Below are 72,089 nucleotides of genomic sequence, written 5' to 3'. Positions count from 1 at the left end.
CCTATGAAGAATGTACACATATTTGCTTCCTCGTTTACAGTTAAAACCACTGTGGTAGGGAGATTCATTCCAAATCATATCCTAAAACATAAGGAATTCTGTCAACAGGACACAAGGTCCTTGTTTCTTATCCAGCTATTTGAAAATCCTTTATTGATCTAATTATTAAAATAGCAATTATTAAAAATTTATACATACCATGCTTGGTTAATAGAGCTTTAGTGGATGATACACTGAGTTTAAATTTCAGCTCTGAAAATTATATGATATGGGATCTTGCAGGTTTTTCAATGTACTAAAACTTTAGTTCCCTCATATAAAAATAGAAATCATAATAGCATCCTCCGCAAAGAATTGCTTTGAGTATTGAATGAGATACTGCATTTAAAGGCTTAGCATCAAGCAAGAATATATTAGGCAGTCACTAATTTCAGGTGCTGTAGTATTAGTAAATATTAAAAGACAAGGAAGAGATACAACAGCTGAAAATGAAGACAATTTTAAATATAAATATATTTTAAAATAGATATTGCTATATATTTTCTTTTATGTACATATACATATCTATCTATATCTATATTGATATGTCAATACATAGGTTATATAGAAAAAGGTATAGATACAATTATACCCATTGTCAAGCTGTGGTAAATGAAAAGAATCTGCCAAGAATCTAAAATAAGTAAAACTGTGATTCCTGGATGGTAGAAAGTATCAAAACCAACATAAACACTGAGTTTCTACTGAACTCTGGGCAGCTGCATTAGGCTAGGAAAGTACTAAATAAAGCCAACGTTTGTTAAAGCTGGGAAATGTTATAGGACCCCCAAGTAATGATGGGAATTGAGAAGTTTACACGGCTACTCATGGGAGTATAAGAAATAAACCCCACTGTTCCCAGAAGGAAAACAAGTAAATTTATCTGAAATCTGTAACTGTGTTAAGAAAAAGGAAAAATGTCTCCTGAGAATTTATAACCCCAACTTTTCACTGTCACATTTGCATTCTTAATTGATGTTTCTCCTGTAATTAAAATATCTCAGATAAGAAATTGGATTTAAAATGATTTGAGTCAGGGTCATCTTCAGGCTACTTTTCAGAAGTTAAATAAAACCCCCTGGCAGAAACCTTACTTTAAAACATGCTTCAAAGTATTATCTCAGACAAAATTTCAAGGAAAACAAGAAGCTTGTCAAAAATCAGAAAGTAAACAGACTTGTGAAAGATTCAGCTAATGGAATTATTTCACATAAAATAAAAATATCTGCATATAATATATGCAAAGAATAAAAATTAAATCTTAAAGATGAGCAGGTAAAAAGCAAATGTGAAAAAGGAGCAAATATAACTTATGGATATAAAAAATATAGTTGTAATAATTACAAAGTCAATGTACAAATCAATCAATTAGATAGAGTTAAAGAGAGGATTAGTGAACCATAGGAGATATGTCAGAAGTAATTATCTGTGATTGTTTTCATGTCCTCATACTCCCAGGAAAAGACTGTTTATAGTCATAGTATCAGGTAAATTCCAGAATTGATTTTAAACCAGTCAAAAATCAATCAGTGTCAATTTGTTTCAGTGATCATGCTTCTGAAAGTTAACAAATCAATGACAGCCACATAAGGGTCAGCAAGTCTACAAGGGATTTAGTCCAGTGAGCATGTTTCTAAGCTGATGACAACCAACCTACTACCATCCTATAACCAACATAGCTTTCCCCCAAATGCTTTCCAAAACCTCAACACTTTGCTTTCCTCAATGAGACTTCGCTTTTCCATTGTAGCTTGCTCTAACTTAAATAATAAATTTAGTTATCTGGTTGCAGATATTCAGTGGGTGTTGCTGTCTTCAACAACCAGAATGCAGCCTAGAGAGGCAAAATGAAGGCAAAAACAAGATAAGAGATGTGAAAGATGGAGTGAGACTATCAACTACTCAAGTAAGGGACCAAGAAGAAGATGAGTGAGAAGAGTGTCAATAATCAAAGAAATTACGACTGACAATTCTTCAGGACCTCAGTCATAAGATCCAAGAATTCTAACAAGTCCCAAGAGTGATTTTAAGAATCACCTAAGTGTATCTAGAGGAAATATATATGACCAAACATAGAAAAACATAATAGAGCCAAACCAAGAGAAAAACAAAATGAAACAAAACCAAAACAACCCCAACAGATCACCTACAAGAGAATGGCAACAATATAGCACAAAGCTCAATATCAAAAAAACAACCCAATCCAAAAATGGGCAGAAGACCTAAATAGACATTTCTCTAAAGAAGATATACAGATTGCCAACAAATACATGAAAGAATGCTCAACATCACTAATCATTAGAGAAATGCAAATCAAAACTACAATGAGATATCATCTCACACTAGTCAGAATGGCCATCATCAAAAAATCTAGAAACAATAAATGCTGGAGAAGGTGTGGAGAAAAGGGAACCCTCTTTCACTGTTGGTAGGAATGTAAATTGATACAGCCACTGTGGAGAACAGTATGGAGGTTCCTTAAAAAACTAAAAGTAGAACTACCATACGACCCAGCAATCCCACTACTGGGCATATACCCTGAAAAAACCATAATTCAAAAAGAGTCATGTACCAAAATGTTCATTGCAGCTCTATTTACAATAGCCAGGACATGGAAGTAACCTAAGTGTCCATCAATGGATGAATGCATAAAGAAGATGTGGCACATATATACAATGGAATACTACTCAGCCATAAAAAATGAATGGAATGATATTCTTAATATTCCAAGAGAAAATATCTCTCATCTCCTAATTGTAAAAAATATATTCATCATTGCTTAAAGATAAAATGTTTACTTCCCTGGGAAAATAGAATAATCACATTTATTGCAACACATAGTCTCAAAATACATAAAGTAACATTAATACGTTAACATTTTTTTAAACTGACTACAATTGAGTGAGTTTTTAAAACTACTATTTTGGTAATTGATAGATCAAGCAGATAAACACAAAACTCATACAAGTAGAAGAAAGTAAAAGGGTATAAATAAGCTTGATTACTGGGCACAGAATATCAAATAAATGTGGAAACAATTTTTCCAAAGCATTTATTGAACAGTTAGGAAAATTAAGTACATTGTAGGACATAAAACTAGATTAAAATTTTTAAAATTGATAATATTCAGAACACATTACCTGATCAATTCAATAAAGTTTATATACAATTATAAAAGATACTTAGGAAAGATCCACACATTTGAACATTAAAATACAAACTTCAAAATACAGATTTCAGAGAGGAAATCATAATTGAAAAGTGAGAATTGTGAAAGAACAATGGAACCTAATGTGGTTTTTAAAATTTTACTCTAAATGTTTTTCACTCTACCTAGAACAAGTTCTATTCAAAACATTCTGAGTTTTTTCTTTATTCCTTTTCTCCGAACTTATGTTCAAATCTCATATTTGAATTATTTGTCTTTAGTGTGCATGTATATTTCATTTTTTAGTAGATTTACCATGCTATTTTCCCTTTCAAAACATGAAAGGGAAAACATAAGCATATGTTTGCTTAGTAAACATAGGCAATAATAATTTTGTTATTTGGAAATCTGATGTTTTCAATATTATGTAAATACCATTAAGTTCTACGTGTCATCCAGTATTTCCAAACATATCAGAAAAAGAAAGATCATGTGCCTGTATCTGAATAAGAAAACATAAAATAAAATTAAAATGGCAGCCAAAATGCTGCAAATACAAAAAGCAAAACATAATTATAGATAGTGAATTAGAGGTAAACAGAAAGTCCTTGAAGAATAATAAAGCAGAAATAGAGACAAATGAAACCTAAATTATGTCAGTGCTTCAAAAATCAAATGTACTGGACACTGGAAGAAATCACATGGTTTCTTTGGAATATTATTTTCTCTAAGAAAAAGTGATTTTGTTTAAAGATCACTTTTGCTGACCCTACAAGAGCAGTTTTATATGAAGTTTCAGAGTTAAGACAGTTAATTCCAAAAACTGGAGTGAGTGTTCAAGTATGCAAAGGTTTCTTGGCATTTATATTAAAAAATGCAAATCATGGTCCTAGAATGTGTTTGTTTTCCCCTCTTCTTCCCTCTCTCTCAAATTCAGATTATATATGGAACATTGGATAGCTTTTTAGAAACTTCAGAAAACTCTATTTTCAAAGTACAGTCTATCCTCATTTCTTGTGAACAAATCACTTCCTAAAAGAAACTCAATTATTGATGATACAGATAATGTTTTGTTAAAAGACTCTAGAATTTTTTCCATTAATTTAGTTGTATGTATATGGTGAACTTCCTTTTTGCTCAGTCTTCCTTTTGCAGAGTTTCATATGAAGAACAAAAACATCTGAGCACATTAATGGGGCATACAAATTGAGAAAGCAAGACTTGGAATTTCCCCTAATTCAGCAGTTTAGATAATGCTATTAAAGATGATAAAAGTGTTTCATTTGTCATGCAAAGAAAAATAAAGGGTAAGATTGTTTAAGACAGATATATCTTTTTAACTACTTTTACTGTTTCATTTCCATGCAATAACAAATGAACATCTAAAAAGCATAATCTTCCCTTAGGGCTGAGATGGCAAGTGAATTTTGCAATCACTTTAAATGGAAAATACATTTCATTTAAAAAGTAATTTCATCTATATTTTTGTGCTCCCTTTTGAAATAACATTTGATGATTTAATTCCAAAAAAATCCATATTGCTTTGCATGTCAGTGATGCTAAGTAGAATATAGCATCTAGATATGGTTATTATGTCAAGATATGAAACTAAACTCAATTTTTCCCTTTCAGATACTCACCTAAATAAATTTTATAAGGCGTGCATAGTTGTTTGAGAGATATTTTCTGTTAATTTTTTTCTATTCTCTTCTTGGTCATCTTGTAATACACTGTGTGTGTGTGTGTGTGTGTGTGTGTGTGTGTTAATTTAACAAAGGAGAAAATATTCTCATATAAAAATAATACCACTGAAAATATTTGGTTATATGTACCATATATCTAAAATGTCTAATCTAGTTTCTATAGTAATTAATTGATCAATTTGCAGACGTATTAGCATAAAACTGCACATGTTAGGAATTTTCAAAAACAACTGCCTGATGTTTGGTTTGCCTGATTTTTCTGGTGATCATTATAACATTGGGTAAGTCAAGCAAGTGATCATTTGTAGTTGTTAGTATAGTTAAGCAAACTGGGTATAGTGAGTTATGACTCTCAAATAGTAATCATACTTCTATGTCAGCCTGGCTTATTCTGTCTAGTAACTGTCATAGAACATGTCCGTTCTATTTCTCTTGCATTAAGAGTTAAAAATGTATGCTTTTCAAATCTAATTATGATAAACTGAAACAAACAGTTGTGAAAAACATCAGAATCACAAAGTTTTCAATAGGATGGAATAAAAATTAAAATAAATTGGGTTACCTGTGGAATCCCACTCTTAGTTTGAAAGCAGTAATGCTTTGAAAAAGGATGGGCCCATCTTCTTTAATAGCTATTTACACACACACACACACACACACACACACACACACCTATTTTAGTTGTTTATAATTTAAATATAAATTAAAGTATGTGACAACCAAAATTCTAATGAAATCTTATCCTAATTGACAGGAATAATTTCCTAATTTCTCAGTAGAGAGAAGTACTCATCTCACATGATCTAATCCTAGTAAAAACATATCAATAATGGAGGGTTCAGCTTGTTATATTTCATTATAAGACAGTTGAGAGATTGGAGTATTTTAGTAATTACACAGACATGCATTGAGCATCTACTAGAAAGCAGACAACATGCTATGCAGTGGATGTCATACACACAAAATTAAAAACATAGTTTTTGTCTTTAAAGAGAGTATACCATAGACTGGATACAGGGAAAAGTAAGTTGGCTACTGTAGGATCTTGATTCAATTAATTCTATCGCTTACTCACTGAATAAATCTATACCTGACTGCCTACTAGATACACTTTCTATTGTGAAGAAGTTAACTTGAACCAGACAGCTAACGCGGGAAATGAGTCATTTAGCACAAAAGGGTTATAACCACATTAAAAGTGATCAGTAATGGTGAATCATAGATGAAGTAGATGAGTGCGTTGGAGAAATAAAGAAGTTCATGTAGAAGACAGCATTTGCAAGTAGACCATGAAGAATGCCTATGACTTTGCTATGATGAAAGGGAGGGAAATAAATTCTAGGAAAGGAAACAAAAAGTAAACAAAAGAAATTATGGGATGCACTGTGCATGTGTTGAAGAGCACAATGGGAAATATTAGGCAAGTAAAATTGAATTTTGGCTGCAAGAATCTTTTCTATTTGTCTTATGAATCTGGGCATTATTTTCCCTTCTTTAAAGCATGAGAATAGACATATCAGAATTTTGCTTTAATAAAATCAGAATTACAGGTATACATATTTTATTTGGACTTGGTGGAATTTGACCGAAGATGAGTTTGGAGACCAGATGGGTCACCTGTTGGGCAGAGGAAATAGAAAACAGGATGGAGAGGCAGATTTAAGTATTGGAATAACAGGATTCAGAAATTACTTGGATGTGAAACTATAACAAGAAAGAAGTAAAATTAAGTTTTGGACCTATGTGGTTAGGAAGATGGTGATAAAAGAAACTTATGGAAAATAATACAAAAAAAGAAGTTGTAGGGAAGATAAATTAGTTAATACTGGTTGTATAAGGTAGTTATGCCAAAGTGGAAATGCTGTGCAATGACTTGGGCACCTGCTACTACTAATAAAGGTGCTCAAAACTAAGCTATTAATTTGCAAGTCTTAAATTTGTCAAAGGGGAATATAGGGGAATAGATTTGAGGTCATATTCTTAAATTAAACCAATATTTGTTATAATTAAGAAAAAATATATTGGATCAGAATCGGGGACACAGGATCTTCAGAATCGTTTCCTTTAAACAAAGGGCATAGATTTAAAAGTTTCCGGGAATTTGATATAAAACTGAGTATAAAGACAATAGCTTGCAATAGTATATTTTCTCAAATTTGCCAGAATTATTCCTATGCAGCGACTATAACCAGTAGCTGTACATATTTTTAATATTAAGGGGCCATGAAAAACACATGTCACAACTTTCTTCATCTGCTCCTATTCTATGTACACACTTAGCTTCTGTTAAGTTTATGTGTTCTGGGCAAAATAAATGAGGGATGTGTGGCCTGTGTGTGGTGTTTTCCTGCCAACTTGTATGCAACTTGAAATGGTGCGTGGAAAGGGAAAAAGCATCAGTGGCAAAACTTAAAATAAATCTTTTGTTATAAAAACTTGAGTTAAATAGGAAAGAGACTCAGAAGAGAAGATAGAAAAGGCTGGTGGTACTCAATAATGGTGGATAGAACCTATGTATTTATATTATTTCCATAATTATATTGTATTACTAGGAATAGTAGACTTGATAGGATTTTTCAAAGTAAAAGCAATGATTTGGAGAGTTGGTTAAAATTCTGGGAGACAGTTATGAAAATGGAAAGAAGTTTATGCTACTAAGCAAAGTAGAAGTTGCTAACCATACATGCAGGTGAATTTATCTGAGGAAAAAAATTCCCAGTTCTGCTGTTGAGAACCACTTCTTTTGGTAAATAAAGCACTATTCATGGCTATTTGGTAGATTATAAAATAACCACAATAATTTTTAACTTGCTTCCCATCAAGGGACAAATCCATTTTTCTCTCTTGAATCTGGTCTTAGAAATTGCTTTGTGACATTGTACCAAGTTTCAAGAGATGTTGCAGCTTCCCATCTTATTTTGGAATTTTTCAACCAGCATGTGGAGGGGACTGCTGGATGAAGAAAGACAGGTAACAAAGTCACCCCTGGCATTCTGGCCAAGAGCCTACTAACCACCTGATAAGTGATCAAGGCTGCATGAATGATCCCAATAGAAGTATGCTGAGTAGGCTTGGATCAGAATTACACAGCCAACCCACTGAAAGGTTATTGTTTTAAGCCACTAAAGTTTGGGGTAATTTGTTACATTGCTAAAAGTAACTAAAACATACAAATAAAAGCCTTCTTACATTTAGAAAGCCTCTGTACCCATTCTTCTGTGTTCTCAGTTCTGGAACTCCAAAAGATATAATTAGTCTTTATTTCATATGATACTCTTTCACATGTTTGACATTACCATTGTACAACTAAATTTTTATTCAGAGAGGGCACGGGTTTAATGAAAGTCATACCTCTAATTAAAATTGTCAAACAATGAAAGAAATGACATTATAAGGAAATGAAATATTTTCACTAAAATTTTTGTATACTCTAGGAAGGAATTCGGAAAGAGATAAGATGAATAAACCTGGGTCTAAAATGGAAATGCTTACAGATCAGGAAGGCAATAGAAATGAAGGTGTTTCATCAGAAAGTGATAACAGTGAACCAAAGAGAGCACTCAACATTCAGCACAAGGAAACTAATACCATGCCAAAATGCGAACCTAGATTACTTAGATTTTCTCACATTTTGAGACAAAGTGAAATATAAGTTTTACATAAAAGTCAGCTAAGTTTTAAACGTTAGCAATTAATTCAGTTTAACATTGTACTGGGAGTTCTGATAAAAGGATTTTGTACAACTGAACTACATATTTGAATATTAAGTGTGTATGTATGTGTGTATAGAAAAAATATAGTCTGATTTGTGATTATACAATACTTTGGATTCTATAAAGCAATAGAAAAAGCGAATAGGGTTCTTTGGTAAACGTTCTAAAATAGAATGCATCAGGCATTATCAGTCTAGTAGATCATGAATTTAACTGCTTTTATTAGCAATGTTTCATTACTACTTTTTTCTTTAGGAAGGTGAAAAATAGGAGTAATAATATACAAAATAATAAAGTTTAGGGAAAAGGTTGCTTGTTATTTTGTTTATATTTTGTCAAAATAAGGAAGTAGAAGACCACTCAAATAATACATGTTTAATGTGGCATTTATAAAATTCAATTTTATATATATCAGATGATATTAAGTAGTATTGATTTAAATAGCATATATAAACCATATTTTGATAGCTAAGGTAAAGGATTAAAGATTTAAGAAATGGGAGAGGAGGAAGAAGAAGAGGAAATAGAAAAAAATTTTGATGAAGTCACTGGATATTGAAAAGACAGGGCATGCATATTGTGGAAGCACAGAGGAGTCACATGCTTTGTTGAGTACATGCAACCTAACTACAAATTCTACTTCTGGATTTCCTTTTCATTTTCACAGGTGCAAATGGCAAAAGGATTTACAGTGAGACTTTTCTAGGTTCATAACTGATCTCTTTACAATCTGTGATATCAGGAGACTTATTTGTTAGTAACTCCTAGTTTATTGATACTTAGGCATTAATGCTAGAAAATGGGAGTCAAGGTACATAGAATAATAAGAGGATTTTGAGGGGTATAGTCTCAAATTGGGAGAGGCAGGCAGCCATGATATAAATGAGTACTTGTCATATTTATAATTGTATTTACCTACCACAAACAATTCAAAATTAGCCAGTAGACTCTCAAATCACCCAATAACATAGTATAATATGTACAAATCTCTTTCAGTTATGAATGGCATCTCAGAAGTCAACTGGAGTACTGAGCCCAGTAAAAATAAGTTTAAATAAAACAGATTTGGATTTCAGGAAAATACTAGTAAAATGTCTCTGAATGTATCCACAAGTAAAAATTGCAGTATCTTAAAATAACAAGTAATAATGATCAAAATCAAATTGATAAAAACATATCCAGGTTTAATTTTGGGGAAGTGAAAACTAACAGCAGATTTTGTGCTACATTTTGTATTTTAAAGGTAGGAAAGGGGCTTCCCTGGTGGTGCAGTGGTTGAGAGTCCGCCTGCTGATGCAGGGGACACGGGTTCGTGCCCCGGTCCGGGAAGACCCCACATGCCACGGAGCGGCTGGGCCCGTGAGCCATGGCCGCTGAGCCTGCGCATCCAGAGCCTGTGCTCCGCAATGGGAGAGGCCACAACAGTGAGAGGCCCGCGTAAAAAGAGTTAAAGGTAGGAAAATTTTTAGCTAGCTGAAGTTGAGATTTGCCTGGGTAGAAGGCAAGAAACCTCTATTAATTTTGTCTCTCTCAAAAATCAATAATTGGAGTTTCAATCTTCTTTAAGGGAATCTGAATTCTTCTTCTTTCTGTGCAAAGAAATAAACTTTTCGTCGTGGTCTCTGTCATATGATTTACAGGTTTTGGGCCTGAGACATTGGGGCAGCAAGTCAATAATCTGTTTTGAAAATCCTGCTGAGACTGGGGATCATCTAATACAAGGAATTCATTCAGAATCAATCCACTATTTAGGAGCAATGTTCCTTGTTCTTGTCAGAGCTACCACCTGGGATAATTTCTCTAGAGCTCCTGATAGTTTGGCATCAGCACTCACTAGAGAATAAGAAAAGACTTTAAGCCTGTGAGGAATGGTTGGTATGGATGTTTCAATGCTCTTCTTTTGGCATAAGAGAAAGGGTGAAACAGATGCCTGTGCTGGTTGGAGGCTAAGATGAAATAGAGTGAATCATAAATTTATAACAAATTATGCTCCGTAAGAAAGCTCTCATCTTTAAAAGCAAGGGCTTCCTTTTTTAAGCTTGTTAATATTTTGTTATTATTCTAACACTTAACTGATTTACTATCTCATCTACTAAATATAGACAAGAATTGACAAATAACAAAGACGCAAACTAATATATCAAAAAGAAAATTAGAGGTCTCTAACCAACTGTTTGTCCTGGATTCATTAACATAATTTACAGGAGAGGTCCTTGCTTTGATCTTTTTTGTTATTTTAGACACAGTTGTAAGAAAATTGGTTTTCTGGTTACTCTTTCTATGAGTTTAAAAGGAACAAATTAGATGGGGCATTGCTCTTGTCCTGGTCACTGCAATAGCTCTAGGAAATTATGAAGTCACATAGCTCAAAGTAATTATTTATGCTCATCAAAATGACTGTGAATCAGAAAAACAAAAAAACAGTCCTTCATTTTAAAATACATTTTTATCAGCATGGTGTGAAAACAGAAATTATGCTTAAATATAAGCTCATGTTATATGAAAAATTCACAAAATGAATTTTGGGACAAAATTGAGTATAGTCAAATATAATTTCTACAACCTAAATTGAACCATATACAATTGCAAAAATATTCAATATCTAGCTATTAAGCATTAACACTTAAATAATGTGAACATTCAAAATTCATCTATTGTGGGAGCAAATGAGACATTTCAGGACACTATTGAAAATATACAATTTAAATACTTCAATAATAAGTCATCTCTATGCATAAAATCAATATTATGTTCAATTTATAACATTTTCAGATTTTTACTTAATTTTAATAATGTTTAAGAAAGTTTGACATTAAATATTGTTAAGAAAGAATATATATCAAATAGCCAGGAATCTAAAGGTAACTTTGGAAGTAAAACAAATTAAAAAAACATTACACATGCCATAATGTATGTTTTTGGTTAGTTCAAATATCTTTAACATTAAAAAGATATACTAAAAAATACATGAGTTAAGTCCCTTGAGACCCAGTCACTCCAACCCCATGACTCTCAAATATTAAATTATATTATTTTGTACTACAGTAGTGGTAAGGATGCCTGATTTCAGATTTGAGTACTTGGGTTAAAATCCTATCTTTTGTACATACTAAGCTCACTGGGTCTCAAACTTCAGGATGCATTAGTATCACTTGGAGAATTTTTTTGGAAATTCATACTCTTAACTCTGTGAAGAGATTTCAATCTAAAATGGAACCCAAGGATAGGAAATTGAGACTCTCATGCATGCTCCCTCAAGACTTCAACTTAGGAACTGAGAGACTGATTTCCTGTAAATGTCTGACTTACAAAACATTAAGACTTATCTCCTCAGGGAGTGGCTAAGATGGCAGAGTAGGAAGAGCCTGAGCTCATCTCCTCCCACAAGCACACCAAAATTAAAATTATTTACAGAGTAACTAGTGATGAGAAAGTCTATAAGACTAGAAGAAAGTATTTTCTACAACTAAAGATACAAGGAAGGAGCTACAATGAGATATGTAGGAGTTATAGAGACATGGTATAGTCAAGATCCATACTCCTGGGTGGGTGAGCTACAAATGGGAAGATAATTACAATTATAGAGGTTTTCAGAAAGGAGCAAGGGATATGAGACCCACATTGGGCTCCACAGCTTGGGGGTCCTGCACCAAGAAGACAAGCCCCCAGAATGTTAGGCTTTGAAGGCCAGTGGGGCTTACTTTCAGGAGAGCCAGAGGGCTTTGGGAAATAGAGACTCTACTCTTAAAGGACACACATAAAATCTCACATCATTTGAAAGAAGCCTGGGTCAGACCTCCTTGCTGATATTGGAGAGCCTTCTGGAGAGGCAGGAGGCAACTAGAGCTCACCCTGGAGCCCTGCAACCGGAGACCCTGGAACACAGACCACAGATCTTCCTACCTGCAGACTAACTCAAGCTTTGGTACACCTCAGACACCACAACCAACTGTGTGAGAAAACAGCCCCACACACTAGCAAACAGACACTAGATCTGGGACCACAGACCCAGGAAATACCCAACATAAACATTGGCTCCACCCACCAGTAGGCCAGTGCTAGCCCTGGGACCCTGCAGCCAGCCTCCTCATGCTTTGCCCCAACCACCAGCAGCCCACAGCCTCCCAAAAAGGCAGGGTCCAGCAACCAATGAGACCAGGAGCTAGTCATGTATACCAGACCACGCACAGTAGTCAGCCTGCCACAACAGAAGGACTCATACAGCCCACATAGGGGGTGCCCCTAGAGCATACAGCCCTGGTGACCAGAGGGGAGTACACTGCTCGGACTCATAGAAGGTCTCCTACAAAAGGCCATTTCTCCAAGGTCAGGAAACATAACATACCTACCAAATACATGGAAATAAAAACAGCAAATTAGGCAAAATGAGGTGACAGAGGAATATGTTACAGATAAAGAAACAAGATAAAACCCGAGAAGAAGAACTAAGTGAAGTGGAGATGAGCAATTTACCCAATAAGGAGTTCAAGGTAATGATCATAAAAAAAAGATGCTCAAATAACTCAGGAAAAGGTTGAATGAACAGAGTGATAAGTTAGAAGTTTTTACCAAGAGTTAGAAAATATAAAAACAGCCAGAGATGAAGAATACACAAATGAAATGAAAAATACATTACAAGGAATCAACAGTAGATTAGATGATAAAAAGGAATGTATCAGCAAGCTGGAAGACAGAATAGTGGAAATTGCTGAAGCTGAAAAGCGAAAACAAAAAAGAAGGAAGAGAAATGAAGATAGTTTAAGAGACCTCTGGGACAATATCATGCATACTAACATTTGCATGATAGAAGTCCCAGAATAGAAGAGAGGAAGGGGCAGAGAACATATTTGAAGATGCAATAGCTGAAAACTTCCCTAATTAGGGAAAGGAAACAGATATCCAGGTCCAGGAAGCACAAGGATTCCCAAACAGGAGAAACCCCAAGAAGACCACTCCAAGACACACTGTAATTAAGATGGCAAAAAATAAAAGATAAAGAGGATATTAAAAGCAGCAAGGGAACTCCCATAGGCTATAAACTGACCTCTCAGCAGAAACTCTGCAGGCCAGAAGGGAGTGCCATGATATATTTAAAGTGATGAAAGGGAAAAACTACAAGTGACAATTCTCTACCCATCAAGGCTTTCATCCAGATTTGATGGAGACATCAAAAGTTTTACAGACAAGAAAAAGCTAAAAGAGTTCAGCACTACCAAACAAGGTTTACAAGAAATGTTAAATGGACCTACTAAGCAGAAAGTCTCAACTAGAAATATGAAGATTATGAAAAGAAAAATCTCATTAGTAAAGGCAAATATAGAGTAAAGGTAATAAGTCAAACATGTATAAAACTAGTAGAAACGTGAGAAGGCAAGAGTAGTAAAATCATCTATATCCACAATAAGTAGTTAAGGGATACAAAAAACAAGAAAATGTAAAGTTTGATGTCAGAAATAGTAAACATTTGGGGGAGAGTAAAAAGCATGCTGTTATAATATATTTGAAATTAAGAGGTCAGCAACTTAAAAATTATATTTATATAATCTATAACAGAAATACACACAAAGAATCAAAACATAACACAGGATAGTCATCAAATCACAAGGAAGCAAAAGAAGAAAGATGGATAAAAAAAATGAAGTGCAAAACAATCAAAAAACAATTAAAATGGCAAGAAGTACATACCTACCAATAATTACTTTAAATGGACTAAATGCTTAATATGAAAAGAGAGTGGCTAAATGTATACAAAAACAACACATATATATGTTGCCTATAAGAGCCTCCCTTCAGGTTTAAAGACACAGGTTTAAAGACATTCACAGACTGAAAGTGAGGGGATGAAAAGTTATTCCATACAAACAAATTTTTAAAAAGGTGTAGCAATACTTATATCAGAAAAATTAGACTTTAAAACAAAGATTGTAATAAGAGACAAAGGAGGACATTACATAATGGTCAAGGGATCCATTCAACAAGAAGATAATATGATTTAAGCATACATGCACCCAATATTGTAGCACCTAAATACATAAAGAAAATATTAAGAGAAAATAAGGGAGAAATTGACAGTAACACAATAATAGTAAGGGACATTAATACCCACTTGCATCAATGGACAGATCATCCAGACAGAAAAATCAATACAGAAACACAGGCCTTAACAACACATTAGACAAAATGACCTTAATAGATATATGTAGAACATTCCAACAAAAACAGCATAATACACATTCTTTTCATGTACACATGGAACATTTACCAGGATAGATCACATACTAGGCCACAAAACAACCTCAGTGCATTGAAGAACAATGAAATCATATCAAACATCTTTTCTAATGATAAAACTATGAAACTAGAAATCAACTATAAGAAAAAGTACTACAAAAAACCCCCACAAACTCGTGCAGGATAAACAATATGCTACTAAACAATGAATGAATCACTGAATACATCAAAGAAGAAATAAAAATATACCTGGAGACAAATGAAAATGAAAACACAATAATGCAAAACTTACATGACAGAGCAAGAGCAATTCTAAGTGGGAAGTTTATAGCTCTTACAAGCCTACCACAGAAGTCTTAAATAAACAACCTAACCTTACATGTAAAGTAACTAGAAGAGAAGAACAAACAAAACCCAAAGTTAATAGAAGGAAACAAATATAGATCAGAGCAGAAATAAATGAAATAGAGACTAAAAAATAGGAAAGAGTAGTGAAACTAAGGGCTGGTTCTCTGAAAAGATAAACAAGATTGATAAAACTTTAGCCAGATTCATGACGAAAAACACAGAGAAGGCCCAAATCAATAAAATCAGCAATAAAACAGAAGTTACAACTGAGATGACAGAAATACAAGGGAGATACTAAGAGATCACTATAAACAAATGTATGCCAATAAAATTGTCAACCTAGGAGGAATGGACAAGTGCCTAGAAATGTATAATCTCCCAAGACTAAACCAGGAAGAAATAGAAAATATGAACAGACCAATTGCCAATAATGAAATTGAAAAAAAAAAAAAGAAACCTCTCAACAAACAAAAGTCCAGGAGCAGATGGTGTCATAGGTAAATTCTACTAAACATTTAAAGAGTTATCATCCATCCTTCTCAAACTAGTCCAAAATATTTCAGAGGAAGGAATACTTCTGACTGCATTCTATGAGGCTAGAATCACCCTAATACCAAAACCAGAAATATATACCACAGAAGAAGAAAATTACAGGCCAATATCACTGAACATTGGGTGGGTGACAAAAATTTTAGCAAACTGAATTCAACAATGTATTATAAAGACCATATACCATAATCAAGTGGGATATAGTCTAGGGATGCAAGGATGAGTTAATATCCACAAAAACTGATGTGATACAATCCATTAACAAACTGAATATAAATCAGAGGGTCATCTCAATAGATGCAGAGAAAACATAACAAAATTCAACATCCATTTATGATAAAAACTATCAACGAAGTGGGTATGGAGGGAACGTACCTCAACATAATAAAGACCATATATGACATGCCCACAGCTAACATCATACTCAATGATGAAAAGCTGAAAGTATTTCCTACAAGGTCTGGAACATGACAAGGGTGCCCACACTCACCACTTTTACTCAACATAATAGTGAAAGTTCTAGCCACAACAATCAGACAAGAGAAATAAAAGGAATTGAAATTGGCAAGGAAAAAGTAAAACTGTCACTGTTTCCAAATGACATGCTACTATACATGGAAAAATCTAAAGATGCCACCAAAAGACTACTAAAACTCATGAATGAATTCAGTAAAGTTGCAGGATACAAAATTAATATGCAGAGGGACTTCCCTGGTGATGCAGTGGTTAAGAATCCATCTGCCAATGCAGGGGACACGGGTTTGATCCCTGGTCCGGGAAGATCCCACATGTTGCAGAGCAACTAAGCCCATGTGCCACAACTACTGAAGCCCACATGCCTAGAGCCCACGCTCTGCAACAAAGAGAAGCCATCACAATGAGAAGCCCATGCACTGCAAGGAAGAGTAGCCTCTGCTCACCGCAACTAGAGAAAGCCTGCAAACAGCAACAAAAACCCAACACAGCCAAAAATAAATTAATTAATTAAAAAATTAATATGCAGAAATCTGTTGCATTTCTATACACAAACTGTAAGAGAAATCAAGGAAGGAACTCCATTTATAATCACATCAAAAAGAATAAAGTACCTAGGAATAAAATTAAAGAGATAAAAGACCTGTACTCTGAAAACTCTATGATGCTCATGAAAGAATTGAAAAGGACTTAAACAGAAAAGTATACCTGCTCATAGATTGGAAGAATCAATATTTTTAAAATGATCATACTATCCAAAGAAATCAACAGATTGAATGCAATCCCTATCAAAATATCAATGTCATTTTTCACAGAAATACCCTCAATGAACTCACCAGTAGCTTGCTACAGCATGTTTCCCAAATTGCAATTCCTCTGCTGTTCTGGAATAACCTCAACGTCTGGTAATTTGATCTTGCCTGAGTTTAACTTTTTTATTTAGGTCGACAAGTCCCACAACCTCAGAGAGTCTTAGAAAGCAGATCAGGGATGGGATCTCTCACAAATCAACATTTTAAACTATATTCACAGGAATTCTGTATGCAAAAAATCAATGATTTGTGAAAAGCTGTTCTATTTGTGTCACTTTGATTAAGTTAAATAACCACATAGGGGCCACTTTTTATCATTTATAAAATAAAAATAAAACAGACCCTATCTCAAGGATTGCTTTTAGTTTTAAATGAGATAATACATGAAATGAATTTAGAACACTGCCTAGCATTAATAAAGCACTCCATCAAAATTATGTATTTTTGGTTCTGGTTGTGGTAATTTTATACATGGTGATGAAAGTAATAGATGACATCTCCTCCTTTCTTTTTAGACAATGATCAATACCTACATGAAAACGCTTTAGGGGAAGTTGTATTCAGCAGACAGACCTAGGTTTTGTTGGGACAAGGAAATATTGGAAAATTAAGGAGATTGGAAAATTGTTAACCCTATTGTAGAAGTGCTGGATAGCCTAATGGTTCAGTTGGAGATATGGGAGCATTAGGTATATATTTTAGTACCAAAGAATCACACATAAATATGTGGTCTACTATAGTCTCTCATTCTTTTGCTAATACCTTTAACTTGATTTCATTATTTTCTTTCACTCCCATCCCCACATGCCAAAATTCCAATATGAGATTAATCCAAATGACTGCCGTCTAAACATCTATGTAAGCACTTCTGGAGAAAAGTCGCCTCATTTTATAATATTGACACTCCTGTAGGAGTAACTATGTAGGCAAATTAGTCATTATTGACTAATAATCATAGTCATAGTCATTAGTCATATTGACCCTGGAAAAATGTAAATAAGCTTGATGGTGAGGAATTATTTATTTAAAGTTTCAAATCAAAAAGAGTTAAAAAGAATCAGATGCTCTAGCAACCTTGTGGATCTCTCTGGATGCCTTCTTTATTCTTTCATGTGAAGAACATGACCAGTGACAGATCTGGGACAAATATTTAAGCTGCATAATCAGCAAGGCAAAAAAGAATTTTCCCCAAAATAACTTCAATTAGAAATATCTCAGGGAAGAAACCTGATTGCTTCAACTTGTCATATAACTATCCATATAGTTGTTCAGTGACTATTATTATTATTATTATAAATTAAGACTATGGCCTTTCTAAAACTGTATTATTCTCACCTATTTTTCTACATTGAATACACTATAAACTTTACCAGGAAAAGAACAGTCTTGTAAAGTCACCATTACACCTCCCAAGCTTAGAACAGGGTCTAATAAATAGTAACTATATAGGCAATGAATGGGTTAAGAATTTCAAAACTTTCTGCAGGTATGATAAATTTATATTTCTGATGATAATTTTCTATTACTGCATGAGAGTCTATGATCTTAAAATTGACTAGTTGTATTTTACTTCTTATATTTAGGTCCTCCCTCAAATGATTTGACTATTTTTTTAAATGCCTGGATTATAGAAGTGTTACATCTGTAACCTCATTAACCACTTAAATTCTTCTCAGAACTAAGCCTACATGTTGTTATCATAAAGAACTGCCTGTGGGTGTGATGGAGCATTTGTTAAGCAAAAGGTTATATACACATGGAGTAAAATGACTCAAGCATAAAGCTAAAGTGGGAGCAAAACATACTTTGACCTATGATTTTTTTTAAAGTTTGCCAAAGCCAGATGAGATCAAGATATTCTGTTTGTCAAATTGGACTTACAAATGTGCTCTCGGAACGGAATTCATTCGTGTATGTGGGGGATTTACTGTACAGTATTGTTAGCTATAGTCTGGAACTGAAATTTTAATTTAATTGAAATTTAAATACCTACATGTGGCTAGTGGTTACCAAATTGGACAGCACAGTTCCAGGATGTATTGTAGGTGAAGAAAGGAAGGTCAGAACTGTGTGCATATCATGTTCCCATTATAAAAGAGAGGGGGAGAACATATGCATATTGGCTTGTGCATGCATAGATCTCAGGGAGAGAGAGAAGTGAGACTGAGGACAAGGTATGGAGGAAGATATTCACTAATATATTCTTATATACCTATTGAATTTTATGTCATGTGAATTGTTTCCTGTTCAAAAATCAAATAAAGTCAATTTAAAAGTAAAAAAAAAAAAGATATTCCGTTTGACATTTCTCTTCCATTTTCCATTAGGATTTCTTTACAAGAATCTTAGAGGAAAGTAACATATGGAAGAAAATGCAAGTATATAATAAGGAGGTGTCCCTTGCCAGTTGAAATTATGCTCCATCTTTGATTTTTTTTTTAAATCAGGGTGTAAAAAGTGGTATCTGAGATAAGAATTTCTAATAACTTTAGAAAAGAATAAACAAATTCTAATATAAACAGGTAAAGAAAAGAACCTTAGCTTCTAAAGTAAAGGAATGAATTTTTTTTTTTTTTTTGCGGTACGCAGGCCTCTCACTGTTGTGGCCTCTCCCATTGCAGAGCACAGGCTTCGGACGCGCAGGCTCAGCGGCCATGGCTCACGGGCCCAGCCGCTCCGCATGTGCGATCTTCCCTGACCGGGGCACGAACCCGTGTCCCCTGCATCGGCAGGCGGACTCTCAACCACTGCGCCACCAGGGAAGCCCAGGAATGAATTTTTAATTCAAGAAAAATATAAAAAGCTTTCTTTTGTGCTATAGGAAAATAAGCTAAGAATTTTTATTGAGTTATTAAAAATACTAATGACTAAGTTATATTCATACATTTGAAACAAAAAATATTATCCACCATATGTATATACAGACATACTTTTCTCCTAAATACAGGTGTTTATGTAATACATGTGAGAATGCATATTTATCAATATTTATATTTTTGTTAAAAATAACATTATAAGCTATTAGTACATTTACAGAAATAAAAAGCATGTGCTCATGTAAAAGCTACAAACAGATGTGTGCATCTGAATAACACTGATGCTGATCCAACTACTAAACTTAACCATTAAATTTGTCAGTATTTTTATGAAAAAGTGAAAGTAAAACTTTTGAAATGTAACATAAAAAACATTTAATTTTTATTATCTTATTTTTAAAGCAAAGTGTAAATTGTAATTTCCCTTTGCTGCAGTAGTGTATGACACTAATCTATAATTACAGGATTTACTCTGCCATAATCGTCAGTGCTAATTGAGTGGCTATTGAAATAACCGATCTATGATAAGTAAGGATGGTCATGAGTCAGCTGACTTAGACATTTGAAAGCTAATATGTTTCAGCTTTGACAGAGCTGTTGATTCTTATTGAGATTTTAGTAACACCATGCTGAATGTATTTAATCACATCCTACTTCTTTTCCCTAAAGTCACCAATTTAATTTATTCGAAGTAAGTCCATCCCTAATACTCCAGGAAAAGGCATTGGTCTTCTGACAATCTTTGTGTGTTTGTAGAGTTTGATATTCCAGAGTTAGCAATGAGTTTATTCCTTCCTAATCAATGCTGTACGGCAGCTACAGAGGTGAGCAATTAAATGGCCAATGAGGGAGCCAAAGGGGTTTAACCTGTCGTTTATTTGCTGTCCATCCAAAGGTACATTTTACACAATGATCTCATAATACTGACAAATTTTATATGGGGTGCTATGGCAATTCCATAAATTGTATAATTTCTCAATTCTGAATTATTATTGGAGTAGTGTATTTTCATTAAAAAAGTAAAGAGTTGAATAACACTATACTTATTTGTAAATATATATGTATGTAAAACTATATATATATAAAAATAGAAATGTATCTAAATATACTATATATATAGCTTTTATAAAACTATAATGTTAGATTTTTAAGATGATTTGGTGATAATAAAAATGATTGTGGGACAATATGGGAAAATCACCAAAATTCACAAAATATCCAGTTTTCCTTCATATGCGGCTCTTCCTGAGGCACAGTTCTCTAAGTTATTTGGCTTATTTTGGTGGATAGCCATTAGGATGGAGAAAGTGGTCATATTCAGGAGAAATATAAGACAGACAAGCAATAGAAATGAGTACCGGATTGAACATGGGATGAGGAGAGAAATGTCATTGTATCCCCTCAGCTTAGTTTTGGCACAACTGTCTAGATGGTGGTACCTTTAAGTAAGACAGTGAACATAACAAGAAAATTAGGTTTTAACAGGAATCGTGAGTTCATTATTGGATATGTTCAGCTGCCATTGAGACATTAAAATGAAAACGTTGAACAAACAAGTATAGGGTAAATTTTTCAAATTCATGTAATAGATCTTCCAAGTTTAAATTTCAGCAAAGTTTAGTATAGATTTTAGCTCATATAAAGGCACAAATTATTCATATTACAAGGCCATGGGAAAGAGTGGTAAACACGTTTTGAAACTGCCCTGCCATTAACTATATTGTCTTATGACATTAAACATTACATCATAATTCTCCATTTAATAAACAGATAAAAATCTCTAGAACTATGGAAAAACAAAAATGCTTTCTAAAATGTCAGCTTTTTAGAGTATAAGATAAGAAACTTCCTTCCTATCACTTTCAATAGCTATCTGTTGGTCAAATTTAGTTAAGAAACCTCTATGAAACTTCACTTTCTCCAAGAAGGTAAATTGTAAAGCTTTTCAATAGAAATGTTCTGTATCTATCTATCAATCTATCCCTGAATTTTCTTCTCCCTTCCATATATATATTCCCTCTTACAACTAAGAAAATGAATTCACTGCTTTTCACAACTCCAAAATGCTAGCATGTAAAAAATTTCTGTATACAGAATCACCCAGAGAGGACAATTCTTTTCTTCCTAAACCTGAAAGCATTTATTTAGATATTTTACCAAATCAAATCATTTTCAAAAATGTTAGAAAAGAATCGGTTACATATGATATGAGCTATTGAATGTTCTTTTAGAAAGGTTTGGCTAAGTGTTAATTAAGTGCTCTGCTGATTCCCTTTATTTTTCCTGAGGGTTTCTTTCTTCAAAGTAGCATCACCTGAACATCATAATACCTTTGCTATTTAGTACAATACTTTTGTTATTGCCAGTTCAGAAACATTGTTATCCGAGTTTGAAAAGAAATTTAGATCAAAAGAAAATGTTATCACATCATAATACCAATTAAATACCAAACTCACCCTGATAAACTATTAGTAACTTTCTGAAACTACCAGTGAATTGATTAAACTGAAAATAATTTAACAAATTATAAAGCCCTACAATTATTTCCACCAAGTGACTAATGGGCTACATATGGGAAAAAAGTACAACATACCATTCTGTTGGTTCATTACAAGATATGAATATTATTTAAATCATTTTAAATGCAGTTCCTTCATTTATATTTCATTATTAAAAATATAGTTTCTTCTTTTTTAGAATGGCATTGCAAAATATATTTAGTATTACTGACCCATTATTCATCAGGTATTTACAAAGAACCTCCTATGAGGTAGGTATTCTGTTAATTACTAGGATATGACCTTAAGAAAGATGCATATCATCCCTATGTCCATAGAGCTTATTTTTTGCAAAAGGATGTAGACAATTAGGTACGTAAAGATAATAAAAATAAAGGTTAACAAATTATGATTGAGAAAGTATAAAGTGCTATGGGAGTTCACAGAATGAGCACCAAATTAATCTGGGGATTAAGGGAGGGTAGGAATAACGATAACCTCTCAGTATTTGTGGGACAGTAATCCAGTAATGTGTCACTCACGTAAATTGCTTTCTTTAATATTTGTTGCTGCTGTTCCACACTATTTTATCTATTTAACTGATTACTGAATAATGATTTGGTATCAGAGATTTTAGGTACCTTACCTATGTCTCTTCCACCTTACCTTCTCGGTACATGCTGGGCAGACCTCCAATTGCCAGTAGCTACATTTCTCTGGGTGAAGAGTTCCTCTGGATTTTGGAGGCATCTTTCCCACCATGACAGTAAGCTGGAAGTACCAAGGAGTTAACATCCCTGTGAAGCAGCTCTCAACAACAAGTAGAAGTTTTTATACCCTCGGCTCCCTCGCCCCTCAGGTGAGATAATTCTGAGTCAGATGTTCTACATTAGATGTAGATGGAGAGTTGAGTTCCCCATCAGACTGAGCTTTTTTTTTTTTTTTAATCCAAGTAGCCATTTGCTCAACTGTTAATTAACACTTTATTGTCTGTCTGCTCCTTCCTGTCTCATCTCCACATCCCCCTACATGTATTTCCTGGGACCCTCCCAAATAAACTCTTTGCACTGTAATACTTGTCTCAGGATATGCTTCTGGGTAAATCCAAAATAAAATAGGCTTTAAACCGGTGATTGTATGATTTCATGAGATTTGATCATTTTCGGTATGATCCTTCATGTCATGAATTGGTTAATTTGTCTAAATCATCTCACATTTTCTTGTACTGTTAGTTTTGATATTTAAATATTGCCCCTGGCCACTTTGTACGTATTGAGTGTGTATGTCATTTAGCAATGAAATAGTGAATTTTCTAGGAAGAAGCATTTATATGATTTGTTGATTAATTTTTCTACTAGTTCAAAAATAGTAAAATATATTTTACTGTATATTATATAAAATACCTACATAGATATGAGTTATTTATAACCTAGAGGAAATGAAGAACAAAAGTGATAGGTCAGTTAATGCAGGTGATAATTTTTTGCTCACTGTTCAATCCCCAGCTCTTAACATGAGACTAGTACTTAATAAAAATTAATAAATATTTTATAAATGAATGCCATAAAGTCAAAGAATAAATAGTCATTGAGGCTGTTTCTAAAGACAGGGAGAGCATTGCAGGATTTGAGACTATGCTATTGGCCATTTTTGTTTAAGAAAATGTGTTTTTATCAATGTTAGTGAGTGTACAACTTTTGAAACAGGTATATCAAACAAGTAAAGAAACTACTTGAATACAGCACAGGGGTCTCATGTTAAATGATTAGCAGAAGAAAGGGGATTGTGATTTATATCACCTGTAAGACACCATGAGCTGAAGAAAAGTGATGCAAGCAGAGCCCATGCTGTTTCCTCTGGTGCAGTGGTAGTGTAGCAAAAAGGTTACTGCCATTTAAACAAAATGGGCATTTTATGTACCTTCACTGTCAGACAAGATGCAGTTGAGCAATGCTTTTGTCGAATATTATAAAGGGCATGACTGATGGGGGTGGGGATGAGCTAAGGAGAGAGAAAAAGCTATTTCATCTATTGAAAGCCAACCCAAGAGTAAAGCTATTCTCTTTCTAGCATAGTACCAAGCAACTTTTCAAATGACCCCAGCACTTTCTCCTCAAAGAAAATCTTTCTAGGTGAGCAATTCAAACATTTATTATCGGTTCAATGGGGAACTAAAAAAAAAGAAAAATATTAGGGCTTCCTTGCAATATGCTATTTTGCTATGCTCCTAGTGTGACATGAAGACTTAAATAGATTTGAGCTTCTTCTCTAATGTTTTTACTTATAACTATAAAGGATATGTTATTGGAAATAGCTAATTGATATATAGTTTTGAACAATAACGACATCAATTAATAATTATCATGGCCTAGGTTGAGTAATTACCTTATACTAGAACATGAGACTTGTCAAATAGTTTGCATTTACCTAATTTTATCCTCATAGCTGCCCAATAAGACTATTATCATTATTCCCATTTTAAAGAGAAGGAAACTAAGTCTTAGGGTGGTTAAATAAATTTTTCACAACCAAAACAACTAGGGAACATGATTATTACCCAATTCTGATAAGGACAAATAGAAGGACAGTGAAATGATTTAACATTGCCTGGGTTCATAAAAATACTTTTAAAGTTTTTTTTTGATTCTTCTAGAAGATGTGAGAAACAAAACAATTTTGAGCAAGGTTTAATGATACCACATGAAAAATCACTTCTGTTCATTCACCTTTGGGACAAAAGAAATTTCAGCAACATAGTAGAGTATGTGCATCACTATCTGGAAGGGTATAAAAACTTTGTGAACAGGAGACAGAAGCAGGTAAAATGTTAATTTCTGCACTGGCGTCTAATTCAGAAACCTCCAGCAGAAGAACCAATTGCTTCACTGCATCTGTTTTTAATCCTGAAAAGCCAACTGAAAATCTATTTTTATAATATTACACCTAAACTTTCTTCACTGGGTTCATTTGAGGGACTAAAGTAACTAAAATATAACAACTATCATTACGTTTTAAACAAACTCATTTTTTTCCATGAATAAAAGACTGTTTCAGAATATTTGGTAGAAATTTGATGTGGGCATGTGAAAAATGAATTCTAAAAGACTAATCTTGTCTCTTAGGGAATAAAAAATGATGAAGACAGCTGTTCCCTTTTCTGGATCTGATTCTTAATACCAAGAATGTCTTAACTGATGATGTCATGGTCCTGATTACATAAATGTTTATTTTCGAGTGAGACAGAATTGCACAGGCATTTTAATGGTGGAAGGCCCTCAGAATCTGAGAAACCCAGGAGTATATTAACCAATGTATTTAATAATCATGTTGTAAAAAGAGTGATAATGTATATAAATTTTTTCAGTAACTTTTGTTATTATTATTATTACTAATTGAATAATGATCAGTCAAGAAAACTGGATATTGCTTAGGAATGGACTAAATGATGGAAGAATGGACATAGAAGAAAAACTGAGAGCATGTGAAACCAGTAGACTCAAAACAAAAAAGAATGAGGAAGTAAAGTCGGAATGGATTAAGAAAATTCACAGTTAATTTGGAAGAGTGTACCTGTTATGCAGCTTGATTATCAAATACATCCTATGGGCCTAAGCAGAGCTCCTTAAATGTCCTAAGCTGTACTGCACAGAAAAGGAGGTAGTGATGGAATCATGAGAAACAAATAACCATTACTTCTGTATCTAACACTGGCTATGGAGGAGGAAGATGAGTATCATATGTTGGGCACCATAAATTCAGTAAGGAAGATTTTTAAAGACTTTGTAGAAAGGATATAAAACTCTGGGTTTGTTATTACAATATAAATTATCAAATGAAATTCTTACAAATTATCCTCAGCTACAATGGAATGTATGTGTCTAAAAAAAGCAATGTGTCTATTCATGAAGCTCTCCAGTAATATTTTCTTATATTTTAAATGTACATTAATAATTTGAAGGGAAGTCATACACAGAAAAGGCAACATAATAGTATAACATGAGCCTCTAAGAAGAGTGTCAACTATATGAACTTCTCAAATAATTTGTATTTAGGAAAAATATTTACAAAAATGAAAGCATTGACTAGAGAACCATAAATACAATGATTTGAGAAAATCAAAGTGAAAAATGAGATGATAATGATAAGATGATAAGCTGATAAGTTAAGAAGAGCCTCATACCTTGATAAGTTATTATTTAGGCATTTAGGAAACTTAAGTCTGAGACCACAGGGAGGTAAATCATGTTTTACTTGCATACTAGATTTGGAAGTTAAGTGGCCCAAATTATAACCTGGAGCTGGTTGAATAGACAGAGCCAATAAACAAAACATTACATATAGGTATATAGGTTGATTAAATTGAGTACCTCTCTGGACTTCAGTTGGTTTGGCTTAGAAAGAGCTCAAAAAGAAAATTTTAAAACAGTTGATTGATAATTGGAGCACAATTTGGGGTTCTTGGCTACACACATCTGGAATAGAGTTTCTGTCATGTTGATGTAGGAAGAACTGGGTTGTGGTTCAGATGCCACAGACTCTTACTATTCTAACCAAGTTTTAGTAGATTTTGTTTAGTAAATATTTCTTCTTTTATTGTATGTCCTTAGAAACATTTTCAGAGATTTTATAAAGTTTTTAAAAAAGTAATTTTTATCATTTCACTAGGGAAGAGATCTGTGGAGTTCTTCATGTAGACGTGTGGACAGTGAATCCTTCAACTGAGAGTTATTTCTTTAAAACAAAAATGTAATCTTCAAAAAAGCACCTGATGCTTTTAATTCTTAGTTAAAAATTAACTCTCCTAGTTTCTGTTATCTTCCTCTAGACTTTCTGTATCTATGAATTTGCTTATTCATGGTATTGCATATAAGAGGAATCATATAATATTTGTCCTTTTGGGTCTGGCTTATTTAACTTAGCATAATGTTTCCATGGTTTATCCATGTTGCAGCATGTGTCAGAATTTCATACACACACACACACACACACACACACACACACACACACCCCATATATTGTTTATCCATTCATCTGTTGATGACTTTTGGGTAATTTGTGACAGTGCCTGCTGCTTTTTACAAGTGTGCTTCTAGTTATGTGAGAAATAGATGAGCAAGTGAGTCTTTCAGATACCCTCCAAACAGGTTGGAAGAGATATACATGATAACTTGCAAATAAGGTCTGCTCTGCTTCCTCTAGTTTGAAGAGGGGAAGTGGAACCAGGTTGCCACCATTTAAGAATAAAGACCATCACTGCAGCAGGCAGGGTGCAAAGGTGAATAAAAACACCAAAAACATCCTACCATTTTGAAGATACCTTTCTCTTGATTGATCCTTGCTTCATTGCTACAACCTCTGATTGCTTTCTAGAGCTCCTATAGGTTATGGCTGACTTTTTTATGTTTCTGTGGGAAAATGAGAGCTTGGAGATTTGTAGTCTGCCTTTTTGCTGATGTTACTCCTCAATATTTTAAATTAAGCACTGTATCAGCAATATATTTTTAAAAACAAAATGAAAAGAACGCTGTATGTATTCAGTGTATTAACAAAAAAGCTAGAAAAAAACGTAAATTTTCCCATCACCTCTTGATGATTTTATGTCTCTTGTCCCAAGATAGAAGGTTATCATGGGCTCAACCATTCCTTCTCTTTGAGTATATCTGGCTTTCCATGTTAATGACTGTTCTTAGACAAGGGATCTCCTCTGAAAGTTATTGCCCCAAAAGGAAATGAAAGAATAGATTATGGTATCACGGTGTTTTCAAAACAGAATGATTATAGGGCAATCACAGCAAGAAAACCTTATAAAAGAAACCCAGATTTTTGTGTCTCCACTCCTTCCCAATCACATCTTATTTCTCATTGTTGCATTTCATTCTAAGACTGGAAGATGGAGCAGGGAAGGGCAGATTGTCCAACTATTATTAGTTCAATTAGTTTATTCTTCTTTGAGAAATGTACCTAATACTAAACTTTCTCTGCCTTGTTCCTTGTTTCTCTCTGAAACATTTCAACTACCACAGTTATCTTTTATTTATAATATGTTTTTCACTCAAAACATGTAAGTTGAAAACCCTGATTATCTGTGAACATACAGGGAAATTTTGTTTTAAATAAGCAAGGAAAAATAGAAGCATCCGGTGAGATATCCCTACAATATGGGTTACTTCCCTCATTAATTCCAACAGCAAGATTAAGTAATTACATAAATGCATTATATACATTATAAATGTAATAATATTTTAAAGGCAAGGCACAATTTAAAAAATAAAATATTAACATATTATGTGGGTAGGATTCCTAGAACAAAATGATACTGTCATGAAGAATATTATGGTTAATCCTGTCTCCAGATATTAAACCAATGGTGCATTTTCAAATAATATCATCCTATAAATAAGATAAATTGTACACTTAATATGTATGTGCCAAAATCAGGCCATAATCTTAACCAATAGCTTTTGAAAACTATTTTCCTCAGTACTCTGTGACAGTTTTTCTCTTAAGAATATTCCCAGTCTAAAAATGGAGAGAAAATTTAGAAATTCTATTTTTATAAATTAACTATAAATTTATATTTTTACACAGCATATATGTCAGGAAGTGAGCTGTGTTTTCAGAGACATTTTACTATTTAGTTATTTTTAAATTGTCTATATTGAAGTATAATCAGACTTCTTCTTGATGCCTTACTGAGCTCATGTTGTAACAATCATTTTTTGTGTACGTTTATACAAATGTTGTTGTTTCACATGAAAATTCAATTCCTTGGTTCCCCAATTTAAGCACAATATAGAATTTAAACATTGTTTTAAAAGTGTCATCTCAAAATATTCAGACAGAAAATGGTACCAAAATCTAATAACCATTGCGTAATATTTAAATAAATTTGATGGGCTTTATAAGGCATTTCATCTCTATGCTTGTATCCTCATGACATAAACCATCTGGTTGAAAAACCAAAAAATTAGTCAGTCATCTGGGGATTTCATTTAAGTTCTGGATATATCTGAAAGAATGAATAAGTTTAACTTCTATCTTTAATTTGAAATGTCATAGATCTGTATAAGAAATAGTTACTGTTACAAGATATTCAAGAATTTCCTGAAAAATAAATCTCAAAAATTAACACTTTCTGCATGATATCATTTCCAACACAGTCTTACTTTTTTTGGTATTTTACTCTTCAATAAATGCTTATTGATTATACTTTAAAAATTCTTTTTGGTATTAGACAATGTTATAAATACAGAAATGCAGCATCAATTTGAGGCAGGCTCTGATACTTATAGCAATATATCTTTTCTGTAATATGTTCTATTTTTTCTAATATTTTATGAGTTTGGAAAACTCGATCTATGACATCTAGAATAATTGCATTTGAATATTAAAGAGAAATTATATTAAAAACAATTACCCTGAAATTAGCTAATTATTTTCACATGAATGAGCTGAACTGTTGGCATGCTATCTTCAAAGAGATGGCACTTTAACTTATAAATAGGCACTCTAAGAATAAAATACATAAACTGAATGTGTATTTAGAACAGGAATACTAAAATGTGAGTGAAATCTATGTAGCAAACTGTAACTTGCATTTTAAGGGTTAAGATAGTAGACTGTAGTCTAATGCACAGAGAAAGGAACTATTAGCTAAGTTACAAAAGAAATACAAATGTTAGGGGAAATAACTAGAAGTAATAATATATTAATAATCTTCAAAAGGTGGAAGTAAATAAAAATAAACTGGGAGGTTAAACCTAAGATATAATAAAAATAGATGAAATAGTAAAAAATGAATGAGGAAAAAAATTTTTTTCTTTCACTTCATTTTCTTAAAAACATGAACAAACGACACTTTTTAAACTGAAAATATCATGTGGTGATAAAAAGAGAATGGCTTTTAAGAGGTATAGACCTGGGTTTGCAAGCAAGCTCAGAAATTAATAAGCTATGGTATTTTTTTTATTAAGACATTTTTAGAGCAGTCTAAGGTTAATAGTAAAATTGAGAAGAAGGTACAGAGATTTCCCATATACTCCCACCCCCACACATGCCTAACATCTCCTCTTATCAACATCTTCCACCAGAATGGTGCATTTGTAACAATTGATGAACCTACAGTGACCCATCATAATCACCCAAAGTTAATAGTTTACATCATGATTCACTCTTGGTGTTGTACATTCTATGGGTTTGGAAAAAGGTATAATGACATGCATATATCATCACAGTATCATACAGAGTATTTTCATTACTAAAAATCCTCTGTGCTCTGTCTATTCATCTCTCCTATCTCCCACACTCTGGGAATTCACTGATTTTTTATATTAGTTTCCATAGTCTTGTCCTTCCCAGAATGCCATATAGTTAGAATCATACGATATGTAGCCTTTTCAGATTGGTTTCTTTTGCTTAGTAATATGCATTTAAGATTCCTCTGTGTCTTTTATATTTTGATAGCTCATTTCTTTTCAGCACTGAATAATATTCCATTGTTTAGAAGTACCACAGTTTATTTATCTATTCACCTACTGAAAGACATTTTGGTTGCTTCCAAGTTTTGGCAATTATAAATAAAGCTGCTGTAAACATCCATGTGCTGTTTTCTGTGTGGACATACGTTTTCAGCTCCTTTGGGTAAACATCAAGGAATGCAAATGCTGGATCATATGGTGATGATGTGTTTAGTTTTATAAGAGACCACGAAATTGACTAGCCACCAAAATGGCTGTAGCATTTTGAATTCCCACCAGCCATGAATGAGAATTCCTTTTGCTCCACATCTCAGCAGCATTTTGTGTTGTCAGTGTTTTGGATTTTGGCTATTCTGATAGGCATGTAGAAGTATCTCATTTTTATTTAGTTTGCATTTCCCTGATGACATATGATATGGACCACCTTTTCATATGCTCATTTGCCATCTGTGTATCTTCTTTGGTGAGATCTGTTAAGGTCTTTGCTCATTTTTTAATTGGGTTGTTTATTTTCTTATTGTTGAGTTTTCTTCTCCTTCAACATTGTTTTGGCTATTCTGGATCTTTTGGCTCTCTCTAACACTTTAGAATCATTTTGTCAATATCCATAAAATAACTTTTTGTGATTTTTATTGGGTTTTCATTGAATCTAAAGATCAAGTTGGGAATAACTGACATCTTGACAATACTGATTCTTTACATCCACATTCATGAGCATGGAACATTTCTCCATTTTTTTTTTTACTTGTAGAGATCCTCAGTCATTACTGTTTTAAATATTTCTTCTGTTCCTTTCTTTCTTCTCCTTTGGTATTCCATTACACACGTTATACCTTTTGTAGTTGTGCCACAGCACTTGGATATTTTGTTTTTTAGTCTTTGTTCTCTTCACTTTTCAGTTTTTAGGATTTTGTGTCTAATGACACAAACTTCAAGGATGTGGACGTTTTGAAGGAAAAAGGAGGAAAAAAATGAAAATTACAATTACAAACAAGTAGAACACTTAGCTCTCTTCCAAGCCAAGAAGAGCCCAGGATTTGAGGGGAAAAGATTCACCACTTCAGAAAACTTTGAGACAGATACTATCCTAAGTTGATAGGCAGGTTTAAGTTTAGTTTAAAAAAAAGAGAGAGTAAGGGGGAGAGAGAAAAGGAAATTTTAAGAGATAAATTTGTGGATATTGGAACTGACAGTTTTTAGAGGCCATATTAAAAAGATGTGGAGAGGATAAGAAGTGAAAAACTGAGCTAGATAAGCATATGAAAAGAGAAGTTGGAGGACAGTGGCTCAGATGAAGATGAATGGACAAGATCTACAAGTGGAAGAGACATATGTTATGATAAGGAACTTTGAAACATAATGATAGTGATAAAGACATATCTTGCTTAGTCATTGAGTCTCCCAGGTTCCCAGGGATATAAATAGAAAAAAAAATTACAAACATGAGGAAAAAAATCATACAGCCTCAGAATTCAACATGGTAATAGTCAATCAGAAAATAATGGAGTGTTACCTTTGATTGTTAGTTATATCCAGCCATTATGTCATTTTAATGAAAAGCTAACACACATTTTGATCTATGACCCTTCCTTTGGAAAACGAACAGAACAATTTGATTGGTAAAAGATAGATAAAAATATAAACATATGGTAGAGAGTTTGCAGTAAAAAGACTGATACAAGACCATGGTTTCAGAAAAGGTTACTAGTGTTAGGTAGTAATAATATTTTGCTTAACATCACGAAAAAAAAAGAGATAGATGGCAGTTTGTGATTTGTGGATGCTAATAACTTGTATTCATAGCGTAGAAAAAAATTGTAACTGTCTAAAATATTTTTAAAATGCAGTCTCTAAATTATGTTTTAAAAATTGATTTTTTAACCTTTGAAATTATAGGAATTAATATCTCTTGGGTGGTGAAATATGCATATAAAGCATAGCAATTCCTTTCATATCACCAGTTTTCTTCTCCTATATTAAATAACAAATTAAAGCGCACTACTTTAACAGTTCCATCATTTTTATTATAAAGCAGCATGTATAATATAATCTAATTAATATGCTCTTAACTTTATACATGAAAAAATATAGTGACAGTCATCAACTAAAGCATTCAATAATTTTTCCTCTTTTCCTATCAAGATGTATAGTGTTTTTCCATGTACTGTGGAGAATATAAAAGATAAGAAACATCCATTCTTCATATCTTATAGATCTATGTAAAAATATTAAGTACCAATATTATGTAGTTTACTATTAGATATGAAATAATTTACAAAGTATTATCAGTTCAGAAAACAGTTATTTATATTCCATCACCAAATTATACATCATGGATGCAGAGCTAAAAGATCTGTAAAAATGTAGGGATAAATGCAGAATTTCATAATTGTACTTTTATTTTGATTTTGAGAACGGAGGCTTTATTGGTTATGAGGTCGGTGATTTATAGGCAAGGAATATTTGGCCTAAAAAATAAAGAGATGGGGCTTCCCTGGTGATGCAGTGGTTGAGAGTCCGCCTGCCGATGCAGGGGACACGGGTTCGTGCCCCGGTCCGGGAAGATCCCACATGCCGCGGAGCGGCTAGGCCCGTGAGCCATGGCCGCTGAGCCTGCGTGTCCGGAGCCTGTGCTCTGCAACGGGAGAGGCCACAACAGTGAGAGGCCCGCGTACCGCAAAAAAAAAAAAAAAAAAAAAAAAAGAGATGTTTTTTGCACCTATAACTGAAAATTCATCTAGTAGCATAAGAAACTCAATAAAAAGAGAAGTTTTATTCCTTCCCTTCTCTATGTCTTCCATTGTATTTACTTCAACTTAAAGCTGACACCTCCAAAAGTACTCCGGTAGCTTTGGGATCCATGTGTTTCCATTTTTTATGTCAACCAGTAAGAGGAGATATTTCTCCCATCTTAAAAGATCAGGGAATATTTTTCCCGCTGAAACCATCAGAAAATGCTCCTTAGGTCTCTTGCACCCTGAACTAATTAGCATGGTCAAGGAGGTAGGAAGTACAGATTTTCATACACCAAGTTTTAATTTCTACTGGGCTTGAATTACATGAATTGCTTAGTAAATGATAAGCCATTCACCAGTGCCAAATTGAAATTTTCTGAACAATAATAAAGAAGAAATGACACCAGACTGTCAAAAACAGCAGGGAACATTGCAATGATACATGTTTGTCTGATTCACCAAAGTCCTGGATGGCACAGCACACAAGAGAAGTGGTTATTATATACAGGCATGCTCAATAAGACTCAAGCTGTCGGGTAATAATGCTTTCTGTTATGCTTGAAGAGGTTATTGGCCAGGGTAAGGAGAAAGTGGGTCAAGGGATGAGTTACATAGATGGTCAAAAATTTTTAAAAGATTCATTGATTCATGTGGTTTTCTTAATTTTAATCTTATTTAGGAAAAAAGTATGAATAATGATTTGCACTTAGAATTATTGCATAATTATGATATAGATATCTATACTATTATCTATTTTTCTATTTAGGTATTAAATGTAAAGAGCAAAAAGAGAAAAACTCATTGAATAAATATCACTGTGCACTATTTATGTTACGAAGTTTTATAGCAGTTGGATATCATGGACTAAATATGGACACCTTAATGAAGCTATGCTAAAATCCTGAATGGAACTTTTGGAAAGTTCCATTTGGAATAAACACTCAGAAAATTTTTATCTTATCATACTAAATCTAAACAAAAATAAATCTTTCTGGGAAAGTGCTAATGTGACATTAAACATGACCTTTTAAGCAACTGACTGAAATGTAAGTTTTTTTAGAAAAAGGCAGTAAAGCTAAATAATGTCACATCAAATAGTATATCAATTTATATCACTTTCATTAGAAATGCAAAATTAAGTCTTTTATTCAGTGGGTGATTAGTTTAAAATATATGTTTATACGGCCCTAAATGTTTGAATTATAAGATCTCCTACTCAGCATTTGTTAATGCCTGTATGATTTTGACAGTAGTTATCATATCACTATGTATGCTGTCTCAGGTCCCAAGCACAATATCACAGTGAGCCTAGAATTAAGGTGATAGGCTAAAGCTTCAAAAATCATTTAAATGAATACCAATGGAAACACAAGTCATATTTATTAACCTAGGACGACCTTTATTGTGATTATTCTGAGTATGTTGCCAAATAACCAATACTCTCAGAAAAGTTTACAAGAGAACATGCTTAAACTTTATCAGCAACTACTTGTTCACTGAGAAGGGAAGCATAATAATTGAAAGAAAATTTGTTGGTTATGACTGTAGAGGAGGATTTTCTAAAGAAGTACATTGTTGACTCATAGAAGGTCCTGTGATGCTTCTAGGGAAGTGGAATTGGCTCCTGGCTTACTATACAGTGGATTCTAAGTGAGAAGTGTTCCATTCCATTCTATTCCATTAGAATGATGGTTGTATATCCCTGAAAGAACTGTTATGGATAAGTGAAATGTCAAATCTATTAGAAATCTTATTGTTTGATTCACCTATCATTTCTTATACTTTGAATCATTCATGTAATCATTGATTAATTGCAATTTTTCTCTCAACTTAATAATGTAATGGGGGGAAACACATACTGGAAAACACTGCTAAGATTTAGTGCATATTGACTTAGACATGAGAAAAAAATATATCTATATAAATAATTTAAGGTGAGTTACCAGTTTTTCTTTCAGATTGTACTAGTGGACCTATTAGTTATTATTTCTTCATCTAAGTGTTTCTCTTCTGAGGAGGACATAATCTGCTCCTAATCATTTCAAATTCATGACTTTTGTTTGTTTTTAGTTTCATAGCACTCATATGACAAGACAGAGTATATTTTCTGATCAACTGTTGCTAATATGCTAATATTGTCCTTTAAAGCATCTTTTATAGGGATGCAATTTAGAGAATAAATAGCAACAATCTAGATGGCAAAAATGAGTGAATATCTAAGGATATATAGATTAATTTACAGAAGAAAAATATGCTATTAAAATATTTATTAAAAATTGAAATAATTTAAAACTAAATGAAAAGGAATTTGCAATAACTCATAAATACCAAGATTTAAATATGTAAACAAGAGTGATATCAGAAAAGTAGTGAAATAGGAGTTTTCCATTATCTTCCCCACAAAGAACATCGATTTTGACAACCACCAATGGATAAGAATCCCTTTGGGGAAGGCCAGGAGTCTGGTGGAGAAGTTCTAACACACCCTTGAGCAAAGAAAAATCTGAGATGGACACACTGGGTAAAAGAAATTGTTTCACTGTACCTCTGTCACCCCTCCCTCAAGGCAGCACAGCTCAGTGCCAAGAAAAACCTTTTCAGCTGCCAATTTCTCCCACAGTTGAGAGTAAGAGCCTGAGATTCCCAAGCTACACATGTGGCATGCTGTCTAAGAGATCCAATTCTTTTACACCCCATCCAGAATACTAAAGTGTGCTGTGTAACTGGTGGTGTGGAGAAGCTGACAGAACAGCAGCCATGACTCTCTAAGGGCATCAAATGGACTCAGTTCATACTAATTGTTTGATGGACTCCATTAGAAAGCACACTGGGACACCTGCTGGTGGCCCCTCAACTGTAGCATGGGCATCCCTAATGCTTTTTGCATCTTACCCACACACACTCCCACAATATGCCTGTCTCCCTGTGTGCACTCCTAAGGGCAGTAGGTGTGAGCCTTTGCAGATGGCTAATGAGCATGAACAGAAAGCTGGCCTGACCGTGTGGAACTGGGAAAAAGCACACAAACTTGAGCATTCGGCACTACCCTATGGAAAGCAAACAGGAGGCTGTCAGTAACTGGTGGGGCTCTGGCAGAATTGAGAGAATTTCCCCCCAAAATACTTAACCTGGCAAAACAGTCCCTCAGAAATAAACGAGAAAGAAGAATCTATACCAGCCCTTCTCAAATTCTTACAGAAAATAGAGGGGAAGGGAAAATTCCAAACTAGTCTTATGAGGCCAGCATTACCTTGATACCAAAACAAGAGACACTACAAAAAATAAAATAACAGGCCGATATCCCTGATGAGCACAGATGCAAAAAACCCTCAACAAAATACCAGCAAACCAAATGCAACAAAAATAAAGGATCATACATCATGATCAAGTGGGTTTTATTCCGGGGATGCAAGGATGGTTCAACATTTGCAAATCAAACAATGTGATACACATTAAAAAAACAAAGGACAAAAATCATATAATCAGCTCAATAGATGCAGAAAAAGCATTTCACAAATTCAACATTAATTTATGATACAAACTCTCAACAAAGTGGATATAGAGGGAACATACTTCAAAATAATATAAGGCCATATGTAACAAGCCCACAGCTAACATCATAATCAATGATGAAAATTTGAAAGGTCTCTCAGGAAGATCAGGAACAAGACAAGGTTGCCCACTCTTGCTATTTCTGTTCAGCATAGTACTGGAAGTCTCAGAGCAATTAGGCAAGAAAAAGAAATAAAAGTCATACAAATGAGAAAGGAAAGAGTAAACCTGTTACTGTTTGCAGATGACATGATACTATACATTAAAAAAAAAAACCTTAAGGCTTCCCTGGTGGCACAGTGGTTGAGAGTCTGCCTGCCAATGCAGGGGACACGGGTTCGTGCCTCAGTCCGGGAAGATCCCACATGCCACGGAGCGGCTGGGCCCATGAGCCATGGCCGCTGAGGCTGTGCATCCGGAGCCTGTGCTCCGCAACGGGAGAGGCCACAGCAGTGAGAGGCCCGCGTACCACACAAAAAAAACCCTTAAAGATGCCATCAAAAATCTGTTAGAATTAATAAATAAATTCAGTAAAGTCACAGGATACAAAATCAATAAACAAAAATCAATTGAATCTCTATACACTAACAATGAACAATCTGAAAGAGAAATAAAGATAACAATCCCATTTATTTACAATAGCAAATTTAACCAGGGAAGTGAGTGACCTGTTCATTGGAAACTATAAGACATTAATAAAAGAAATTAAGGAAGAAACAAATAAATGAAAAAGATCTTGTGTTAATGGATTGGAAAATTAATATTTTTAAATGTGAATACTACCTAAAGAGGTCTACAGATTTAATGCAATTCCTATCAAAATTTCATTGGTATTTTCACAGAAATATAAAATAGAAAATACAGTCCTAAAATTCATGGCACCACAAACAACCTCGAATAGGTGAAGCAATCTCAAGAAAGAAAAACAAAGCTGTAGGCATTACACTTCCTGATTTCAAACTATATTACAAAGATACAGTAATCATAACAATGTAGTACTGGCATAAAAAAAGACATATAGTTCAATGGAACAGAACACAGAGCCCAGATATAAACTCATGCAACTAATATTTGACAGGGGAGCAAAGAACACACGGGGGGAAAGGATAGTCTCTTCAATAAATGGAGCTGGGAAAACTGGATATTCCCATGTAAAAGACTGAAAGTGGACCTCTATCTTACATCATTCTAAAATTTAATTCAAAATGGATTAAAGTCTTAAATGTAAACCCTGTAACCATAAAACTCCTAGAAGAAAACATAGGGATAAAGCTCCTTGACATTGATCTTGACAATGATTTTTTGGGTATGACACCCAAAGCAAAGGCAAGAAAATTTTAAAAATTAACAAATGGAACTACATCAAAGTAAAAACATATGCACAGCAAAGAGAGTAATCAATATGATGAAAGGCAACCTGTGGAACAGAAAATACTTGCAAAGCATTTATCAGATAAGGTGTTAATATCCAAAAGAAATAATTAGACAACTCAATAGCAAAAATCTAAATAATCAAATTAAAAAGGGAGCAGAGGACCAGAACAGGCATTTTTCCAAAGAAGACGTTCAAATGGTCAACAGGTACATGAAAATGTACTCAAGATCGCTAATCATCAGAGAAATGCAAATCAAAACCACAGTGAGATATCACCTCACACCTGTTAGTATTATTCTTACCAAAAAAACAACTAATAACAAGTAGTGCCAAGGATGTGGAGAAAAGAAACCCTTGCTCAAGGCTGGTGGGAATGTAAGTTGAAACAGCCATTAGGAAGACAATATGAAGGTTCTTCAAGGAATTAAAAATTGAACTACCATATGAACCTGTAATCCCACTTCTGGCTATATACCTGAAGGAAACACAATCAGTATCTAAGAGATATCTGCACTCCAATATTCATTGCAGTAATATTCACAATAGCCAAGATATAGAACAACTTAAGTGTTTGTTAATGGATGACAGGATAAAGATGTGATTTATTTATATTGATATATCCCCTCAATGGAATATTATTCAGCCATTAGAAAAAAGGAAATCCTGTTATTTACAATAACATGGATAAATCTAAAAGACATTATGCTAATTTAAATTAGCCAGACAGAGACACATGCTGTATAATATTACTTATATGTAGACTCTAAAAATATCTTGAACTCATAGAAACAGACAAATAGTGGTTATGAGGGGCTGGGGGAGATTGGGAGATGCTAGTTAAATGTTAAAAGCCTCTAGTTATAAGATGAATAAGTTCTTGGGATCTAATAACGAACAGCATGGTGACTGTAGTTAATAATAACTTGCTGTGTACTTGAACTTTTTTAAGAGTAAACCCTAAGAATTTTCACCATACACACACACACACACACACACACACACACACACACACACACACAATGTGACTATCTGAAATCACAGTGATGAATACATAAATTAACCTGACTGGTAATACTTTCACACAGTATACGTAAATCAAATCATCATCATGTTGTGTGTGTGTATATATATATACACACACATATATGTACAATTTAATTTGTTAATTATATCTCAAGAAAGCTGAAAGTAGGAATAACAATGAAAACAGATCAAAGTATGAAAGACTAAAAAGCTAGAAGAGACATAGAAACATTGACTTGTGTTTAGTTTTTTTTCCTTTCTTTCTTTGTTCTACTGTTTTTAATTCTCAAGCTTTAGAGCAGCCTAAAGAGCCTATGACAGGCCCGTATAGGTTACTTGCAGCACAGACCCTTAGGATTTTGGCGAGAGTCCTTCCATCCTCTGCAGATTACTAACCTCCTTTTGAGAAACAGCCCTTGACCTTCTACTGGACTTTAGTAGAGACTGAGTACATAACCATGGGCCACGAAGTTATTACAGGACCTGAACCTGTCCATCATAAGCTCTGTGTTATCTGTCTCATCAATCCATAAACTTGGTCATGCACAGTAGCACTCCATCATCAAATGGAAGTGGTAAATACATGATCAGGCCCAAGCAGACTTTAGAAGGCACAAGTAAGTTATGTGAAGAAGTTGCCCAAATGAACAAAGTCCCCGTGCCTGCTCCATTACCTTCTCTCTCCAAGCCTGCACCTATGGTCTCATGAAGAATTCCCTGTGATCATTTGTCAGAGGAATATGAGACTTGGGCCTGCTTTACAGTAGCTCCTGCACAATATGCATGCACCACCCAAAAGTGAATGCCTGTAATACTACAACTCCTTTTCTGGGACATTCTTGAAGGATAGTGGTGAAGGAAAATATTCCCAGTGGGAATATTTTGAACAGTTCACCTGATTGTGCACTTTCCTTCAAACATAATTGGCTAGATGTTCAATTACATACTGCTTCAAGGGCTATGGCCCATGGTTTGGTTGGATGATCAGGTGTATGGATGGAACATAACTGGAAATCTGGTGACTCAGAAATGTGGAAAAGTATGTGGATAGACCTCTCTGAATGGGCAGAAAACATAAAGATATTTGTGTCCCATGTGAATGCTCACCAAAGGGTGTCCTCAGCTGAAGAAGATTTTTATAATCAAGTGGGTAGCATGATGCATTCTCTAAATACCAGTCAGCTTCTCTCCCCAGCCATGTCTGTCATTGCCCAAAAGGCTCATGAACAAAGTGGCCATGGTGGTACAAACGGAGGTTTTACATGGTCTCCGCAACATGGACCTCTACTCAGCAAGACTGACCTTACCATGGTTGCTGACAAGTGCCTAACCAACCCTGATACCCTGATATGGCCCTATACTCTAAAGTTATCAGCCACAAATCTGGTGGTGAGTTGATAACATTGGATAGCTTCCATCATGAAAAGGTCAGCATTTTGTCCTTACTAAAACATTTACTCTGGATATGCATTTCCCACCTCTGCACACAATGCCTCTGCCAAAACTACCATCTGTGGACTTTCAAAATGCCTTATCCACTGTCATGGTATTCCATACAGCATTATGTGGAATCAAGTAACTCTCACTTCACAATAAATCAATCTTTTCAAATTTATTGACTATTTCTTATTGGGTTGTTTTATTTTCTTATTATTGAGTTTCTATTGTTCTTTGAATGTTCTGAATGTTCTTTATCAAATATTTAGTTTCCATATTTCCTCCCAGTCTATGACTTGTGTTTTCAAACTCTTACCAGAGTTTTTGGAATAGCAGAAAGTTTTAGTTTTGATAAAGTTCAATTTATCAATCTGTTCTTTTATGGATACTTCTAGTGTTGTGTCTGAGAAATATTTGCCTACACAAAGGTAATAAAAGTTTTCTCCAATATTTTCTTCTAGAAATTTTATAGTATAGCTCTTACCTTTAGGTGACAACCCATTTTTAGTTAATTTCAGTATTAAATGTGAGGTATGGTTTGGGGTTTCTTTGTTTTTTTCATATGGGTATCCAATTGTTTTAGCACCATTTGTTGAAATTACCTTTGTACTTTGGATAAAAATAAGCTATGCAGGGATTCCCTGGTGGCGCAGTGGCTGAGAATCTGCCTGCCGATGCAGGGGACACGGGTTTGAGCCCTGGTCTGGGAAGATCCCACATGCCGCGGAGCAACTAGGCCCGTGAGCCACGACTACTGAGCCTGCACGTCTGGAGTCTATGCTCCGCAACAAGAGAGGCCGCGATAGTGAGAGGCCCGTGCACCGCGATGAAGAGTGGCCCCCACTTGCCGCAACTGGAGAAAGCCCTCGCACAGAAACGAAGACCCAACACAGCCAGAAATAAATAAATAAATAAATAAATAAATAAATAAAAATAAGCTATGCAGATCTATATGGGTATATTTTGGCTTGCAATTCAATTCCATTGATCTATTTGCCTATTTTTATACCACTTCCATATTGTTTAGAGTAAGTTTAGAGTAAGTTTAGAGTAAGTTTAGAAATCAGAGAGTATAAATCCTCTAAACTTACTCCTTTTTCAAAGCTGTTTTGGATATTCTAGCTCCTTTGAATGGCCATATAAATTTTAGAATCAGTTTGATACTTTTTTACAAAATAATTTAGTAATTTGTCAGTGTAAAGATCTTTCATATGTTTTATCCAATTTATTCCTAAGTGCTCCATGTTTCTTGATGATATTGTAAAAGGAATTTTTTAACCTTTCAGTTTCTGATTGTTCACTGATAGTATATAGAAACACAATTTTTAAAAGATTAGTTTTGCACCCAGGAAGCTTCCTAAATTTAATCATTAAATTTATTAATTCTAGTAGCTTTTCTAGACCCCATTTGATTTTCTATGTAGTGACCATGTGGTCTGCAAATAACGATAGTTTTACTTCTTCCTTTCCAATCTGGATGAATTTTATTTCTTTTTTTATTTCACTGAATAGACCCTCCAGTACAATGTCAAATAGAAGTGGTAAATAGACATTCTTGTATTATTCCTGATCTTGGGGGGTATGGTTCAGAATTACATCATTAGGTGCAATGTGAGCCATACATTTTTCCTCCATGCACTTACCAGGCTGAGGAATTTCCCCTCTATCCCTAGTTGGCTGAAAATTTTTACAGAAAATGATGTTGGATTTTGTAAAACAATGACTTTAAGTCTACTGAGATGTGCATATGGAGTTTCTTTTTGTTTTCTTTTTTTTAAGTGTCTGGTTAACCTGGATTCTTCCTTCTTGCACTATAGCCTGGGAACTCCCTCAAGGCAGTAAATTTAAGCAATGGTAAGGATAGCTCTGTTGTTTCCCATTTTTCAGGAATCATTTTCCTTCAATGCCTGATGTCCAATGTCTCAAGAACCACTGACTCCAATTTTATATGTTTGTTTTGTTTTCTTTTGTTTTATGGTTGTTTTAGTCAGGAAGTTAAGTCCAGGTCTTGTTATCCCATTTTGGTGGTATGTAGAAGTCCACAGATGTGTTGAGATAACACTATGAAGTTATACCAGATCTGGCATCGCAAAGCCTGATTCAGCAATAAGAGCTCATATCCTGAGAGGATTAAAAATTACCACACGTGAAATAGTTTAAAATAATATGATTTAGGGTTAAAGGCAATTTTAAAATTAAAACTCAAGTGTATTATAAAACACCAGAATAACTTTTCTTGAGTATTGAGACTCAGTCATTTCAAAATTTTTAAACATGTTTTAAACATGTCTGACTGTCGCACATTGAGTTCTCCAACAAGTAGACTCAGGAACACAGTTCAGCACATAAGATGTTTATTAAGAGTGCCCATGCAATCAATACCTGTGTGTTTGGAGATGCTGGGGAGCAGGGTTGAGCAGAGGGAAAAGTTGAGAGGCAAAAGCAGCCCCATTAAATCTTGGCTAGCTCTACGGAGAACTCAAGAGCTAACCAGTCCATGCGAGGAGAGGGGTTTAAGAGCGCTGCTTAAAGGAACTCCAGAGACGGGCATGAGCTGCAGCTAAAAACACGGACCCCAGACACGGGCGCGAGCCGCGGCTAAAAGCGCGGACCCTAGAGACGGGCGCAAGCCGCGGCTAAAAGCGCGGACTCGAGACGGGCGCGAGCCGCGGCTAAAAGCACGGACCCCAGAGACAGGCGGGAGACACTAAGGCTGCTGCTGCCGCCACCAAGGGGCCTGTGTGCGAGCACAGGTCACTATCCACACCCCTCTTCCAGGAAGCCTGTGCAGCCTGCCACTGCCAGAGTCCCGGGATCCAGGGACAACCTCCCCGGGAGAACGCACGGCAGTCCTCAGGCTGCTGCAATGTCACGCCGGCCTCTGCCGCTGCAGGCCTGCCCGCACGCCGTGCCCCTCCCTCCCCCCCGCCCCCGGCCTGAGTGCGCCAGAGTCCCCGAATCAGCTGCTCCTTTAACCCCGTCCTGTCTGAGCAAAAAACAGATGCCCTCCAGCGACCTACACGCAGAGACGGGGCCAAATCCAAAGCTGAGACCCTGTGAGCTGTGAGAAAAAAGAAGAGAAAGGGAGATCTCTCCCAGCAGCCTCAGAAGCAGCGGATTAAAGCTCCACAATCAACTTGATGTACGCTGCATCCGTGGAATACATGAATAGACAACGAATCATCCCAAATTGAGGAGGTGGGGCTTCGAGAGCAAGATCTATGATTTTATCCCCTTTTCCTCTTTTTGTGAGAGTGTATGTGTATGCTTCTGTGTGAAATTTTGTCTGTATAGCTTTGCTTCCACCATTTGTCCTAGGGTTCTATCTGTCCGTTTTTTTTTTTTTTAATTTTTTTCTTAATAATTAATTTTAATTTTAATAATTTTATTACACTTTACCTTCTTTCCTCCCTGCCTTCCTTCCTTCCTTCCTTAATTCCTCCCTCCCTCCCTCCCTTACTTCCTCCCTCCCTCCCTCCCTTCCTTCCTTCCCTCCTTCCCTCCTTTAGACAACGAATCATCCCAAATTGAGGAGGTGGACTTTGAGAGCAAGATTTATGATTTTTTCCCCTTTACTTCTTTTTGTGAGGGTGTATGTGTATGCTTCTGTGTAAGATTTTGTCTGTATAGCTTTGCTTCCACCATTTATCCTAAGGTTCTATCCGTCCCTTTTTTTCCTAAATAATTACTTTTTAATTTAATAACTTTATTATACTTTTATTCTACTGTATCTTCTTTCTTTCTTTTTTCCTTCCTTCCCTCCTTCCTTCCTTCCTCCCTCCCTCCCTCCTTTCCTTCCTTCTTTCCTTCTTTTCTTCTTGCTTTCTTCCTTCCTTCCTTCCCTTCTTTCTTTCTTCCTACTTCTACTAATTCTTTCTCTCTACTTTTTCTCCCTTTTACTCTGAGCCGTGTGCATGAAAGGCTCGTGGTGCTGCAGCCAGGAGTCACTGCTGTGCCTCTGAGGTGGGAGAGCCAACTTCAGGACACTGGTCAACAAGAGACCTCCCAGCTCCACATAATATCAAACGGCAAAAATCTACCAGAGATCTCCATCTCAACACCAGCACCCAGCTTCACTCAACGACCAGCAAGCTACAGTGCTGGACAACCTATGCCAAACAACTAGAAAACCAGGAACACAACCCCACCCATTAGCAGAGAGGCTGCCGAAAATCATAATAAGTCCAAAGACACCGCAAAACACACCACCAGACGTGGACCTGCCTACTAGACAGACAAGATCCAGCCTCATCCACCAGAACACAGGCACTAGTCTCCTCCACCAGGAAGCCTACACAACCCACTGAACGAACCTTAGCCACTGGGGACAGACATCAAAAACAACGGGAACTACGAACCTGCAGCCTACAAAAAGGAGACCCCAAACACAGTAAGATAAGCAAAATGAGAAGACAGAAAAACACACAGCAGATGAGGGAGCAAGATAAAAACCCACCAGACCTAACAAATGAAGAGGAAATAGCCAGTCTACCTGAAAAAGAATTGAGAATAATGATAGTAAAGATGATCCAAAATCTTGGAAATAGAATGGACAAAATGCAAGTAACATTTAACAAGGACCTAGAAGAACTAAAGATGAAACAAACAATGATGAACAACACAATAAATAAAATGAAAAACACTCTACATGGGATCAATAGCAGAATAACTGAGGCAGAAGAACGGATAAGTGACCTGGAAAATAAAATAGTGAAAATAACTACTGCAGAGCAAAATAAAGAAAAAAGAATGAAAAGAACTGAGGACAATCTCAGAGACCTCTGGGACAACATTGAACGTACCAACATTCGAATTATAGGGGCCACAGAAGAAGAAGAGAAAAATAAAGGGACTGAGAAAAATGTGAAGAGATTATAGTTGAAAACTTCCCTAATATGGGAAAGGAAATAGTTAATCAAGTCCAGGAAGCACAGAGAGTCCCATACAGGATAAATCCAAGGAGAAATACGCCAAGACACATATTAATCAAACTGTCAAAAATTAAATACGAAGAAAACATATTAAAAGCAGCAAGGGAAAAACAACAAATAACACACAAGGGAATCCCTGTAAGGTTAACAGCTGATCTCTCAGCAGAAACTCTGCAAGCCAGAAGGGACTGGCAGGACATACTGAAAGTGATGAAGGAGAAAAACCTGCAACCAAGATTACTCTACCCAGCAAGGATCTCATTCAGATTTGATGGAGAAATTAAAACCTTTACAGTCAAGCAAAAGCTGAGAGAGTTCAGCACCACCAAACCAGCTTTACAACAAATGCTAAAGGAACTTCTCTAGGAAAGAAACACAAGAGAAGGAAAAGACCTATAATAATGAACCCAAAACAATTTAGAAAATGGGAATAGGAACATACATATCGATAATTACCTTAAATGTAAATGGACTAAATGCTCCCACCAAAAGACACAGATTGGCTGAATGGATACAAAAACAAGACCCATATATATGCTCTCTACAAGAGACCCACTTCAGACCTAGAGACACATACAGACTGAAAGTAAGGGGATGGAAAAAGATATTCCATGAAAATGGAAATCAAAAGAAAGCTGGAGTAGCAATTCTCATATCAGAAAAAATAGACTTAAAAATAAAGACTATTAGAAGAGACAAAGAAGGACACTACATAATGGTCAAGGGATCGATCCAAGAAGAAGATATAACAATTGTAAATATTTATGCACCCAACACAGGAGCACCTCAATACATAAGGCAAATACTAACAGCCATAAAAGGGGAAATCGACAGTAACACATTCATAGTAGGGGACTTTAACACCCCACTTTCACCCATGGACAAATCATCCAAAATGAAAATAAATAAGGAAACACAAGCTTTAAATGATACATTAAACAAGCTGGACTTAATTGATATTTATAGGACACTCCATCCAAAAACAACAGAATACACATTTTTCTCAAGTGCTCATGGAACATTCTCCAGGATAGATCATATCTTGGGTCACAAATCAAGCCTTGGTAAATTTAAGAAAATTGAAATTGTATCAAGTATCTTTTCTGACCACAATGCCATGAGACTAGATATCAATGACAGGAAAAGATCTGTAAAAAATACAAACACATGGAGGCTAAACAATACACTACTTAATAATGAAGTGATCACTGAAGAAATCAAAGAGGAAATAAAAAAATACCTAGAAACAAATGACAATGGAGACATGACTACCCAAAACCTATGGGATGCAGCAAAAGCAGTTCTAAGAGGGAAGTTTATAGCAATTCAAGCCCACCTTAAGAAACAGGAATCATCTTGAATAAACAACCTAATCTTGCACCTCAAGCAATTAGAGAAAGAAGAACAAAAAAACCCCAAAGTTAGCAGAAGGAAAGAAATCATAAAAATCAGATCAGAAATAAATGAAAAAGAAATGAAGGAAACAATAGCAAAGATCAATAAAACTAAAAGCTGGTTCTTTGAGAAGATAAACAAAATTGATAAACCATTAGCCAGACTCATCATGAATAAAAGGGAGAAGACTCAAATCAAAAGAATTAGAAATGAAAAAGGAGAAGTAACAACTGACACTGCAGAAATACAAAAGATCATGAGAGATTACTACAAGCAACTCTATGCCAATAAAATGGACAACCTGGAAGAAATGGACAAATTCTTAGAAATGTACAACCTGCCAAGACTGAATCAGGAATAAAGAGAAAATATGAGCAGACCAATCACAAGCAATGAAATTGAGACTGTGATTAAAAATCTTCCAACAAACAAAAGCCCAGGACCAGAGAGCTTCACAGGCGAATTCTATCAAACATTTTGAGAACAGCTAACACCTATCCTTCTCAAACTCTTCCAAAATATAGCAGAGGGAGGAACACTCCCAAATTCCTTCTATGAGGCCACCATCACCTTGATACCAAAACCAGACAAGGATGTCACAAAGAAAGAAGACTACAGGCCAATATCACTGATGAACATAGATGTAAAAATCCTCAACAAAATACTAGCAAACAGAATCCAACAGCACATTAAAAGGATCATACACCATGATCAAGTGGGGTTTATTCCAGGAATGCAAGAATTCTTCAATATATGCAAATCTATCAATGTGAAAAACCATATTAACAAATTGAAGGAGAAAAACCATATGATCATCTCAATAAATCCAGAAAAAGCTTTTGACAAAATTCAACACCCATTTATGATAAAAACCCTGCAGAAAGTAGGCATAGAGGTAACTTTCCTCAACATAATAAAGGCCATATATGACAAGCCCACAGCCAACATCATCCTCAATGGTGAAAAACTGAAAGCATTTCCACTAAGATCAGGAACAAGACAAGGTTGCCTACTCTCACCACTCTTATTCAACATAGTTTTGGACGATTTAGCCACAGCAATCAGAGAAGAAAAGGAAATATAACGAATCCAAATTGGAAAAGAAGAAGTAAAGCTGTCACTGTTTGCAGATGACATGATACTATACATAGAGAATCCTAAAGATGCTGCCAGAAAACTACTAGAGCTAATCAATGAATTTGGAAAAGTGGCAGGATACAAAATTAATGCACAGAAATCTCTGGCATTCCTATACACTAATGATGAAAAATCTGAAAGTGAAATCAAGAAAACACTCCCATTTACCATTGCAACAAAAAGAATAAAATATCTAGGAATAAACCTACCTAAGGAGACAAAAGACCTGTATGCAGAAAATTATAAGACACTGATGAAAGAAATGAAAGATGATACAAATAGATGGAGAGATATACCATGTTCTTCAATTGGAAGAATCAACATTGTGAAAATGACTCTACTATCCAAAGCAATCTATAGATTCAATGCAATCTCTATCAAACTACCACTGGCATTTTTCACAGAACTAGAACAAAAAATTTCACAATTTGTATGGAAACACAAAAGACCCCGAATAGCCAAAGCAATCTTGAGAACGAAAGAAGGAACTGGAGGAATCAGGCTCCCTGACTTCAGACTCTACTACAAAGCTACAGTAATCAAGACAGTATGGTACTGGCACAAAAACAGAAAGATAGAATGGAACAGGATAGAAAGCCCAAAGATAAACCCATGCACATATGGTCACCTTATCTTTGATAAAGGAGGCAGGAATGTACAGTGGAGAAAGGACAGTCTTTTCAATAAGTGGTGCTGGCAAAACTGGACAGGTACATGTAAAGTATGAGATTAGATCACTCCCTAACACCATACACAAAAATAAGCTCAAAATGGATTAAAGACCTAAATGTAAGGCCAGAAACTATCAAACTCTTAGAGGAAAACATAGGCAGAACACTCTATGACATAAATCACAGCAAGATCCTTTTTGACCCACCTCCTAGAGAAATGGAAATAAAAACAAAAATGAACAAATGGGACCTAATGAAACTTCAAAGCTTTTGCACAGCAAAGGAAACCATAAACAAGACCAAAAGACAACCCTCACAATGGGAGAAAATACTTGGAAATGAAGCAACTGACAAAGGATTAATCTCCAAAATTTACAAACAGCTCATGCAGCTCAATAACAAAAAAATAAACAACCCAATCCAAAAATGGGCAAAGTCCTAAATAGACATTTCTCCAAAGAAGATATACAGACTGCCAACAAACACATGAAAGAATGCTCAACATCATTAATCATTAGAGAAATGCAAATCAAAACTACCATGAGATATCATCTCACACCAGTCAGAATGGCCATCATCAAAAAATCTAGAAACAATAAATGCTGGAGAGGGTGTGGAGAAAAGGGAACACTCTTGCACTGCTGGTGGGAATGTGAATTGGTGCAGCCACTATGGAGAACAGTATGGAGGTCCTTAAAAAACTACAAACAAAACTACCATCTGACCCAGCAATCCCACTACTGGGCACATACCCTGAGAAAACCATAATTCAAAAAGAGTCATGTACCAAAATGTTCATTGCAGCTCTATTTACAATAGCCCGGAGATGGAAACAACCTAAGTGCCAATCATCGGATGAATGGATAAAGAAGATGTGGCTCATATATACAATGGAATATTACTCAGCCATAAAAAGAAACAAAATTGAGCTATTTGTAATGAGGTGGATAGACCTAGAGTCTGTCATACAGAGTGAAGTAAGTCAGAAAGAGAAAGACAAATACCATAAGCTAACACATATATATGGAATTTAAGGGGAAAAAAAATGTCATGAAGAACCAAGGGGTAAGACAGGAATAAAGACACAGACCTACTGGAGAACGGACTTGAGGATATGGGGAGAGGGAGGGGTGAGCTGTGACAGGGCGAGAGAGAGGCATGGGCATATATACACTAACAAACGTTCAGTAGATAGCTGGTGGGAAGTGGCCACATGGCACAGGGATATCGGCTCGGTGCTTTGTGACTGCCTGGAGGTGTGGGATAGGGAGGGTGGGAGGGAGGGAGACGCAAGAGGGAAGAGATATGGAAACATATGTATATGTATAACTGATTCACTTTGTTGTAAAGCAGAAACTAACACACCATTGTAAAGCAATTATACCCCAATAAAGATGTTTAAAAAAAAAAAAAAAAAAGAGCTAACCAGTCCGTTACAGTTGTTCTGCTTTGTGGTGAAATGACAGAGGCAATTTCTATTTGGGAAATAGCTGAAGAAAGTCTACAGATGACCCTCCCAGAAGTAGGGGCACAAAGTCCTTCCCTGAAAGGGGATCTGTGCTCTGGATCACCGTGCTCCATCACAGTGATTTAAACAATAGAGGAATAAATGAATGAGTGATATGTATAAATTTCCTAGTATCTTAGGTAACATTAATTTGGGTATATATGCTCTAGTATATTTGTTAAGTAGAATAAAATCAAATAATTCCAATTTTTTTATTAGACCGAATAAAAAGGTATAGAATACCAAAGACAATAATAGTAAGCTCTTTTGACAGAAGTGAATATTACTTTCATTTAATAATTCAGGCACTTTTTGAAAAAAAACATTTCATTATTCTCTGTACTCTTTTAGAAATCAGACCTTGGCGTTCTTTACAAAAATTGTTCTGTGGTTAGGGTAGTATGTTTCTGACTCATACCACCAAAGAGAGTGTCTAGAAGGACCTTTAGAATTGCACTCTGAAAAGCACTTTGCTATTGATTGACTAATCGAGACCCTTATCGAAAAGAAGTCAAATTTTGATCTATATACTGACTAGTGACCTTCATAAATGAAAAACAAACTGTTCCAGAAATTCTAACTATACTTTACACACATACACATACACACACACACACACACCCCTGCAAACCCTACATACAACACTTCATCTATCATTGCCTTACAGTCCCATGTCAGTGTATTACCTGCAGACATGCACTGAAATAATATTCAGCAAATTCCTTGAATATGAAAAAATGACACAGTCAAGTGATATAATAACAATCCTCTAACTGTTCACTGGATAGGCAGCCTAGTATCCAAGAGAGGAGACAGTTATAAACATCCAGGGTGTGAAAAACATTGATCTACCTATCCAGGGGTTCCCTGGAGCCTTTTATTTTTCTATTTTGAAAAATGAGCCTTATTTTGTAATTTTCTAGATTCTCAATTATTATTATAAATAAGTCTGATACATTATTAGCAAAGGCAAAAGGAGATGAACATTTATTGATAAATTCAATATCTTGTGCATGATTATCTGTTAACACCTAAACCTAAGTATTTTGCATTTAAAATTGTTATTTGCTTAAATATGTAAATCTTCCCACATAATTATTCAGTCACCATCAAAATGTGATTTGCTTGATAAAGGAATATGTTATGTTTTACATAAATTTTAACAATATCTAGTTTAGTGGGTAAAAGTCAGCTTTTACAGGTAGTCTTAATTCCTAAGATTGTTAGAGCCATAAGTTTTAGTAGTAGAGGATGAAGTATTTGACCTCTAAATCTTGAGTCACACAGTTCTATTCCCTAAGACTTAAAGCAACAGAAAATCACCAATGCATCATAGTTTTGTTTTTTTAAGTGTTTCTTTAAAAATAATTTCAACCTACAAAATATTGTAAGAGGAATATAATGAAAACCAGTGTGTTCTTTAATTAGATTTACTAAATTGTTAACATTTTAACATATTCTCTCATTATTCTCTCTCATTACTTACACCTCTATTTTATACACAGACACTCCTACAATATTTCTTTGCTATTTGAATGTAAGTTGCAAACAATTCAATTTCATATATATGTGCATGTATCCACTAAGAACCCATAGATTCATCTGTATAACAAAAGTGTCATCATCATAGTTAATAAACATCATAATAATATAATAAATAATATCAAAAAGGTACAGTCCATATAAAAATTTCCCAACTGTTCCATTAATGTCTCTTTGGGTGTTTTCACCCATAATCGAAACAAGTGTAACTCACTGCATGTAATTTTCATATGTACTGAATACCCATTGTCCTTAGTTTCTACCTATAATGGGATAAATGTTGACTCCTAAAAGATATGTTGGTGTCCCAGAACACATAAATCATGTAAATGTGAATGTGACCTTATTTGGAAAAAAAAAAAAAAGGTGTTTTCAGATGTAATTAAATTGAGGATTTGGAGATTATTTTGAATTATTCCAGTGTGTCATAAATCCAGTAACAAGTGTTCCTAGAAGACACAAGTAGAGGAGAAGACATGTGAAGGCAAAGGCTCTGTGAAGGAAGAGTCAAAAGATGTGAGTGATGCAGCCACAAGCAAAAGAATAGTTGGAGACACCAGATGCTGGAGGCAGCAAGGAAGGATTCTCCCCAGGGCTTACAAAGGCAGCATGGCTCCGATAACACTTTCATTTTTGACTTCTGGCTTACAGAACTGTGAAAGAAAAAATTATGACGTTTTAAACCACCAAATTTATAGTAATTTGTTGGGGCAGCCCTGGGACACTAACATACTCCCCAATCTTTTAAAATTTTTATGACATACTGCATGGTATTGACTTTTTTTTCAAACCCATAACTGTTGTCTAGTAGAATGTGTCAAGTCTACTTTTACTCTATTGTTTTCTCATGATTTGAGGTGATTACTGTTATTCTCTTATAATTGAGATGAGACTATTTGGTAAGAATATTGTACAGATTATGCTGTGTTTTATTTCATCACAACAAGAGTGTCAACTACAAATTGGCACTTGCCATTGGCACTTACCATCTATCTCTGCAAGGATTAAATCATGTGCTGCTGCAGCTGTTGATTTTCAACACCCCCTGAAAGGAGTTCAGGGTGGAGAGCAGAGATGAAGCACTCTGTGCTCTGGGAAAAAACTGGCAGAAAGGGTCTTCAGATAAGATATTTTCAGGGGCCTATTTTATGAACCCAATTCTTGTATCTCCTCATATCTAGAAAAGCACTAAAATCCATCATGGTGACGTCTGCTCCTTGTGACTAGCAGTAACCTTCACAAGACCAGCAGAAATCTTCTGCAAATATGTGCTCGATTGCATGTACTCCCCCTCCACCAAAATCACATATATACTGACCTTCCCCACTACTTCTTTGGAGCAGTTTTTCAGAGCAATCTGAAATGCTGTCTCCCGGGCTACAGTCCTCATTTTGCTCCAAGTAAAACTTAACTCACAACTCTCACATTGTGCAATTTTTTTAAGTCAACAGGAGGAATATAAGGTAAACTTATTATACCATAAGCATGCTAAGTTTTTTTTACCGCACTTTTATTTTGGAGAAATTTAGATTTGTAGAAAAGTTGCAAAGACATAACAGAGAGCTATCACATAAGCTTCAACTTGATTACACTAATATTAACATCTTGTATAATCATGGTATATTTAATCAAAAGTATAAATTAATATTAGTATTATACTGGTAATAAAGCTATGGATTTTTCTTATTTCAGCAGTTTTTCTATTATGGTCATTTTTTTTTCTTTTTAGAGATACAATCCAGGATACAACATGGTATTCAATAATTATCTCCAATTAGTCTACTCCTGTCTGTGACAGTTTCTTAGTCTTTCCTTGTTTTTCATGGTCTTGACATTTTAGAAGAGATTTGGTCAGGTATTTTTTTAGAAAGTCATTCATGATCATACTGGGGTTATGAATTTGGGGAAAGACTATTATAAAGGATATATATCAACATTGTTTATTACTGGTGATATTAATGTCGATTACTTGGCTAAGGTGGTGTCTGACAATTTTCTCCACTTTAAAGTTACCATTTTCTATCAGTCCACATTCTATTTCTGGGAAGAGAGTCACTAAGTTCAGCCTACACTCAAGGGGAGGAGAATTAAGCTCTACCTAGAAGAGGGGTTATCTATCTATTTACCTACCTATTATTTGAAATACTTGATAGGAACGATTTATCCCTTTTTCCTCATTTTCAATTTTTTAAATAATTTATGTGTCAGTATGGATGCATGGATAGTTATTTTAATACTTGGGTTATAAACTATTACTAATATCTTTATCATCATCATCATTATTATTTCCTCAGATTATTCTAGATTTGACTATCGGGAAATCCTTTAAGTTGGCTCCTGTGTCCCTTTGACACGCCCTTGTTCTTTAGCATCTTTAGTTTCAGGCACTGTAAGATGCTCCAGACTCATTTTGTCAGAAAATATATGTAATATAAAATATAACATTTTAACCATTTTAAGTATATAATTCAGTTGCATTAATAACTACAATGTTGTGATTTATAATAAGAAACATATATTTGGTCTTTGTCCTTTCTCTGGCACAGAGCTCCTAAAACCCTTGGATTTCTTTCCTGGTGAGAGCAATAAGAGTGTCTTTTATCATGTTAATAAGGTGACTTTAGGAAAGCTCCTAGGTTACCTGGCTGTTGCCAGGGGAACCAATTTTTGTTAGAGGTTTGGAATTTTCATTCCTACCCCCTAACCTCCAGGGCCAGAAGAGGGACTAGAGATTGAGTTCAATCACCAATGGCCAATGATTTTAATCAATCAAGCCTATGTAATGAAGCCTCCATGAAACCCCAGGAAGATGGCGTTCAGAGAGGCTTCCAAGTTGGTGAATATGTGGAGGTGCTGGGAGAGTGGCACATGTGGAGAGGGCATGAAAGCTCCTTGCCCTTTCTCTCTACCTTACTCTATGCTTCTCTTCCATCTGGTTGTTCCTGATTTATATAAACCTTTTATAATAAAATGGTAATCTAGTAAATAAAACATTTCTCTGAGTTTTGTGAGCCTCTCTAGCAAATAAATTGAACCCAAGAAGGGGGTCATTGGAACCCCTGATCTACAACTAGTTGGCTAAAAACACAAGCAACCGCCTGAACCTGCAATTGGTGGAAGTGGGGGAAGGTGTAACCTTGTAGGACTAAGCCTTTAAACTAAGAGATCTGACACTATCTAGGTAGATAGTGTCAGAACTGAGTTGAATCAAAAGACACCCAGCTGGTATAAGAGAATTGCTTGCTGTGGTGAAAAACCCCACACATTGTAATTGGTGTCAAAACCATAATTACATTGTAGAACCATTACCACTATTTCCAAAGCTTTTTCATCACACAAATAGAAACTCTGTACCTGTTCATTAAGTAATAGCTTCCCATTGCTTGCCTTCCCTGTCCTTTGTAACCTCTAATCTACTTTCTGTCCCTATAAATTTGCCAATTCTAGATATTTTGCACAAGTGGAATCACACAATATTCATCTTCTTGTGTATGGCTTATTTAGTTTAACATTTTCAATGCTTATCCATGTTGTAGCATCTATCAAAACTTCATTCTTTTTATAACTTAATAATATTCCATTGTATGAATATATCACATTTTCTTTATTCATTAATCTGTCGATGAACCCTTGGGTTGTTTCCACCGTTGGGTTAAGGGAAATAATGCTTACATTGGCGACAAATATCTGTTTCAATTCCTATTTTCAAAAATTGGGAATATATGCCTTCAAGTGGAATTGCTGGGTCATATGGTAATTTTATGTTTAATTTTTTGAAGTTCCACCAAAATTTTTTCCATATGGCTGCTTTACTTTTAATGTATTGTTAACATAACTAGGTTGATATCAACAATTAGTTGTTTCTTTTTAAACATTTTTCTGCCTTCTGAGGGTTAATTGAGCATTTTTATGTTTCCATTTTATGTTTTCTTTTGACTTATTACTTACTCTTCTATGTTATTAACATTTAAAATTACTTCCATGGAGTTTACAATATACCTTTATTTTATATATATATTAATTAGAGTTTATTGTGCTTATTGCATTTTGTGTTCTATTGTCTTTAATAGCAGGTGATTTGAGCATTTTTTTTTTTTTTTTTTTTTTTTTTTTGTGGTACACGGGCCTCTTACTGTTGTGGCCTCTCCCGCTGCGGAGCACAGGCTCCGGACGCGCAGGCTCAGCGGCCATGGCTCACGGGCCCAGCCGGGCATGCGGGATCCCCCGGACTGGGGCACGAACCCGCGTCCCCTGCATCGGCAGGCGGACTCTCAACCACTGCGCCACCAGGGAAGCCCTAAGCATTTTATTTTTGATTAAATAAAAGAAATACCTAAACAATCTGCTTTCGCATGTGTCCCTCAGATTGTTTCTCCAAAAATCTGTGGTCTTAGCAGAAAATAAAGGCTCTCCAAGCCCAGGACTCTACATAGAAGGTTACCAGGGAAACAACAGATTCTCTGATCAGTTCCTACTCGAAAGACTTTAAAAAAAAAAAAGCTCCCTCATGTTTAAGTTGAAAAGAGAAAAGGAAGAGAAAGATACAATCATTTACTAAATTAGATTATTAATCCAAAATGTACAGAACTCTTATTACAGTGAGAACAGCAATTTTAGCTTTATTATATAGGTGTTCTTTCTTGGTGGTACCCTGGAGCTGATTATAATACACGTTTAAAATAGCTTGAGGTTTCGGTTTCGGACGGAGCGCAGGGAGAGGACTGGGGTTGGCGGCTTGAACATAGCCTGAAGGGGTTAGTGAACCACGGCTGGCCGGGAGGGAGTCCGGGGTAAAGTCTGCACCTGCCGAAGAGGCAAGAGACTTTTTCTTCCCTTTTTGTTTCCTGGTGCGTGAGGGGAGGGGTTTAAGAACGCTGCTTAAAGGAACTCCAGAGACGGGCGCGAGCCGCGGCTGAAAGCGCGGACCCCAGAGACGGGCGCGAGCCGCGGCTGAAAGCGCGGACCCCAGAGACGGGCGCGAGCCGCGGCTGAAAGCGCGGACCCCAGACACGGGCGCGAGCCGCGGCTGAAAGCGCGGACCCCAGAGGCGGGCGGGAGACGTTAAGGCTGCTGCTGCCGCCACCAAGGGGCCTGTGTGCGAGCACAGGTCACTCTACACAGCCCTCTTCCGCGGAGCCTGTGCAGCCCACCACTGCCAGGTTCCCGGGATCCAGGGACAACTTCCCCGAGAGAACGCACGGCGGGCCTCAGGCTGGTGCAAAGTCACGCCGGACTTTGCCGCCGCAGGCCCGCCCCGCACTCCGTGCCCCTCCCTCCCCGCCGGCCTGAGTGCGCCAGAGCCCCCTAATCAGCGGCTCCTTTAACCCCGTCCTGTCTGAGCAAAAAACAGACGCCCTCCAGTGACCTACACGCAGAGGCAGGGCCAAATCCAAAGCTGAGCCCCTGTGAGCTAGCTGTGTGAACAAAGAAGAGAAAGGGAGATCTCTCCCAGCAGCCTCAGAAGCAGCGGATTAAAGCTCCACAATCAACTTGATGTATCCTGCATCTGTGGAATACCTGAATAGACAACCAATCATCCCAAATTAAGGAAGTGGACTATAGGAGCAAGATCTATGATTTTTTTCCCTATTCCTCTTTTTGTGAGTGTGTATGTGTATGCTTCTGTGTGAGATCTTGTCTGTATAGTCTTGCTTCCACCATTTGTCCTAGGGTTCTATCCGTCCATGGTTTTTTCTTAAAATTTTTTCTTAATAATCAATTTTAATTTTAATAACGTTATTATACTTTACCTTCGTTCTTTCTTTCTTTCTTTCCTTCCTTCCTTCCCTCCTTTAGACAAAGAATCATCCCAAATTGAGGAGGTGGTCTCTGATAGCAAGATTTATGATTTTTCCCCCTTTACTTCTTTTTGTGAGGGTGTATGTGTATGCTTCTGTGTAAGATTTTGTCTGTATAGGTTTGCTTCCAACATTTGTCCTAAGGTTCTATCCGTCCCTTTTTTTTTTTTTCTAAATAAGAATTTTTTAATTCAATAACTTTATTATACTTTATTTTATTTTTACTGTATCTTCTTTCTTTCTTTTTCCTTCTTTCCCTCCTTCCTTCCTTCCTCCCTCCCTCCCTCCTTTCTTTCCTTCTTGCCTTCTTTGCTTCTTTCTTTCTTTCTTCCTTCCCTCCTTTCCTTCTTTCTTTCCTCATACTTCTACTAATTCCCTCTACTTTTTCTCCCTTTTATTCTGAGCCGTGTGGATGAAAGGCTCTTGGTGCTCCAGCCAGGAGTCAGGGCTCTGCCTCTGAGGTAGGAGAGCCAACTTCAGGACACTGGTCCACAAGAGACCTCCCAGCTCCACATAATATCAAACGGCGAAAATCTCCCAGAGACCTCCATCTTAACACCAGCACCCAGCTTCACTCAACGACCAGCAAGCTACAGTGCTGGACAACCTATGCCAAACAACTAGCAAAACAGGAACACAACCCCACCCATTAGCAGAGAGGCTGCCGAAAATCATAATAAGGCCACAGACACCCCAAAACACACCACCAGACGTGAACCTGCCCACTAGAGAGACAAGATCCAGCCTCATCCACCAGAACACAGGCACTAGTCCCCTCCACCAGGAAGCCTACACAACCCACTGAACCAACCTTAGCCACTGGAGTCAGACATCAAAAACAGCGGGAACTACGAACCTGCAGTCTGCAAAAAGGAGACCCCAAACACAGTAAGATAAGCAAAATGAGAAGACAGAAAAACACACAGCAGATAAAGGAGCAAGATAAAAATGGACCAGACCTAACAAATGAAGAGGAAATAGCCAGTCTACCTTAAAAAGAATTCAGAATAATGATAGTAAGGATGATCCAAAATCTTGGAAATAGAATGGACAAAATGCAAGAAACAGTTAACAAGGACCTAGAAGAAGTAAAGATGAAACAAGCAATGATGAACAACACAATAAATGAAATTAAAAGTACTCTAGATGGGATCAATAGCAGAATAACTGAGGCAGAAGAACGGATAAGTGACCTGGAAGATAAAATAGTGGAAATAACTACTGCAGAGCAGAAAAAAGAAAAAAGAACGAAAAGAACTGAGGACAGTCTCAGAGACCTCTGGGACAACATTAAACGCACCAACATTCGAATTATAGGGGTTCCAGAAGAAGAAGAGAAAAAGAAAGGGACTGAGAAAATATTTGAAGAGATTATAGTTGAAAACTTCCCTAATATGGGAAAGGAAATAGTGAATGAAGTCCAGGAAGCACAGAGAGTCCCATACAGGATAAATCCAAGGAGAAAGACACCAAGACACATATTAATCAAACTGTCAAAAATGAAATACAAAGAAAACATATTAAAAGCAGCAAGGGAAAAACAACAAATAACACACAAGGGAATCCCCATAAGGTTAACAGCTGATCTCTCAGCAGAAACCCTACAAGCTAGAAGGGAGTGGCAGGACATACTGAAAGTGATGAAGGAGAAAAACCTGCAGCCAAGACTACTCTACCCAGCAAGGATCTCATTCAGATTTGATGGAGAAATTAAAACCTTTACAGACAAGCAAAAGCTGAGAGAGTTCAGCACCACCAAACCAGCTTTACAACAAATGCTAAAGGATCTTCTCTAGGCAAGAAACACAAGAGAAGGAAAAGACCTATAATAACGAACCCAAAACAATTTAGAAAATGGGAATAGGAACATACATATCGATAATTACCTTAAATGTAAATGGACTAAATGCTCCCACCAAAAGACACAGATTAGATGAATGGATACAAAAACAAGACCCTTATATATGCTCTCTACAAGAGACCCACTTCAGACCTAGAGACACATACAGACTGAAAGTAAGGGGATGGAAAAAGATATTCCACGCAAATGGAAATCAAAAGAAAGCTGGAGTAGCAATTCTCATATAAGACAAAATAGACTTTAAAATAAGGACTATTAAAAGAGACAAAGAAGGACACTACATAATGATCAAGGGATCGATCCAAGAAGAAGATATAACAATTGTAAATATTTATGCACCCAACATAGGAGCACCTCAATACATAAGGCAAATACTAACAGCCATAAAAGGGGAAAGCGACAGTAACACATTCATAGTAGGGGACTTTAACACCCCACTTTCACCCATGGACAGATCATCCAAAATGAAAATCAATAAGGAAACACAAGCTTTAAATGATACATTAAACAAGATGGACTTAATTGATATTTATAGGACACTCCATCCAAAAACAACAGAATACACATTTTTCTCAAGTGCTCATGGAACATTCTCCAGGATAGATCATATCTTGGGTCACAAATCAAGCCTTGGTAAATTTAAGAAAATTGAAATTGTATCAAGTATCTTTTCTGACCACAATGCCATGAGACTAGATATCAATGACAGGAAAAGATCTGTAAAAAATACAAACACATGGAGGCTAAACAATACACTACTTAATAATGAAGTGATCACTGAAGAAATCAAAGAGGAAATAAAAAAATACCTAGAAACAAATGACAATGGAGACATGACTACCCAAAACCTATGGGATGCAGCAAAAGCAGTTCTAAGGGGGAAGTTTATAGCAATTCAAGCCCACCTTAAGAAACAGGAAACATCTTGCATAAACAACCTAATCTTGCACCTCAAGCAATTAGAGAAAGAAGAACAAAAAAACCCCAAAGCTAGCAGAAGGAAAGAAATCATAAAAATCAGATCAGAAATAAATGAAAAAGAAATGAAGGAAACAATAGCAAAGATCAATAAAACTAAAAGCTGGTTCTTTGAGAAGATAAACAAAATAGATAAACCACTAGCCAGACTCATCAAGAAAAAAAGGGAGAAGACTCAAATCAATAGAATTAGAAATGAAAAAGGAGAGGTAACAACTGACACTGCAGAAATAAAAGAGATCATGAGAGATTACTACAAGCAACTCTATGCCAATAAAATGGACAATCTGGAAGAAATGGACAAATTGTTAGAAATGCACAACCTGCCAAGACTGAATCAGGAAGAAATAGAAAATATGAACAGACCAATCACAAGCACTGAAATTGAAACTGTGATTAAAAATCTTCCAACACAAAAAAGCCCAGGACCAGATGGCTTCACAGGCGAATTCTATCAATCATTTAGAGAAGAGCTAACACCTATCCTTCTCAAACTCTTCCAAAATATAGCAGAGGGAGGAACACTCCCAAACTCCTACGAGGCCACCATCACCTTGATACCAAAACCAGACAAGGATGTCACAAAGAAAGAAAACTACAGGCCAATATCACTGATGAACATAGATGCAAAAATCCTCAACAAAATACTAGCAAACAGAATCCAACAGCACATTAAAAGGATCATACACCATGATCAGGTGGGGTTTATTCCAGGAATGCAAGGATTCTTCAATATACGCAAATCTATCAATGTGATAAACCATATTAACAAATTGAAGGAGAAAAACCATATGATCATCTCAATAGATGCACAAAAAGCTTCTGACAAAATTCAACACCCATTTATGATAAAAACCCTGCAGAAAGTAGGCATAGAGGGAACTTTCCTCAACATAATAAAGGCCATATAATGACAAGCCCACAGCAAACATCATCCTCAATGGTGAAAAACTGAAAGCATTTCCACTAAGATCAGGAAAAAGACAAGGTTGCCCACTCTCACCACTCTTATTCAACATAGTTTTGGAAGTTTTAGCCACAGCAATCAGAGAAGAAAAGGAAATAAAAGGAATCCAAATCGGAAAAGAAGAAGTAAAGCTGTCACTGTTTGCAGATGACATGATCCTATACATAGAGAATCCTAAAGATGCTACCAGAAAACTACTAGAGCTAATCAATGAATTTGGTAAAGTGGCAGGATACAAAATTAATGCACAGAAATCTCTGGCATTCCTATACACTAATGATGAAAAATCTGAAAGTGAAATCAAGAAAACACTCCCATTTACCATTGCAACAAAAGAATAAAATATCTAGGAATAAACCTACCTAAGGTGACAAAAGACCTGTATGCAGAAAATTATAAGACACTGATGAAAGAAATGAAAGATGATACAAATAGATGGAGAGATATACCATGTTCTTCAATTGGAAGAATCAACATTGTGAAAATGACTCTACTACCCAAAGCAATCTAGATTCAATGCAATCCCTATTAAACTACCACTGGCATTTTTCACAGAACTAGAACAAAAAAATTCACAATTTGTATGGAAACACAAAAGACCCCGAATAGCCAAAGCAATCTTGAGAACGAAAGAAGGAACTGGAGGAATCAGGCTCCCTGACTTCAGACTCTACTACAAAGCTACAGTTATCAAGACGGTATGGTACTGGCACAAAAACAGAAAGATAGATCAATGGAACAGGATAGAAAGCCCAGAGATAAACCCATGCACATATGGTCACCTTATCTTTGATAAAGGTGGCAGTAATGTACAGTGGAGAAAGGACAGCCTCTTCAATAAGTGGTGCTGGGAAAACTGGACAGCTACATGTAAAAGTATGAGATTAGATCACTCCCTAACACCATACACAAAAATAAGCTCAAAATGGATTAAAGACCTAAATGTAAGGCCAGAAACTATCAAACTCTTAGAGGAAAACATAGGCAGAACACTCTAGGACATAAATCACAGCAAGATCCTTTCTGACCCACCTCCTAGAGTAATGGAAATAAAAACAAAAATAAACAAATGGGACCTAATGAAACTTAAAAGCTTTTGCACAGCAAAGGAAACCATAAACAAGACCAAAAGACAACCCTCAGAATGGGAGAAAATATTTGCAAATGAAGCAACCGACAAAGGATTAATCTCCAAAATTTACAAGCAGCTCATGCAGCTCAATAACAAAAAAATAACCCAATCCAAAAATGGGCAGAAGACATAAATAGACATTTCTCCAAAGAAGATATACAGACTGCCAACAAACACATGAAAGAATGCTCAACATCATTAATCATTAGAGAAGTGCAAATCAAAACTACAATGAGATATCATCTCACACCAGTCAGAATGGCCATCATCAAAAAATCTAGAAACAATAAATGCTGCAGAGGGTGTGGAGAAAAGGGAACACTCTTGCACTGCTGGTGGGAATGTGAATTGGTACAGCCACTGTGGAGAACAGTATGGAGGTTCCTTAAAACACTACAAATAGAACTACCATATGACCCAGCAATCCCACTACTGGGCATATACCCTGAGAAAACCAAAATTCAAAAAGAGTCATGTACCAAAATGTTCATTGCAGCTCTATTTATAATAGCCCGGAGATGGAAACAACCTAAGTGCCCATCATCGGATGAATGGATAAAGAAGATGTGGCACATATATACAATGGAATATTACTCAGCCATAAAAAGAAACAAAATTGAGCTATTTGTAATGAGGTGGATAGACCTAGAGTCTGTCATACAGAGTGAAGTAAGTCAGAAAGAGAAAGACAAATACCATATGCTAACACATATATATGGAATTTAAGAAAAAAAAATGTCATGAAGAACCTAGGGTAAGGCAGGAATAAAGACGCAGACCTCCTAGAGAACGGACTTGAGGTTATGGGGAGGGGGAAGGGTGAGCTGTGACAGGGCGAGAGAGAGTCATGGGCATATACACACTAACAAACGTAGTACGGTAGATAGCTAGTGGGAAGCAGCCGCATGGCACAGGGATATTGGCTCGGTGCTTTGTGACAGCCTGGAGGGGTGGGATAGGGAGGGTGGGAGGAAGGGAGACGCAAGAGGGAAGACATATGGGAACATATGTTTATGTATGACTGATTCACTTTGTTATAAAGCAGAAACTAACACACCATTGTAAAGCAATTATACCCCAATAAAGATGTTAAAAAAATAAAAAAAAATAAAAATAAAAAAAATAGCTTGAGTCTGTCTTTAAAAACTACATTGTTTCTCAAATAGTTGTAGAATCTTAGATCAGTATATTTCTAATCCCACCCTCCATCCATTTTACCACTATTGTTAAATATTTCACTTTGATATACAGTATAAACACACAATATGATTTTACTTTTATTGCTTTAAGCCATCAGCAATTTTTAAAGCAATTAAATACAACAAATTATACTGTACCTTCATTTATCCCATTTTCAACACTCTTCATTTGTTTTTTAGATACAAGTTTTGACCTATAACATATTACTTCTTCCTGAAGAAGTTCAATTTTAAGTCACTAAATGAGGATAGAATTTGTTACATAGTAAGGAAAATTGAAACAATCTTATTATTGGATATATCATCCTTTCCCAAACCCCTGTTTTCCCATATCTGATCATTGTCTACACTATTATCAGAATTATTATTCTAAAATACCATTCCATTTCCTTCCAAATTTGGTCATTTTCTAGTGTGTTTCTCAGGGAATGATGACACCATGAAGTCTTTGCCATTAGCCAGAAACTACAAAGTAAACCTGGGCATTGTTCTTTCCCTCACTACCTATGTAAATCTTTTTCAGGTTATTTGATATTAATTTGTCTTAAGAGAAAAACATACACTTGATATTAGTTATGCAGCCTTAACATTTGTGCGCCAAACTGCCTCTGTTCCTCTTGGCCTTTGCTCCAGCCATACTGGGCCTTCTATAATTTCTCAAACCTGTTATGCACAATCTGACTACATAAACACATTATTCTGCCTGAAACAATGTTTCTACTCACCCTCACCCCCTTTCTCTAGGTAAATTTTAATTATCTTAAAATCTAAGTTTAATACTCACTTCTTCAAGAAACCTTCCCTGATTTCTTCTACCATTTATTTGTTCTGATATATGTTGTCACAGAACTTTATTCCTTTCCTTCAGAGTACTAACTTCTTTTTAAATTATATATTTATGTGTATATATATATGTATATATATATACATGTATACATCAACATGAATATTTAATTCATATCTAATTCCTCTGTTAGATTATAAACTCTACAAGTACAACAAATGTGTGTATGTTTGTTTAGCACTGTATTCCCAGCATTTAGAGAGTGCTTGGAACTTATTAGGTATACAGGAAGTACCTTTTTAATGAATAACTATGGATAAATGAGTGAATGAATGAATGAATATTCAGAAATCATTCTATCACTTTACACAACTGAAAAATAAAGTTCAAACAGCTGAGGTTGAAATTAAAGAATTTTCCACATTCCTTGCTGGTTATTTCTTCATATTAAACCTCTCGCAGAATAATGAAATATAAAAGTCCTTTATAAAACACATTTATTAATGTATTTGTGAATATATTTTTCACTATGACATATACTTCATTGAAGTTTTCTGTATTTCCTTCTCCTAAACCCTGCTACCACCACCACACCATCCCCCAACAGACACACAGACACATAAACAAAGGCACAGGGGGTTTTGGCCCATGAGTATAATTGCATTAAACAGGCTATGAATGTGATCTAGCTAGAGCTGATATAGTTATTTTTATAATGATCTTTCTCCTTAGCTTGTGGGCTTTTGGAGATCAATCAAATGTATACTTTCTTGTGGATACCCAGGATCTAATTACTTGCTTGATATATAATTGATTCTCAATAAGCATTTTCTGCACTAATGGATATGTATAAACCATTTATAAGTAAATACAATAGATTTTTCCATAATCTCTCTAAGAGTTTTAAATTGAGATTATGGATATATGCACAAAGAGAGACTACACACTTACAAATTCAAACCATACTGCAAATATTACTCCCTTCTGTTAACCTGTGTTAATAAAATGTGATTTTTATATACAGTAAAGGTAAACACTTCATGGTGCTTGTCAGGTAATAAAATGTGTTTTTCAGTTTTCCATTTTCATCTTGATGGATGAAAACATAATATACAAACTATTTTGAGACTTTCCACCCACCATTCTTGTCCTGTATAATGACTTTTTATTGATGAACGTGGTTACTCAGAGCATCTTAGGTCAGGAAATGAAGGTCAATTGCACACATATTTGACAATACAGAATGGATTTAGATTAATATAAAATCCTAACATTACCGCCAAAAACAGAAACAAAAACAAAATCCGAACATTAGAATCTAATTCTGGTAGAAACAGGTTTGTAAAGATTTTTTTAAGCAAGATGTCATGTGCCTCTCAATGAATACTTATGAAGGATATTTATATATGATGATGACATTTAAAAGAACTCCCAATTATTGATCATTTTATATTAGCTTAATATATTGCAGAACTTAGCTCATTTAATCTTATAAATTTTAACAGAGAGCAAAATTGGGGCTCAAAAACATGCAGTTATTTGGACAAAAGTTTACTTACTTTCAATGTCTAGTAAGTGAGAGAGAGAATACAAACCTACTCTGTATGACTTCAGAGATGCCATTTTTAAACATTTGGAGTGCTATGAACAAAACCAACTTAGTACCTTTCAGAATTTAGAGACAAACTAGTGTATGGGAATACTAATAGATCAGAGGAATAAGAATCACTGTATAACTAAACTTAAGTACATTTGAAAATATTAATTTACTAGAAATAACATCCAAAGAGTTCTTGAATACTGCTTTAACCTGGATAGTTTTTTGAACAACTAGATAAAAGCAAAAAGAAGAGGAGCTTATTATTTAGGCATTTCTTCATCTCAGAGAATTTCTAATTTTTTATTTTTATATGTCTAAATTCCTCAGTAAACAAAGAACAATTTCTTAAGTCCATTATAATCTGTCACTTAAGCCTGAGTTCTAATAATAATCACATATGATTAATTAATATGATATGAAGTTTTTTATTATTAGTAAGCCACTATTGTCTTATTTTATCTCTCATTCTGTGTTGATAGTAGACCAATCTTTCTAAACCACACACAAAGTAAAAACTGTTTTTCTCAGGGAGAGCAATAAAAAGTGCCAGAGATAATGATGAAGAAAATCTAAATTATAGTATGTACCAAGAAATCGTGTTCAGTACAGTTTGTTTCCACCCAGGACATACTGCTACAAGGTCAATTTGACTGCAATAACCCACTTCAATTCTATACTGATGGTGGCTGTATGTTTGAAGGAAAGTTTTGGCATGCTAGGCCAACTTTACCAGCAACTATTTTATACTACTGCATAATCTAGAGATGGACCAGACCCCTAACTTTCCCGTTTATTCCTTAGCCAGTTCTCAATTTTCCATTCAGAAGAATGTTTGCCTTGTACTTAATTTCATAATTTCTCAGAATACATTTCCTATATTTAATGCCATTCTTGCATAGTCTACTTTATGTTCTCTAGTACTTGTCTATATATTAACACAAAATCAAGAGTCAAAGATACAAGCTAACTATTATTCTGCATAAATGACAATATTTTAAGAGAATTTTCTTCATCTACCAAGTCTTGATTCATTCTGTGTAATAAAATTATGTCAACTAACTATTGTTGTTTACCATTCATTTCTTGGTCTTACTTTATTCCAATATATCAACCAGGGATTCCTTCCTGTGAGGATTGAGTCCCTCTGATCAAAAACCACACATACAGGACAAGAACGTGGATACAAGAGAACTAAATCAGATGTGTATAAATCAATGAAACATTTCCTCATGTAAATCATTTGAAAAAATGACAAGTTCCTTAGGTATATGAGAAAAAAATAAATGAACAAGAGACAATGGCAAAGCAGGTTATGTTGGGGGAAAAAAAGTGAAGATGAAGGTGGAATGAGTCACATGGCCAAAATATTCAGTGAAAAAGAGATAAAGGAAAATGACAACCAGCGAGTTTAGAAGAGAGTTATGACATGAGCTAGCAGAAGTCCCAGGATTAAAATCTAAAATGTTGACTTATTTATATTATCATTTTAATTTAAATGACAGCTCCCTAAAGGAATAAAGAAGTTAAAATATTTACCTAATTATATAAAAAGGAACTGCTATACATTTTTGATGATTTTTTTTTATTATATGTTTCAGGCCTACAGCATTATAGTTCGACATCTGTATAAACTACAGAGTGATCACCACTGCAAGTCTAGTTACCATCCATCAACATAGTTGACCCACTTCACATATTTTAACCCCCTAAACTGCTTCCCTTCTGGTAACCATTAATCTGGTCCCTGTAGCCATGAATTTGTTTTTGTTTTATTTTGTTTGTGTGTTGGTTTGGGGTTTGTTTGGTTTAGATTCTACATATGATTGAAATCACAGTATTTGTCTTTCTCTGTCTGACTTATCCCACTTAGCATAATACCTTCCAGGTCCATTCATGTTGTCACAAATTTTGTTTTGTGGTTGAGTAGAATCCTATTCTGTGTGTATATGTATGGATATATATCTCAAATAGTCTTCATACATTCATCCATGGATGGACACTCAGGTTGCTTCTCTATCTTGGCTATTTTACATAATGCTGCAATAAATATATGGATGCATATATCTTTTTAAATTAGAGTTTTCATTTTCTTCAGGTAAATACCCAGAAGTGGAGTAGGTGGGTCATACAATAGTTCTATTCTTCATTTTTTTAGGAATCTCTGTACTGTTTTCTGTAGTCGCTACAGCAAATTACATTCCCACCAACACTATTCAAGAGTTCCATTTTCTGTACATCTTCTCCAACACTTATTTGTTGTCTTTTTGATAATAGCCATTCTAACAGGTGTGAGATAATATCTCATCGTGTTTTTTTTTTTTTTTTTTTTTTTGTGGTACGCGGGCCTCTCACTGTTGTGGCCTCTCCTGTTGCGGAGCACAGGCTCCGGACACGCAGACTCAGCGGCCATGGCTCACAGGCCCAGCTGCTCCGTGGTATGTGGGATCCTCCTGGACCGGGGCACGAACCCGTGTCCCCTGCATCAGCAGGTGGACTCTCAACCACTGCGCCACCAGGGAAGCCCTCATTGTGGTTTTGATTTGCATTTCCCTGTAAATAGTGATGTTGAACATCTTTTTATGTACCTGTTGGCCATCTGTATGTTTTCTTTGGAAAAATATCTATTTAGGTCCTCTGCCCATTTTTAGTTGGGTTGGTTCTTGTTTTTGTTGTTGTTGAGTTTTATGAGTTCTTTATATGTCTTGGATATTAACCCCTTGTCCAATGTATGATTTACAAATACCTTATCCCATTCAGTAGTTTGTCTTTTTGCTTTGATGATGGCTTCCTTTACTGTGTGGAGCTTTTTAGATTGATGCAGTCCCATTTGTTTATTTTTGCTTTTGCTTCCCTTGCCTTTGGAGTCAGATCCACAAATACCTCACTACGACCAATATCAATAATGTTACCACTTAAATTTTGCTCTAAAAATTTTATGGTTTCAGGTCTTAAATTCAAGTCCTTAATCCATTTTGAGTTAATTTGTATTTAGTGTAAGACAGTGGTCTAGTTTTATTCTTTTTCATGTGACTGTCCAGTTTTCCCAACACCATTTATTAAGAGACTGTCCTTTCTCTATTGTTTGTTATTTGCTCCCTTGTTATTAATTGTCCATATATGTGTGGGTTTGTTTCTGGGATCTCAATCCTGATCTGTGTGCTGCTTTTTGCCAGTATTATGCTGCTTTAATTAGTGTAGCTTTGTAGGATAGTTTGAAATCAGGGAGCATGATACCTCCAGCTTTGTTCTTCTCTCTCAAGATTGTTTTGGCTATTTGGGGTCTTTTGTGGCTCAGTACAAATTTTAGAATTACTTGTTCTATTTCTGTAAAAAAATGCTATTGGAATTTTGATAGTGGTTGCATTGAACATGTAGACTGCTTTGGGCAGTATGGACATTTTAACAATATTAATTCTTCCAATCCATGAACATGGAATATTTTTCCATTTTTTGGTATCCTCTTCAGTTTCTTTCCTCAGTGTACAAATCTTTCACCTCCTTGGTAGAATTTATTCCTAAGTATTTTGTTATTTTTGATGCAATTATAAAACGGACTGTTTGCTTTATTTCTCTTTCTGCTAGTTTGTTATTAGTGTATAGAAATGTCACAGATTTCTGTATATCAATTTTGTATCCTGACACTTTACTAAATTAATTTATTAGCTCTAACAATTTTTTTGATGGAGTCTTTAGAGTTTTCTTTCTATGTGGTATCCTTGTATGGTTTTGGTATAGGGTAATACTGGTTTTGTAAAATGTGTTTGGAAGGTTTCCCTCCTCTTTAATTTTTTGGAAGAGTTTGAGAAATATAGGTTTTAAATCTTCTTTGAATGTTTTGTAGAATTCACTTTTGAAGCTGTCTAATCCTGGGCTTTTGGTGTTTGGGAGCTTTATGATTACTGTTTAAATCTCCTTATTAGTAATTGGTTTATTCAGATTTTCCTTGTCTTCACTATTTAGTCTTGGAAGATTGTATTTTTCTAGAAATTTATTTCTTCTAGGTTGTCTAATTTGTTGTTTAGAGTAGTCTTTTATTATCTTTTGTATTTCTGTGGTACCAGTTGTAACTTCTCTTCTTCCATTTCTGATTTTATTGATTTGGACCCTCTCTCTTTTGTTCTTGGTTATTCTAGCTATTGGCTTGTCAATTTTGTTTATCTTTTCAAAGAACCAGATCTTAGAAATCAAAAGATCATTGTTCTTTCCTATTATTTTTTTATTCTCATTTATTTCTGTTCTGATCTTTATTGTTTCCTTCCTTTTATTAATTTTGGGCCTCATTTGTTCTTTTTGTAGTTCTTTTAGATGTAAAGTTAAATTGTTTATTTGGGATTTTTCTTATTTCTTGAGTTAAGCCTCTAGTCCTATAAACTTTCCTCTCAGAACCATTTTTGCTGCATCCCATTGATTTTGGTATGTTGTAATTCTGTTCTCATATGTCTCTAGGTAGTTTTTAATTTATCCTTTGATGTTTTCGATGACCCATTGGTTATTCAGTACTGTGTTGTTTACTCTATGGGTTTTTTTCCATTTTATTCCTGTGACTGATTTCTAGTTTCATACCATTGTGGTGGAGAAGATGCTTGATATGATTTCAATCTCCTTGAATTTATTGAATTTTGCTTTATAACCTAACATGTGATATATCCTGGAGAATATTCCAAGTGCTCGAGAAGAATGTGTATTCTGCTACTTTTGGGTGCAGTGTTCTGTACATATCTATTAAGTCAATCTGCCTAATGTGTCATTTAAGGCCAGTATTTCCTCTTATTAATTTTTTGTCTGGATGCTCTATTCATTGATGTAAGTGGGGTATTAGTTTCCCCTACTATTTTTGTATTGCTTTCAGTTTCTCCCTTTATGCCCAATAATATTTGCTTTATATATGTTGATGCTCCTATGTTGGGTGCATATACATTTATAAATATATCTTCTTGCTGGACTGACCCCTTTATCATTATATAATGCCCTCCTTTGTCTTTTATTACAGTCTTTGTTTCAAAGTCTATTTTGTCTGATATGATTATAGCTATTCCATCTTTCTCCTCATTTCCATTTCCATGGAATATCTTTTTCTATCCCCTCACTTTCAGTCTCTGTGTGTCCTTTCTTTTAAAGTCTCTTCTAGGCAGCATATGGTTGTCTCTTTTTTTTAATCCATTGAGCTACTCTATGTCTTTCAATAGGTGAATTCAGAGTGTTTATATTTAAATTAATTATTATTATGTATTTATTCCATTTTGTTAATTGTTTTCTGCCTGTTTTTGTAGTTCCTCTGTGTGCCTTTCTTCTTCTGTTTCTCTCTCCCCTTGTGTTTTGGTGGTTTTCTTTAGCATTATGTTAGATTCTTTTCTCACTTTCTTTTCTGTATTTACTATAAGTTTTTCCTTTGTGGTTACTATGAGATTCACATATGACATCTTATGTAAGTAGTAGCTTATTTTAAGTTGGCAGCAACTTAAAATTTGAACACATTCCAAAGCTTTATCTTCCCCTCCCCCACCATTGTATACTTTTATTTTGATGACATATTTTACATCTTTTATTTTATTCCCTTAACTAATTATTATAATTTTAGTTATTTTATTACTTTTGTCTTTTAATTTCATGCTTGCTTTATAAGTGATTGATCTACTACCTTTACTATATATTTACCT

Source organism: Globicephala melas, chromosome 5 (assembly GCF_963455315.2).
Source record: "Globicephala melas chromosome 5, mGloMel1.2, whole genome shotgun sequence".
NCBI classification, from domain to species: domain Eukaryota; kingdom Metazoa; phylum Chordata; class Mammalia; order Artiodactyla; family Delphinidae; genus Globicephala; species Globicephala melas.
This window is presented reverse-complemented; position numbering follows the sequence as displayed.